General features: G+C 37.1%; 2 protein-coding genes across 2 annotated transcripts; one reads left to right on the forward strand and one right to left on the reverse strand.

Moving 5' to 3' along the window:
* The first annotated feature begins 2,825 nt into the window (after positions 1-2,825).
* On the forward strand, positions 2,826-23,496 carry znf511 (zinc finger protein 511). The gene is made up of 6 exons (XM_028795598.2): positions 2,826-3,118; positions 5,264-5,337; positions 7,358-7,559; positions 12,685-12,809; positions 18,060-18,251; positions 22,981-23,496. Exons 1-6 carry the CDS (start codon positions 2,921-2,923, stop codon positions 23,045-23,047), a joined length of 858 nt encoding a protein of 285 aa, XP_028651431.1. The 5' UTR covers positions 2,826-2,920; the 3' UTR covers positions 23,048-23,496.
* A 4,245-nt stretch (positions 23,497-27,741) lies between these two features.
* On the reverse strand, positions 27,742-30,928 carry msx3 (muscle segment homeobox 3). Its single transcript, XM_028795599.2, has 2 exons — positions 30,416-30,928; positions 27,742-28,311 (listed from the first exon to the last, which is right to left on the reverse strand). Exons 1-2 carry the CDS (start codon positions 30,813-30,815, stop codon positions 27,896-27,898), a joined length of 816 nt encoding a protein of 271 aa, XP_028651432.1. The 5' UTR covers positions 30,816-30,928; the 3' UTR covers positions 27,742-27,895.
* Positions 30,929-72,089: the final 41,161 nt, after the last annotated feature.

A 72,089-nucleotide genomic window follows, 5' to 3' on the forward strand; every position in this document is an offset into this window, starting at 1 on the left:
AAACAATGTCATCATTAGGCTCGCGATAGTCAACGCCATTCAATTCCGTTTTTTTTTGTACTGCGCTGCTCATTAAGTGCAAGGGTAGAATATTCTCAAGTTCTCAATTTAAACGCAAATGTAAATACAAGTTCATAATGCAAGTACACATTTTACAAATTACTAAATATAGAATTAGCACACATAAAAACATTAAATGTGTTAAAAGACACAGCAAATATAGAAAAAAATAACATACAAGTAATTGTTGAACTATGGTCAGCTAACAATAGAGGAGAGGAAAACAAAAAAACTTCAGTCAGAATCATCCCTGGAGAAAATAAACCTCTAAAGGATGTGTGGTCAATTACAGTAAAACAGAAAGATAAAAAGTCAGACACAGTCCGAGTCCTGAAAACCTCGGCCAACTAGCTGCCCACTCCTACCTGGGCATTCTACACTGGAGTCTGTGCCGTGCTGTCCAACCTGATGACAGACCCTTTTGATCTGAAAATTCCAATGGTCCCTATATATGAAAAGACTTTTCAATCGGCAAGAGAACAGCTTGGCTGCAAACCAGTGGCAACACAAGCTACCAAGAAGTGAAACAGGATAGAGTAGGGTTAGTAACGATTTATAAATAAATATTGTGTTATATCAATACAAATGATTAACGAACAGAAATGCAGTTTGCACAGCTAATCAGCAGCTCTAGTCATGGTATGATAGACTAAAGTGGTGAGTCTTCAACCTTGATTTAAAAGTTAAGACTTAATGGGACATCCCTTATGCTGGCAGAAAATTCCACAGTTTCGGGACCCTGTAAGTAAAAGCTCATTCTCCCAGGGCTGTCTTAACAGAATCATAGGCCCCACCGCAAAGTAGGTGTCCCAGTTTTGATAGCGAAAAAGAAGCATACATAGGCATGAGAAACATTGTGGCCCCCTATGCCCCTGGGGCCCCTGACAAGTGCCCATTGTGCCCATACTTTAAGATGACCCTGTGTTAATCCTTGGAGTCTCAAGTAGGCATCTTGAGATCTTAATATGCACTCTGGTTTGAAAGTAATGATAAATTGACAGGGCATTGACAATTTAAGGCTTTATATGTTAAAAAAGAGAATTTTTAAATCAACTGTAAGTGTACTGGCGGCACAGTGGCGCAGTGGGTAGCGTTGCTGCCTTGCAGTTGGGAGACCTGGGGACCTGGGTTCGCTTCCCGGGTCCTCCCTACGTGGAGTTTGCATGTTCTCCCCGTGTCTGCGTGGGTTTCCTCCGGGTGCTCCGGTTTCCTCCCACAGTCAAAAGACATGCAGGTTAGGTGGATTGGCGATTCTAAATTGGCCTTAGTGTGTGCTTGGTGTGTGGGTGTGTTTGTGTGTGTCCTGTGGTGGGTTGGCACCCTGCCCGGGATTGGTTCCTGCCCTGTGTTGGCTGGGATTGGCTCCAGCAGACCCCCGTGACCCTGTGTTCGGATTCAGCGGGTTGGAAAATAGATGGATGGATGTAAGTGTACTGGAAGCTAGTGTATGGACCCAAGAACTATAGCTATGCGATTATACTTTCTTGTTCTTCTAAAGATTCCTGCAGCAGCACTTTGAAAGATGCATAAAGAATAATTTGAACAGACAGTGAATAACACATTTCAGTAGTCAATTCTACTAGAAAGAAATGCATGAATTAATTTCTTGATATCCTGCATATTTAGAAAGCAGAATAGTTTTGTATTGTGTGTTTTCAATGACATGCTAGTGTTGATTGAATAAAACAAGTGGAGCAATTCCAGATGCATTAAGAAGTGATAGACTATTGTTGTGGTCTGCATTCCTCCTACAATTAATAACATTTTGTTTTTTTTCTGTATTCTGAGACAAGTAGCTCTGATCTATCCACTTCTTTAACTCAGTGACACAATTAATCATGGAATGGAGAAATGTCATTTGGTCTAAAAAATCCATCCAATTTACTTGAGCATTGAACTATTTTAATTGATAAATTTCTCCATACACATGCTTGTTCCATTTTAGGCTTTGGGAGGCTTTGCCAGTATCTGGTGCAAGGCAGGAATCCATCCGCAATAACACATTGATCAATCGAAAGGCACAATTGAATGAACACATTTCAGTTTAAACTTGCACATCTTTATGGTGGAAGACACATTAAATCAAAAATAGATTATATATTTATAATATAAATGTTGTTACTGGAAATAATGTTTATAAGGATATATATTCACAATATTTTTAAACACTGCATCACCATGTAAACCCTTCCATATGTTTTCTATGAGAATGACTCAAGGAGAAGGTAACCTGTCTTGACCAAATTGGGCGCAAGTTATGAATTAAATCTGGAGAGGGCTGCAGGCAATCAGACACAACCATACACATCTGTGGGATATTGTAGGAACACTTAGAAAAAGAAAAAGAAATGATGTGCTAGATAATGTTAGTCATTGTCAGGGTCACAGAGGGTACTGGAGCCTATTCAGCCAGCAAAGTGTGCAAGGCAGGAACAAACCCTGCGCCAGTCCATTGCAGGGTGAACACACATACACACACACTTCATCCACACACTAGGACCAATTAAGTATCACCATATCGCCTAATCTGCATGTGTTTAGACAGTGAAAGGAAACCGGAGCACAAGGAGGAAACCCAAGCAGACACGGAGAGAACATGCAAACAACACGCGAGGCGGCAGTGTTACCCCTGCGCCATCGTTACGCCTGGTTATAATGTATACCGTGAAAAGAAAAATACGGGTGCAGAACAGACAGTCAGGAAATAGGACGGGCACTAAGACCCAGCACTTGAAGTCAACGCGACCAGACCTATTCTGAAAGCGGCTGTCGTCAGCGAAGGCCGGATGTGATAGGAAATATTTTAATACAGCTTGACAGTATGCATTTTTGAAAACACAACCGCGGAAGAGTGCTCATAATGTTACAGCCGCAGTTAATTAGTTTTTTGATTGAGCCGGATCACTCGGATAAGGCAGTGTCATTGTTTCCTGTGTTACCAGTTGGGAAGCACGAGGGAATTTGCTTTGGTGAGGAGGGAGCAGAAGACTCAGATGCATCCCCGTTTCCTTTCGTTCCTCAGACATTTAGATTGAGCAAAGAAGACGAACTGTTTGAAGTATGTGTCGCTAAGGCATGATTGTTTATAACAGTAACATTTTGGAATATATTGAGCCGGCTTTTTGGCATACGTTTTTCCAGGTTGTAACAAGTGGCTACGATATCTGTTTCCACTTGTTCTCTCAGAAACGAAAATATCAGTGCATAAATTGGCTAACTACCCCGCAATCTTACACACAGTGGTTCCATATGGGCAAACTGGTGGGCAGTATGGGCTTGGAAAAAAACCCAACTGCCCCAAACGTGTGGACTGCGACAAGAAGACCCCTAAGAAAATTCTCCTAATGGCCCAAGCAGGGTTAATCGCTTGCAGGACAAGTCCAGTAAATCCCTGCTTTGTCTAATGATGGTGTTGGGCAAATGTCATGAGGACCGCAGTAGTTTCCTGCTTTTTAATGTAGTTGCAGAGTAAGTAACGCTGCAGATTAGTACTGTCGGTGAGTTTTAGATTTTGATTGTAGAAATATAAATAAGTTTGATTGACGTCAAAAGGTATTGTTTTTATATTGGCTAAAAGTGCACATTTTGTTTTATTGGTAACGTTTACTTGTTCAGGAAAAAAGCGCTGGACAAGTACGCTTACAAAACGGCTTTCCATTTATTAGTAAACAGTTTAAATCCACATTAGCACTGTGTTTTTTTAATTTATTCTGTTAATAACTAATACATTGTAAATCTTCATGATTAGCACTAAAAAAAAGTTTCAAGTTAAGGACCGGAAAGCGGAATGGCACGGTGGCACAGTGGTAGCACTGCTGACTTGCAACAAGGAGACGGGGTTCACGTCCCTGGTCCTCTCATCATTGAGCTTGCATTTTCTCCCCGTGTGTGTGGGTGACTTTCCTTCCACAATCCACGAAGCCAGAGAACAGTCTTACTCAAACATCACTGGAGACAAGGATGGAACTAGCCATGAACAGCATCGCAGGGCATCCTTTCTGTCAGTTGACAAATAACCTAATATGTACACGTTGGGGATCTGGGAGAACCACACAGGGAGGATGTGCAAACTTCATACAGTGTCCTGGCCAGGGTTTAAACCCAGGACTCCAAGACAGGAAGAAGTGCTCATTTATAGCATTTAAAACATTTGCATGTCTTTATGACTTTGAAATGCTTGAATGAATCATCCACAGAGCAGTTAGATCTGTGGTCGCAGCTCAGTTGTGCACATTTGCACAACGATCCCCAAACAGAAACAATGTAAAAAAAAATTCTTTCTTCGAACTTTCCTCGTACTGTTTTTTTTTTTTGCTGTTTTTGTTTTCTGTGGTTTTCACTGATACCTTTTGCTTATTGCTTGTCAACATTTGAAAAACATCCATTGGAATTTAACTCATTGTCACCCTCCTATAGAAACGGCAGACACGAAAAAAAGATAGCAGTGTTAATGTTTGTGATGTGCAATCTGTTGGAATGGCAAATGCAAAGCATATGTCTTTGTTATATGCAAAAAAAGATGAAAAATCTCGGGTTGCAAACGTATGCGAAATGCTTAATAACTTAATTAATAATAGAAATGTTATGTAAATTGTGTATAAAACTTCCACCGACCGGTCCGTGGAAAAATTTGCATCTAATAAAGTGGTCCTTGCTGTCAAAAAGGTTGGGGACCACTGGTTTAAGGCACAGAATACATTTCTAAGAAAAGACTTTAAGTTAAATTTATTTTTGTGTTATCAATTGTGAAAACATTGTAACCCTCTTAATTTGCCAATGCATTGTTTTCAGCAACAACAATAACATTTATTTGTATAGCACATTTTCATACAAATGCTGTAGTTCAAAGTGCTTTACAAGATGAAGAAAGGAAAAAGAAAAATTATATATAAAAATTAGGCAATACTAATTAACAAAGAATAAAGTAAGGTCTGATGGCCAGGGAGGACAGAAAAAAACAAAACAAAACAAAAAAAACTCCAGAGGGCCGGAAAAAAAAAAAACAAAAACAAAATATGCAGGGGTTCCAAGGCAATGAGATGAGCAATGAGAAGAATAAAATTGAAAATATTTAACACTGTGTTTAAACACTACAGTGTTTACAACAAAAGCAATATATGATTCAGTATACTGTATAGCATAGACAATTTATATTTGAGTTTAGGCATGCTTGTTTCTGATCATTTGTTGTAATTATTTTAAGGATGGTGACATTCAGCGCCATTTGTATTTGCAAGATGCTGAGGCGGACTATGCCAGTGATGTTGATAGACCCAAGTAAGTACTCTTTTTGCCTCTCCTTTCCTTGGTACATGTCTACACTCTAATCAGATCAAGGCAACTATGTATCCCCATGCAGTTTTAACATGGTGAACAGTTAAATCTAACAAGTATTTCAAGTACTGTAATAATAAGAGATTTTTTTAAGCCATGGAAGAAAGTTTCCATATTTGAGGTTTTTCATTTTTGGGTTAATTTTTATATTATTACAAACATGGTCTTGTTTAAGTATAATTTTGAATAACTTGTGTACAACTAGATAATGAAACAACTTCATAAAATTATTTTGTTTTGTGTAAAACATTATATAAAAGGCTAATAAATCAAAATGAAGGTTTTCCAGTTTAGAAATCAATAAAGCAAAAATAGTAATCATAATAAATCTAGATTATGTCCAACTAAACTGAGCCACCCTTTAAGAAAAAAAAGTAAACAGGAATATCTGTGTGTGAGGTAAAAAAAAAAGGAAATATTGCATTGACCAATTGTCAACTTCCCTTTAATTTAATTTCAACAGCTTTATTTCCTTTGCCAGTCTGTGAAGGATGTTATCTTCAATTATATATATGTATATATTTTGGATAAATTGCTTGGCCAATAAGCATTGATGCTAACAGTTACAACATACAAATTCAGATAAATCGGCTCCATTGATACTTTATTGGAGGTTATGCAGTTATTTGGTAAATCTCCCTTTTTTAGCTTTGTTTGTATGTCTTTAAAAGTTGCACATGCAAAATAAAAAATAATAATTTAGAAATTCTGAAGACTGGCAGTAGACAGACAAGTGTGCAACTTTATCCATAGACCAATATGTGGCAACACATTTTAATAACCTTTGTTTGTTTTTTTTTGTTTACTTGGGTTTTCTAAAGGTTCTTTGTTTTTTTAGGTGCTAACAGTTGCTCACTCTCAAATGATTCAATCTGTCTGAATATGGGTGTGTGCAATGGACTGAAGGATTATTCAAGGCTTATTTTTGTCTTGCCCCAGTGCTGATATGGTGGGCTTCAACTGTCTGAATTAAGCGAGAATTGCATTTAATATGGATATATTTTACTAGTTTGAACCCGGCAAGAGTTTCACACTGTAACAATCTTTTCATTATCACTATACTTGAGGTTGAGTTTTACCCAACAACATCAAAAATAGAGCCAGCCAAGTCAACTCGGAATGCAACTCCGGACAGTATTTGCTGTTTTTTGTGCAATTTAATAACATGTTCGTTTGAGGGAATAAGATTACAAATGAGGCTGTAACAAACATTAAAAATGCAAATGAAAAGCAAAAAGTACCAGTGTGTGAACTATACAACCTGTCTCTGGTTTGTTATAGTGTGGTCCTGTGGTGGTGTATTTGGCAGGGTGTTCTTCTGATTTTTGTAATCTTTTGCTAATGCATTCTGGGGCATAGTTGTGAATTGAAATATTGTTGGCTTTATTTGTATTTTAATCATTCATCACCAGCATGAAAATAGTGTTGCCCAGCCAAATTTGTCCTGGCACAGGCCTTGCTTCATAGTCAAGTATTTTTATTTCCCAGCAACTAGATGATGGAGCACAGATGTCAAAAGAGTCTTATATTAAATTATTAATATTTATGTAATTGAAATTTTGATACTTTTCTGGTTACAGATAAGGTTTCCAAAAAACATAGTATCTTGATCTGTGATTGAGTGTAAGCAAGAAAACTCGGCATTGAAATAACACCTCTCAAAGTTTTAGTATATAGATGTTTACAGATATTTACAGTAATTTCTGTTTAAAAAATTGTCTTGTGTAATTTTGGTATGTGTTATAGAATAGAAAAATCTGGTACTTTAATAAATTTAAAGATCTGTGTTAGTAAAGTCAATATATATTTATACAGTAATAAATTGTTTTCTGAGTTCAGGTTCCACACTGGCAAGTTGTCGAACACAAAGGCAGCTTTTGTTGAGAAAGGTTGATTAATATATATTTGTTTGTTTTAATCAGTATGCATGGATACTGCGTCAATTAATTTTCCTCTCTTTTAGGATTTCTGAATTCAAATGTCACATAGCTGGCTGCTGCCAGCTCTTTGACTCTCTTGAAGAATATGAGCATCACTACAATTCATTACATCGGAATGTCTGCTCTCACTGCAAGAGATCATTCCCTTCGGCTCACCTATTGGACATTCATTTATCGGAGTGGCATGATTCATTGTTTCAGATTTTGTCAGAGAAACAACTTATGGTCAGTTTGAATCTTAACTCAATATTCTTACTTAGGTACTGTATTTACCTTGTATAGTTTGATCCCTAAACGTACAAGTTTTTCCCCTCAAATATACATTTTTATTGAAAGGTAATATCTGTTTTCTGTGACACACTTTTAAGGATTTTCCTCTTTGAAATTTTAAATTTTTTCTAAACAGAAATTTCACTAATTTATTTATTAATGTACGATAATAGCTAATCAAAAATAATTTCTGAAAAAAGGCATACAAAGATCATACTATTAAAAGCAGATATTTCTTAAAATATGTGTTTTGTTAGTTTGGTTAGTTCTATTATTTGAATAATAGTACTTTTGGAAATATTACAACATATCTCGCAAACCTAATATGTGTATTGACAATAACACTACTTATATTGTATTTGGAAACCCACCAAAAAACTTTTTTGAGTGTCTGCAAGCTAAGTTCTATGCTATTGTTATATGCTGGTTTTGTTTGGTGATATTTAGAGGCACAGAGAAACAGAAATGGTCATATAGTCATCTTGGCAGTTTATTATTGTAGCTCCACATTCATCCTACAGCCCACTCACTCACACCCACAAAAATTAAATTAATGCCAATTACAATACAGAAAGCTCCATTGTTACAGTAAATCTACTTGCAATTTTATAACAAATTTTGAAAAACATACAAATAATAAACTTACACATTTGTAATTACTGTATAAATTATGTTAAAATAGTTAATCTGATGGGCGGCATGGTGGCACAGTGGATAGCGCTGCTGCCTCGCAGGTTCCCGGGTCCTCCCTGTGTGGAGTTTGCATGTTCTCCCCGTGTCTGCCTGTGACCCTGTAAGTAGGATATAGTGGGTTGGATAATGGATGGATGGATGGATAGTTTATCTCATAATATGTAATCCTACACTGTAATGCAATGGCTGTCAGGACACACAGTGGTATCTGGCTTACTCATTTTTTTTTTTAATGTCCTCCTCTTTTATGATGAGAGTTTTTCATCTGTCAACATGATGAGAACCTTCTACATTCAAACGTTTGACCAAAAAATAATTTCACTTCTTTTCACCCATTCTGATGGGTTTGCTTTTGTGTTTTGGATCATTGTCTTGCTGCATCATATACTGTTGTGGAATGCTGTGTTTTCTTTGCACTGGTGATGATGGGACCCATGCCATCCAAAACATTGTACGTTTATTTCATCTGTCTATAGAACATTCTCCCAAAAGGCATGAAGATCACCCTGGCCCTTCCTGGCTAATGAAAAACCAGCATTTATGTTGTTTTTGGCTATCTGTGGTCTCCTCTGTTATTTCTTCATAAAATACACAAGGAGTGTTTCTAATTTAAGTAATAATGAGCTATTTATTCTTGTGTTGGCTTTGTAATGGGCCAGTGAAATATTTAAAAATACAGTAAATGCCATGAAAACAGTTGTTGATCTTCAATTTAAAAGTGATTTTATATTTCCGTATTTTTTCAATAAGGTAATTAATACTTGTTTGCTTAAAACCCTTATTTCATAACTTGCTTTATTGTATATTTATTTTAAAGCCTAGAAATAACTTTAAATGAAATATAATGCAAGATTGAGATTTAGATTGACTAGGCTATAAAATCACACATGTCACACAATACATTGAAAAGAATGTATCCCAACTTGGTGCTTGCATTAATATTAGATTACAAGTCAGAATTTCACATTAGCACACTAAAGCCGAGATTTGCTTCAGAAAATAGTGAAGCATACCTTATTTTGAACAAACCTCCATTCTGAATCTGTATCTATCACATGGTTAAACTATTTGGGCAAGTATGCACAGACTTTATAGGTATGTGATATTTATACAAAACATCAACTTAAATGATCTTATGAGCCAGTTCACAATTTGGTCACTGGTGATTAGAGCTTCAATTGTACACACGGTATCTAAGATTCACATTGTTAGATTTGTAAACTATCACACAATATTAGTAATAATAAAGCAGTGTGAAAATAAGTATAAGAATGGCCCCCAGTTAGAGTATGAAAAGAAAGAAATATAATCTTTCCCTTTTCAGAAACCATATTAATTACACTGCTTTGAATGTTAGATTTTTTTTTTTCATGCCGAGGTAATTCTAGTTACATTTTGATACCAGAAACAAAATACTGAAATTTGTTGGAAACAATCTAAATCCTGTATTAACACGTTAATTCAACAATACAACATAAATGCATTGTTCCGTGGTTTAGGGACCAAAGTATAATTTGTTTTTGACTTAAATAAGTAGTAGAAGCTGTCCTTCTGGCAAGAATCCAAAGCACAATGTTAAAGATTTGTTCTACTCAATTGCTGATTTGAACTCCAAATATTTAAAAAAAATCATATAAATATTTGTACTTTGTGCCTGATACAATCATTTTGAGTTAAAAGGCAACAAAATAAATATGTCTAAATGTGACCATTTATAGTAGTAGGCCCAGTGCATGATAAATCATGGACTACTGGTTTAGTACTAAAATCTAGTCATAGAAGGATTGTCTAATTGAAGTTATGTCAGTGGAGTGAAACTGTGGTCTGTAATACCTACGATGTCACTTGCAATATGCTCACTCAGGGGCATCATCCTCGACATGCCAATTCCACAGCATTTGTCCTATCCTCTGTGTGTGTGTGTGTGTGTGTGTGTGTGTGTGTGTGTGTGTGTGTGTGTGTGTGTGTATGTATATATAGATAAAGAAAGCAGGAGACAGAGCTGGAGGTAGCAGAGTTAAATATGCTAAGATTTGCATTGGGTGTGACAAGGATGGATAGGATTAGAAATGAGTACATTAGAGGGTGAGCTCAAGTTGGACAGTTGGAAGAGTCAGAGAGGCGAGATTGCGTTGGTTTGGATATGTACAGTGGAGAGATGCTGAGTATATTGGGAGAAGGATGCTAAGGATATAGAGCTGCCAGGCAATGGAAAAAGAAGGCCTAAGAGAAGGTTTATGGATGTGGTGAGAGAGGACATGCAGGTTATGGGTGTAACGGAACAGGATATGGAAGGCAGAGGGATGTGGAGGGAGATGATCCGCTGTGGTGACCCCTAACGGGAGCAGCCGAAAGAAGATATATATAGATATCTATATACTGTACATACATTCACAACCCTTAACATTATACATACATTATATATCTTGTATCTTATATTTAAATAAATTTCATTATATAAGATATATAATGTATGTATAATGTTAAGGGTTGTGAATGTACAGTATGTCAGGCAATTACTTGGGAATCACTGAGACTACAAACTTGATCCTGATCTTAGTTGAAAGCTTATAACGTGATACATGCTGATGAAGCACAACTTGTGACTGGCAGCAAACCTTGCTAAGTTATCATGGTTTATTTCTTTCTTATGGAAAACTGATCAAGAAGGTGACATGGCAAACGGAAAAAGAAGAACAGTGACATTTGCTGAGTATAAGGGAAACTGCATGGCTGGTTATGTGATAGGAAGAAGAATGACGGCCCCATACACCACTTTGTGCATCCTGCTGGTACTCGCAAAATGTGACTAACTGCAACATTTATGGAATTATCGGGCTTTGCGTCTTTCTTATGGCAAACAGGATACAGAATAAAAAGTGTGACCAAGATAAATGCATAAATGAATGACATCCCCACCTTCCACTGAGCATAGCCTGCTGGTATGTGCAAACTACCTGGGCTTGAACCTTGATTTTTGGGAGGAGCAGAAGCCTGCATGTTTTCTAGTGTATTAATAAAATGCATTGCATTTCTCAGTACAAAATATGGCATACACTAAAAGTGCTATAACACGATAAAGGAAATTTTAAGTAGAAAAAATATATAAGAAATAGAAATCAACAGAAGAAATACTAATCCCTTTCAGGCTTATTTACTGTTACATAGAGAAAGAAACTGATGGTATGACTGCGCATGTCTAAAACTTGGGTCCTTTATACTTGATTTGTTATTTACACAGTTTCTCTCTGCTTTCATTTTACACTATTAATAACCAGAATGTTTAATACACTTGAATGGGATTCATACTTTCATTCTTTTTTAATTACATTTTTTCTATTTTAATTTTCTTTTATTAAGTTATAATGTCAGTTTGTCTATTGTCTCAGTCATATTGCATTTGATATAGGATACTCAAAAGCAGTGCCAATATTTGTGATGCACCATCTGTTGGAATGAAAAATGCAATGCATTTTATTTCTACTGTACATGCATTACAAAGTACATTCCAATAGATGGCATATCACAAATGTTAATGCTAAATATGCCAAACAGAGGGTACCTGCTAGACAACAGACAGAAATATAGATCACGCTAGAGCAGTTGTTCTCAAATTTAACCACTATTTTACTCAAGCAAACTGCTACCTACCAGTTTCTATGTTACAAAAGATTTAAGTGACGTGAATAGTTTTCATATATTTTTTTAATTTTGCATTTTTGTATTTTCATCTTTATCATTTATTCCATTTTTTCATGTATTCTTTTTGTTTAAGACATTATTTACTAATGAGCATGCTAGCCAGTATGACACAAAAGTATCTGCAGCCTTTTGGCATTTAGCATTGTTTGCACTTATGTCTACAAATGGAGTAGTTAACTCTCATTATTAGGACACATTTAAGGAAACAAACACTACAGAAAAATGTTAATTGCAAAAATAAAAATCTTTATATATTTCCTAAAAATGTAGATCTCACACTGTGTTGTGCCTTTTTGGATGTAGAGTAAGATAAAAGATCAGTTAATTAATCAGTGAGATTAGTTAGAGGTAAAATGACTCACTGATTGTGAAACCCTTAGAAACAAAAGCCTGCAACAAAGTTGTGCCACCAGGATTGAACTTGAAAACCACTGCACTAAAAGGGCCTTTAAATCAAGGACATTTTAAGTAGAAAAAATATATAAGAAATAAAAATCAACAGAAGAAACACTAGATGGCATTATGTTATAATGCCATCTAGTGGCACAAAATGTATATTGACTTATTGAAATTTAGATAATTGGAACCAGTAATTGTTTGCATTGAATTTACAGGCGTGCCAAATTGTTCTGTTTTTGGTGATTTTTTTTCTTTCTGTTTGAATGTAAATTGTATTCTTTCACAGTATCAGTGCCTGGTTGAAGGATGTGCTGTAAAATTTAAAACCTACAATGACAGAAAAGATCATTTAATTAAAGTACACAGTTACCCTGCTGATTTCCGATTTGGGAAGCCTAATAAATCCAAAAGGTAATTCTTTTTTAGTAATTTAATATTTTTGTTGCTTTTTTTTATAGTTTTCTGGCCCTTAGCCATATCTATAGATGTTTTAATAAATCATATTTTTCTGTTTATAATATTCAGTAAATACCATATCTCAAATTATCAGTTGATTTTAGTTTGTTAAAGCTTAAGTTACAAAACAAGTAATGCCCTAAAATTGATCACACATTTGTATTTTTAAAATATGCTTTTCTGTACTATTTTAAAACTATATTCATAAACTTATTGATTGTATTTATGTCAAGTTAATTTTGAAGCAGTATTAGTGTATAAAGAGGTCCATATGCCATTATGGTTTTGTTTAAGGCTGGCTCATTTTTATTCAATAACAGAACTAGCTGCTATTAATAACCTTTTAAGATTTATAAATGAACCAGTGGCGCACTGCACGTTATACATTTGACTTGATCATTCATAGTTTTCATACTCTTTCTCTGTACGTTTAGCATTCGTTTGCTCAGAGGTTGATGCGCTTGCTGCTTCCTGAGCAGCTCTTCTTTTCTCCACCCTAGCGACCCGCTTCTTCTCTTCTTTCGTCGGCATCTTTTCACGTTAAAACTGATTAAGTCAGCATTTGTGTTGAAATTACTTAGTACGTTTTCCTTAATTTTTCACTTAAGCTGGCACTTAAGTCTTCAATCTGCCTCAAGAATGATTTAAGATATGAAGAGGTAGGGGAAGTGACGGCGAAGGTGGTAGGGAATGAGAACGGCCACCCTGCTGGCCGCTGCCGAGAGTTGATTCTACATTAAAATAAAAATAAACAGAGGAATAACCTTGGCGGTCAATCATCACCCCGAAAGCGGATAGTAGACATCACATAGCTTATGTGTACCAAATTTCAGGCCAATAGATCAAACGGTTTGTGAGCTACAGGTGATTTAAAATCCTGGACAGACAAACAGCCATGGTAGTTTATTATATAAGAAGATAATCTAACTTAGCTAACTGGTAGAATTTGTGAGTTATTTTTTAGCAAAACATGTTTTGTCATTTTGTTTTTTTGAGTAATGGAAATTCCTTTCATACAGTTCAGTTTATATTCATTCAGGTGAAGTTGGTTGACAATACTTAACTGGTCCAATGTACAGTAAGTAAGTCTTATAATGCTATTTTAGATTCTGGCCCTTGTGGCCCTTAATTCAACTAAATGGGACTGGAAAGTTAATTAAAAACAAATCAATGTTAAGTTAAATTAATGATTAACACTATTGCACCTTGCAATTTTATACTATACTAAATACAGTAGAGATTGGCTAGCTGACAAGATATACATTTATTGTTAAAAAAACAGATCTGTTTCAATACCAACAGTGTTTGTTTAATATTTTGTATCAGAAGAGAACTAAACAAAACTTATTCAAAGTGCACCACAAATCTAGCAGTGATTTAAAAAAAAAAAAAAAGGCTGCCAAGGAACATTAGAGCAGTATCTATGTTTGTCTCAAAAAAAAAAGCCAAACGATCTCCACTCCAAACTCAGGTTCAGTACAAACTCTTCTGTATGTAGACACAAGTGGTGAAGTTTTGGCCTAACTACATCTGACTTAAAGAAGAGCACTGTATTAAGTTGTCTAATAAACATTATTTTAATGGTTTTTTCAATATAAGAAAATGTGTACACAAAGATATGTTTTTGAGTTATTCTCTATTATACTGAAAAGCATTGTGGAGTGACAAACCTTTAACATGCAGTCTGTTAAATGTGCAGAGAATGTGCACCACAAGTGGTAGAAAGCCATCTTTACAGGAGAGCTTAGGTTCCTTTGAAGCCTCATGCTCTGACAATGTTTAGTAATTGTTTGATTAAACTTTAAATATGAAATTGGGATATCTAAGTAAAACCTTCAAAATTCATATTTTTTTAATCAATACTATTAGACACATTATCGATCCATTCAGTTTTACGGTTACAAGATTTTAATTGGTAAGTTTTTGACCTTCACATTTTCATTGTTACTAACTCTATTTAGAATCTTGGTTTGCTACATTAAGTGCTAATATTACACTAATGGTATTTCATTGGAATTGTGTGTGCAAAAAATGCTGAACGTGCTTTTTCCTTACATACAGAGGTTTTATTACATCCCATTTTTGTTTTTGTTTTCAGAATTTGACTTGGTGTACAATAAGCTTTTTTTTCTTACTGTATTCTATGTCTTAACTGTAGTATACTGTTGATATCTACAGTTCTCTCTATGTGTTTTAGGCTTTGAGCCTATAGCTGATTAGGGATGTTGAATCAAGGTTTGATAGATGGAAATTTACTCTTTGTATTGTCACGTGTAGTATCACAGAAACGTATTACATTACATTTTTCATGTGCAATAAATATATAATAGACTTACATCTAATTATCTTATAAATAAATGTCTACGCATGTAAGTCTGTGTGTCTGTCCGGCCTGGATGTGAGAGGTGGAGTCGGGGTAAGAGCTCCACCTCCAAGGAAACAGAAACTCACTTAGCCACTAATACACAAGTGAGGTGATCATGTCGGCAAAACGAAACCTCTGAAGAAAGAGTCACTCGCTTAACCGCTGATGCACAAGTGATGTGAGCACGTCTGCAAAATGAAACCTCCTAGGAGAGAGATGGCCAGAGTAGTTCCTTTCAATTATCTGACATCTCTACATTTCATTTTTTTTTTCTGATGATTTCAATAGTTTCTAGGACCCCAGGCATTTAACAGCACAGGCTTACACACTGTATAATTGTCTTTGCAATTCCAGTAGTTTAAATTAAGTAAGCCCTATTGAATATATATACAATTCCGTGTTCTCTAACTCACATTAAAAGATAACTACAGTAGTCAGAATACAGCGACAGACTGCTGTCACTTTCCTGCTCCACTGACAGACTGAGGAGATCGTTCCTCCCCCCACACTATGCAACTCTTCAGTTGCACCCAAAACGTTAACATTATTCAAAGTTATTGTCTGTCTGTATACCTGCATTGTTATCACTGTTTAATATTGTTTTTATCAGTATGCTGCTGCTGGAGTATGTGAATTTCCCCTTGGGATTAATAAAGTACCTACCTACCTACCTACCTACCTACCTACCTACCTACCTACCTACCTACCTACCTACCTACCTACCTACCTACCTACCTACCTACCTACCTACCTACCTACCTACCTTCCTACCTTCCTTCCTTCCTTCCTTCCTTCCTTCCTTGTTAGACTGAAAAGTCTAAAAAGTACTATTTATCCTTTTGGGGAAAAGAAGACACAATTGATATAAGTATGTGTTAAATAAATTTACAGCACAAAGTGATAGGAAAAGGATTGTAATTTATCAGACTGGATTTTTTAAAGTGTTGCAACTTAGGCCACATAGAACTTGTTTAAATAGTAGTCTTTAATTCATCTACAGTTTAAAATATGTGATTTCCATGAGGAATGATCTGGAATGAGGATGTGTATGCATAAAATATATATAGTTTTTAATTTAATTCTCAGCATGAAAACTCTTCTGTGGTTTTGTTTGTGATGTTCATAGCTCAAAGAAGCAAGCCATTTATTGTCTCAGCAATTTTTCTTGTACTCCAGCAATGAAAAATAAGCTGGGCCCCATCTCCTGCAGAGCACACAGTACTCTTCCAGTTTTACAAATACTCTGCCGTTTATTCCCAGTATTCCCAGATATACAGTAGAGTGACTACTTTATGCGCTCCGATATATTCACAACTGAAGTTCTTAAATTGTCCAAGAAATGGACACCAGTGTATGTGCAGATCTTTTGCTGTGGTGAACTGATTTGGAGGAAGATGTCAGCCACAAATGCATAGTCCATTTGTCTTTGTTCATAGTCCAGTCTGGGGAAAGCAGTATATTACAGAGAAACAAATCAACTTGTAATAAATGCACATAATTTGGAATAAAAAGTGAAGGTTAATACACACTGTTTAGTAGAACAGTAAATCACATTGACAAGAACAAAGTGTCAACGTGAAGTGTTGCGCCGTTAGCTAACACAGTATCTTTTTTTTTTTTTTAAATGTTACCGATAACCCATATTTGAATGTTAGGTCTGAAGGGGCTTTATGAATGGATTTGGAGAAGATAGGGCTGAAGAGGACATGCTGTAGACTTACTGTTTTTTTTTTTCCATTTTAATGAAGAATAGAAAGCTGCATGTATTTTGAAGTGTTGTTGCAATGGAAGCAGCAATCAAAAAGTTGGAGATAAGGGACTGAAGTTTTCTGGCATTCATGTTTACTTAATTTGCAAAATGCTTTCCAGGGTTTGCACTCATATAACTGAATATAGTGTCTGGTATAGTGAGCAATTTGTAAAGTACTGACAATAATGTTACATAGACACAAAAATTAAAACAATATGTCGCTGAATATTAATGAATAAAAATGAGATTTTCATCAATGCATTTTCTGCTTATCCAGTTCTGGGCCACAGTGTCTATTATGGCAACTTCGGTTGCAAGGAAAGAACCAGCCCTGCATTGTGTACCAGTGCTTGTAATGCACGAATCAGTACCAGTATATGTGAAACAAAGAAAATGCATAATTAAGGTTGACTCTGTGATAAATCAGTTTTTAGACAAGGATACAAAACAGTTACATGTTTAAGTTTTTTTTAAATTGATTATTTTATTTTTGGGGAGAATTCAGCATAGTGAGTGCCAAAAAGTTAAATGAGTCTTTACAAGGGAAGACATTCAAAGTGTTGTTTTTACCTACTTGGAAGGCCAGCCTCAATGATCTGGTTTATTTGATGAAATTAAATATTCAGAGGTGTTCTCTAAGCTTTGTTTGCCATATAATAAATCAAGAGTCATTTTAGTGTTTTAATTATCATTATTTCAGAAATAAACAGCTCTGCAGATTATTTACTGTTTAAATGAAAATGTGCAAAAGCTCAATAAATTAAATTTTCAAAGGATAATTGGATAAAATTAAGAGAATTGGAAAGAATTACTGTTGTCCTCTGGTCAAGTTAAGTGCAGATTGTTTGATGTTGCAGTTGTTGTACTTTATAGGCTTACTATGTTCATCTAGGATTGCTCAGGCTACAGGCTTGCCTATAACAGTGGATTTTTTTCTAAATCGTCTAATTGGTTGTAATGTTAGCAAAAAGTGTTCAGAACACACATTTTTTAAACTGACCTGCAGCAATAAATGTCTGTCAGTATTAAAAAAAGAGAGAGAGAGAAAAAAATCATAAAAATTTGACTTTTTTTTCCTTCTGTTTCATAGCAAGAACCGCGGCAAGACTCCTGTCCAAAGAGAGGCACCTATGGAATTGTCTGAACCTGATCAAGCCCAGACCAGTGAATTAATGATTTTGGAGCCCATGGAAACCAGTACACATGAGACAAACATTATAACTTCCACTACTGAAAAAAGGACTCTTCAGATGGAGCAGAATAAACCCCATTATTCATACAAGTTAGTGTTCATTTTTATTCAGTTCAAGAATCAGTTTTATAACTGTGCTCTGGCAGGGATAGTTTCTAAGTAAACTTAACTTATCAGTAAAACAGTCTGTTATTAACATGTTAACATTCCATATTTTTTCACTTGATTTACGCATACAGATATGAAGTTTTATTTATATAAACCAATAAAATAGAAAGCAATGTGTTTTGCAGTTTGCAGTACAATGACACATATACTCTATATGTTTTCTCCTTAAAAGATCAAAATCGATGTTGTAAAAAACAGAGCAAAACTAATCTTAGTTTGTGTTCATTCATTAATTTACACAAGGATAGGCATTCAAAATCTGAAATGTTTAAGTAATTTAATCACCTTGTAAATGCACAAAACACCTATGCAATAGTGAGATGGAATGAGAGCTGCTGTTTTAATGCTCTGTGAAATCTGATGCACTGACATGGGTTCTTTTTACAATCCCTTGCAGGTCAGAGGTCAGGGTGTACAGCATCAGGAAACATCCAGGGCTCGTCTCTGTTTTTTCTCCTATTAGATTTCAGTTGTCAGAATGTCCAAAAGTTGAAACCAATAAGTGTTTATTTATATAGTCTGGCCTACTATCTTGCACAAACATTGAGTGAAAGATTTGGTTACATAATACAGGGTGTATTGAAAAAATAATGCACATTTTAAAAATGTAATTTTCAATTGCATTTGTAGCCGAGCATACATAGACTGAACCGCTAAAATAAAAAGCCACTTTTACTGACAAAATCCTAATTAGTCACTTGAGTCAACAGAGTGGTAGTTTGATTTGAGTGGCGAAAACCGTTGCTTTTTGTGATCTATAAAGTAGATGGCAGGAGTGCCACGTGTGCACATAGAACTTGCTAGTGCTTGCCTTTAACATACACTGAGTTGCCAGTTAATTAGGTAAATCTTCAAGCCTCACACAGATTCTACACTCCAGCACATCATGTGTCACATCAAGCAGACCAGTGTTTCTAGCATCAATTAATGTTCAATTAATTAAATAATGGAATGGGCAAAATGAGTGACCCTAGTGACTTAGAACATTGTAGCTGGTGCTAGTAATGTCAGTTCTACCATCTCCCAAACAGCTGCCTTTACTAGCATTTCACGGACCACTGTTTCAAGAGTTTACAGGGAATGGTAAGAGAACTCTGTTATATTTAATTCTGTGGAAAACAAGAAACCGCTTGTGGATCAGACTGGTCAAGAATTATACAAGCCACAGCCAGGCAAATTATGTTTGAATTGAACACTGCAGAATGTCATCTCAGAATGCATTACTTTTTGAAATTTCTATTGAATGGACTACAACAGCTGATGCTGTCAGTGGGCACAGAGGCATCGAAACCATTGAGGAGTAGAAAAAAACCTGCTGGATCTGATGAATTCTGTTTCCTTTTGCATCATGCTTTTTGGCACAAGCAACGTGTGTCCATGAAGTCATCTTATTTGGCACCAAAAGGATGGTCCATTGGTAGCAGTAGGATAGGATAGTGTAGGGAATGTTTTCCTGGCACACATTAGGGCTCCTGATACCCATACAAGATTGTCTGAACAGCATGGCATAGTTAAACATTGTCACTGACCAAGTTTTTCCCTTCATGGCTATAGTAGACTCACACTCAAATTAACACTTTTAGTATAATACATCATGTCACAAAGTCCATATAATCACCTAATAGTTCTGGGAGTATGGTACTATGTTTTCACTGCCTCAGTGATCTGCATAGTACCCGGATCTTAATCCTATCGAGAATCTTTGGAATGAGGTGGAAAGGGATGTTCACAGAAGGGCTGTGTCACCAACCAGTTTGTTGCAGTTATGGCACACAGTCCTTTCTGCATGATGCAACTTTCCTGAACAACGTATTCAGACGAATTCATGCTGTGTAGAAGGCCAAAGGAGGTGTAAAACACACAACTAAACAGGATTACCTAATAAACTGACACCCCGGTGTATGTTACCATGTTGCTTCTGCCCATAACGCAGTAGCTTTGCACTTTGAAGCAACATGTTATGCAAAGCTGATTTTTGTAATTGAGTAATTATTGTATTATTTTAAAAAAATGTGTGTTTTCTCTTATGAAATGGTACCTTTTTTTCACGTTCTTTGAACATAAATCTATGTTTGTTTAACATGCAGGTGTTTTTCCTATTATAAGAAAGGTCTGTTGAGAGAACAAGCACACTGTGCTCTACACCAGGGGTCGCCAACACTGGTCCTGGAGGACCACCATGGCTGCATGTTTCCATTCTAACCCTTTTCTTAGTGACCTGGTTTTGCTGCTAATTAACTTCAAGAGCAAGTCAAATAAAATGAATTCAAAACAAGTCTTAGACCCCTTTAATTGTTTCTTTTTCCTTAATTAGCCGCTAAACAAAAATGAGATACAAAATTAACCAAAACATGACCAGCAAACTATGTCCATCATACAATATCTGAGAATAAGGAAAGATGAAGGTCTCAGGAATGTTGATCTGCTCAGGTCCACAAAACATTTGAATAGTTCTCTTAGAAAAGAGAAAATCAAAAATTTCAGAAATATCTGCTGTTGCACCATGAGAGCAGCAACAAGCCATAGAATTAATGAATTGCTTTAATTAACGAGAATCAGCACCTAATTAAGCAACTAGTTGGAGTGAAATTGGTTGGAGTTTTTCAGGCCCTGTCTTGAACTTCTGTTGGCTCACTCACTTCACATTTCATTTCTGTTTGGGTGCCATTTAAGGAAAGAAATGAAGCAATTCAGAGGAATGAGGAAGAAATTCAAGGGGGACAAATCTTTAAAAAAAGTCAACTAGAATTAATTCAAAAGAAGTTAAGTAGCAGCAAAAACAGGTCACTAATTAAGAAAAGGGTCAGAATGTGGTCCTCCAGGACCAGAGTTGGCAACCCCTGCTCTACACAATATGTAATTTTCACTTTGGACTGTATTCCAGGGACAACCCATCAGTACACTTCACAACAAGGTGTCTCCTGTAATCATGAGGCAGCTTCATTCCTTCTTCGCTTTAAATATTAATAACATTAGAATTTTTTTCCATGGAAAGATCACCAGAGTGCCACCATCAATTACTGGGGTGTTAAAGTAAAAACTGCCATATCTTTCTTTGGCTTAGCGTAATAAGGATGAAGATGATAGGAAAGCACAAAGACATTTTATTTCTGTGTACTTCTGCATGTAAATGTTTTAATGCAGTACAGCCCTCTTCCAGGCAAGTGTAAGATTGGTTGTTTTAGCTGCCAGGTATTTGTTATTGGATAATAAATTGATTTGAACACATAGCATTAGATTTGGCTTTTGCACTGTCATTTGTTGTTAGACTTCACTGGCTTATACCAACATGCAGACTAGAGAACTATCCATGAAAGAAACAGCAAGAAATTTGAATGTTGGAAAAATTGAAACATTCAGTCAGTACCATCTCAGAGAAACTGAGCACACAAAATCGCAGCCTTAGAATAATCTTTAGATATGAGAGAGCATTGACCAGGTTGGTCAAAAATAATCAATAGAATGGTGAAGAAAAACAAAAAAAAACTACAACCTACACCATTTATTAGGGAATATATCACAGTCGACAGACTTAAACAGAATTTAAAGGGCTTCAAGAAAAAGGCAAACGTTTATCTGCAGCAGAGCCATTAGAGTTCTGAAACCACGCGTAATAGACAAATGAGAAAATTGAGAAAGATGATAAATGGAAGCAATGGCAGACTGTCCAAAACAGACTATGTGGTCTGTGTAGCATGGTGGAGGTAGGTGGTGTTTTGTCATGATCGTGCATGGCTGTCTCGGAGACTGGCTACCTCATCTTTAGTGAAATTGAAACTAATGACATTAACAGTGGCACGACTCCAGATGTGTACAGAAACATCTTGTCTGCCTGCACAGAAAAAAAAAAAAAACTTCCCCAGACTCCTTGGCCAGTGCTTCATCATACACCATTCCAATGACTCAGAATGCACTGATAACCCAAACAGAGGGTTCACTGGGGCAAAAAGTGAAATGTTTGAAGAGGCCAGTTCAGTGTCTTAATTTAAATCAAATTGAACATACATTTAATGTGCTAAAAAGGAGTCTGGAGTGAAATCATTGCCAAAAAATGCAGCCTCTGAAGATGTCTACAGAAAAGCTGGACAATGCATTTCATACAAGCCAAGAATGCGGTGACGTTAGTGGGTTGCATGTTTATTGTAGTTTTTGCACACAAGAAAATGATCACAAAAAGCCAAGTTTCATACTTCTATAATTTACTTTATGTTGTTCCTGTACTTAGTCCCTAAAGAGGAATGGAACACAAAAAATGTTATTATTCTGAAACATCAAAGCAATCTATGCAGAAATAGTCAGAAATAAAAGTTATTCTGTACATTTGCATTTTATATACAGTATAATATATATAATTTTTTTAAACCTTAAATAGCTTCAGTATTGACTGAAAAAAAGAGTTTGCACTTGAATGGTTCTTCAGTTCTTTGAGGGGCTCTTCACCTAGAAGTTATTTATATGATTTGGTTGGTAGTTTTTTGATGGAGCTCTTCTGTGTGGGATATTCTATGGTTGACACCTTCATAGTATTGTTTGGGTTTGCTTCTTTTTTGTGCAGTAGACTTGCATGGTCTGTCTTAAATGCAAATTGCATCAGAAGTTTGAAAAGATCCTCATTGCTTAAAAAATAACTACAGTATTTCTATATTTTCAGGGTACCTACAACCATCTGTTTTGGTAAAGGCTCTGTACGAGGATTCCATGGCAGGAAAAAGAAATGAGATCTCCTGAAGCAGTACTAGTCAAAGAGTCTGCATTCTTCTTGTATGGAACCATGGTTTCAAACTGAAGTGCACTGAATAATTTAATGTACTTCATACCTTGAACCAATTGTGCAGTCCTTTAGAACAGTTTAATAGTCTCTTTTCACACAGCAGTTTTGTATACACAGGTCTTTATTGTACCATTTGAAGAGTTTATAAAGTCCCTCTGTGATTACCAAGCTTTTATCAGGCTGCAAAGTGCCATCTGCTTCCCATCAGCAAACATGCAATAAACAATATGAACGTCAATGTCTCGAAAAAATATCCCCTTGAATTGGGCATGAGACAAATATACTAAATGTATTTATTTAGCCAGCGTTTTATGTTGTGGGTTTAACAAATGTGTTTATCACAAATTTAACATCTCTGTTGAGTTTGTCTAAAATAAAGAACACAATCAAAATCTTTTATCAGCTGTTGTCTTAAATTGTCTTTTGACTTTCAAAATCGGATACAGTAAAAAGATTTATAAACAGTTGGAAACAACTATAAACCAGAGGAAAAACAATTGATATCATGTTTCCCATCCACTTTTACATGCTGTACTCCACATGTGGGTTTTAAATGCAGAATGATCATTTTGCATCTCCATTTTCAAACTTTCAAAGTTCACGGTTGCCGGAGCCTGAACCCTGGTCGCAAATGGACAAAAAGACAGGAACCGGTCCTGGACCAGGCATCAGTCCAGGATATTACTGCAAAAGATAAGGAGAATATTCGAAGGGAACTAAAATGAAGAAAATCCACATTTACTCTTTAGGATTTGCAGGCAGTAGCAGTAGTTAATGTGCAGTGAATACTCAAGTGATTGTTAAAGTCAAAATTGAAGTTTACAAGTATTGATATCTACATTGCAAATACGTTTTTAATACGAACATGTATGACAGAACCTCAACGATCAATTTAGTAACAATTTTTGTTTAAGTTTACCCAAGTTACTGGTTGTCCCTGATGTCTTTCCTTCATTTTCCCATTCTGTTTGTTATATTTAAAGGCAAAATGCATTCCTCTTTTGCAGGGGTTCTTAACCTGAGGAACGTGGAACCCTAGGGGCTCCATGGATGGGTATCAGGGGGTCTGTGAGGGTCAGATAAAAATTAACATTTATATTCACGATACTGTGCAGCCTGTTAGTGTTGAGTTAGAATAGATGTAGGAGTAGTAGTAGTAGATCTGTTTTAATTTGCACAAGAGGATAGTATTTCATAATTATAATGAGTGGCCATTACTTTTTGCATAAGTTTTTTTTTTAAATTGTTTACTTTAAAGTTTATTAATACTTCGTGTATGTCATATATGTATGAGACATGCAGTCAAACCTCTATAAATAAAGTGCATTATATTCATTGCATGCAAAGTTGCGTTTATGTGAATATTTCTGGGGAATGGGGTCCATAGCTTTCATCAGATTCTTAAAGGGGTCCGTGACTCAAAAAAGGTTCAGAATCACTGGTACTACCTCCTTCCACTTTGTCTTTCTTTGGCTTTTGCTGCATGTTCTCACCCAGCCTGCCCTTGTTTTCTCAAGCCACTGAAATGATCCTCCTGCCAAACATTTTTTCAGCCATCATCATCTTTGTCAATGAAATATCTAAAAGCAGTCTGAGCTCATCCCAGTTCTTTCCTTATTTGCGCCATTTTTCATAAAATATGTTTGTAAAAACTTTAGTCCAGACATGCTTATCTGCGGCACTTTTATGACTGAATTACGCATTTTAGGTTGATTTTTAATTTCTGTTGAACTCTCACACTCACTCTCGTACTATATAATAGGTCTCTTTTGGGGCTTGCTGCAGTACGTACAGAGGAAAATCATTGGCTTCCTCGTTTTAAACTGCTCATAGATAATATATAACGGTGCCCATATGTTTCGAGTTTTAGTAATACATAAAAAGAAGTAGTAATCTGGGGGGAAAAAAGTTCATATACTTTTGAATATGGAGGCTGCAATAATGTATGGACATAAAGAGTACTACCGTTATGTACCTTCACGGCGTTTTGGGATGGCGCTCACTATAGAAAAGCTTTTTATAATGTTTGTTATTTTCCCTTGAGTCATTTTAAATGTGAAGAAATGCATCTCTTGTAAAGCAAAAAGGAATAACCGTTCAGGCCGTGCAAGTACACATCAGGAATGAAAACCCGCTAGAGAAGCAACATTGTGATGTTTAGGATGAAAAGGATAATACTAAAGGTACAGAAACAATGGATGGCCTGACGAGTATGAAATTCTGTTTTAATCGAACTGGAAAGAATTCGACATCGGCAGTCAACTGAAGTCCATGGGATGTCCACACGATGGCGCTGCAGTATTTACAATGATTCCTGTCGACAGGGCGCCTCCACTGTAGCTCTTCAAATTAGGATGCTAAGACCGTCCTATTTTCGGGAGGATCTAAGAATTATTGTTTATTCAATTTTGTGGAAAAGCGTATGTTAGCCTTAACCTTTTTTTCTCAGTTTCAGGTTGCTTACATTTACAAAAACTGTATGTGCAAATGCAAACGGTAACAGTGAAAAAAATCCATTCGGGGATGTTAGGTTAACTAGCAACAGTACTTTAGCACCGTTTGAGTAAGGGTGTCAAGAGCGTGAGTGCCCCCTGCAACAGGATGTTGGCCGGTCCAGCACTGGTACCTGTCTTGCGCCCATGCCTGCTAGAATACGTACCCGCTCACCGCGACAAACTCGGACAAATTACATTTTTTAATATCAAGTATTAAAAGGCGCATTCTGAAATCTGAGTAAACCGAGCAAAGGTTAATCTGTTGGGTACACTCATATATGAATATAGATTTTTAAGTAAATTTGTATCTGTATGTTATAGACAAGACATTTATACGGTATATGTAATACCAATAAGCATATGGTATTGCAGAACGCACCTTAGTACTGGCAAGGCAAATGTGTAGCTCTTAATCTGCTAAAATATTAAAATGAAATTATTGCTCGTATTTTTAGCAGAATACAACAACGCATTTCATGTCACAGTTAGTACATCCATCCCGCGACTAGCAAACAACACTCGGTCCGACAGTAACTTAGCATCTACACCCGAAATAATTACCGCACGTTAGAATTCACTTTAATGTAACTTAGTATTAGCAAGGAGTCTCTATACAGAACAATCGAACATTCAGAATAAAGTGATCGATGTTCAAAATATGCATTGAATAAGTACACCCTATATGTGGCAATTTTTAATTTAAATTCAAATTTTAATTGTATCTGACTACAGCTTTACGATCTGATATAAGATACATGTAATAAATAAGTCTGAAAGGTGTACCGTATTATATGTAAAATAATAAAAATATGTACAATGTAAATTCTACTCTTATGTGTATTTTTATGTATGCACATAAAACTGAATCAACATTAAATACTTATCTGAAAGCGAATTATTACATCATGGGTTTCATTAATTTATTAGCGAAACGTCCTTTTTTTAAAACCAACTATTCCCCTTTTAAAATTTCCTTAAAAACGAATGAAGGTATATCAGTGAATGAAAGATATTGATTTGCCTCCAAAATAGGTATGGGCCGTTAGAAAAACAAAACAAAATGAAAAAAAACACAGTCTTCAACAATTTTAAAGTAAATTAAAAGTTTTTATTGAATATTTTGTACAAAATAAGGCAATTCAATTTTATTCTAACTTAATATGTACAAATAAAATATGTACATTTATTGCAGAAATGTAAACACATTTAACACACATTTATATATTTATATATATATAACATTTAAATATCGGTAATTCAGATTTATATGTAACAGTGGTCGCAGAAAACTTTGATAGTCTAAATTTCAAATAACAACTCAATTTGCCAATCCTTTTTAATGAACATACACACTTTGTTAATGTACCTTCGTTCTCCAGCTGAAGAGGAGTCGACAATTTCACTTTTGACTAGTGCTTTACATTATTTCTAAGAGCTCTGTTCATGAAAGTCAGATCCCTTTAAAATCTACCCAGACATCAGTTACAACAAATGTTTTGGATCAGAACCACGTAACTTATAAAGTTTACTGATTTAAGTACCTTTGCGCTGTTACATTCACTTTAAAATGCAACAGGACACGGTGTTCGGCATACGTACCGATACTTTTGTTCACTTGTCAGATTTAAGTGGGAATTCAATTAAATGGTATATCTTACATTTTAGGTGAATTATATGCACATAAATATTGATCCAAACGGATAGAACGTTAAAAGGCTATTTAACTGAATTCCCAATCTGCCGCTGAAATACATCAATGTACTTTTCCGACTCAAGGCTCTCGTAAATTCATTTGTCAGAGTCTTAATTGATCGTTAATCCGTTAATTAGGTCCAAACGAATTTTTCCAGCACCACCTTGATGCACGGGATTTTAGCAGGCCTGGCAATCATGTTGAAGTGCCACAGTGTTGTGCTTCGTGCTTACTTTCGGATTGTCATATATGTCGTATGCCAACCTGGTGACTTTTTTTTTCTCAACGGCGAATTCCTTGCCAGCCATGTACAGTATCAATAGCAACTCCCTACAACATGCCGAAGACCTGTATCTAAAACGTAACATTTTTACTCGTCCAATAATAGTGCTGCTGTTCAGTCACACTTCAAGAATGTCTGCTCTATGTAGGTAAATACTTTATACAAGTCAGTTATTTTGTTTTATTTTATTTTATTTATTTTTTATTTTTTTTGCAGAGTAGTGAAGTGAAGTTTTCCTTTCGTTGCCAATCTGGCTAAACTTTCGAGCACCTTTGCATGACGATGTACTGTCTGTATACAGCCTCGGTGTCCCACATAAATGGTTTATGATAAGTAGTACATCCCATATGTGACCGGAGCGCTGAAGAGCCCCGGCATAGGCAGAGCCGGCCTGGGTAAAGAGCCGGAAGGTCCGTAAAGCGAAGGGGAACCCAATTGTGCACCGAGCGGGAAAGGAAACGCAAAAGACGGCAGCAGCGGTTTAGTTGCCAGCTTCAGTTTTTCAAGTTCAGCTTCTTGGAGTCTCTTGGCTTTCGCTCTCCTGTTCTGAAACCAGATTTTAACTTGTGTTTCGGTAAGATTCAGAGAGTTGGAGAACTCGGCTCTTTCTGCAATGGAGAGGTACTGTTTCTGCCGAAATTTTCTCTCCAGTGCCAGCAGCTGTGAGGTGGTGAACGGGGTCCGTGGCTTCCTGTTGTTCTTGTGCTTCCTTAGCGTGCATGGAGGAGGGCTGGAGTGTCCTGCGTTACAAGGATCAAGAGAGAGAGAGATGATCTGGATGAATGTCTAAACTCTGTTTTACTCCAACAATAACTGCACAACATCACTAACGCACCATATAAACAACAAGTGTATCACTATGTGCCGTTCTGTTAAACGTTATTTCTGAGCCAGTTCGGAGTACATGAACATAGCCTGCAAGACGCTATTTTCACATTTTTGTTTAGGTACTGTAAAAATGCATTTATTACTCATTTACTGTCACGTACCAAGACCTTAACAAATGTTTCTTTTCGAGTTCGTAACACTTACAAGGTGGCACCAGTGAAGTGGCTTTTCATACTTCTGCGGTGTGACAGTTGATAAGCTGGTAAAATGACTTACGAATACAAAGCAGCCACAAGTGTTATACTGAAGTGTGCAATATCAAGAGAGAGAGGTCTTATTTAAGGCCCACTGACCGTTCCAAAGTGAAGTTATTTTACTAGGCCGCATCGCACAGATGAACAGTCACTTTACTAAGGCTTTGTGAGGGTTATAATCGCCAAAAGAAGCCTTTTTGAGGTCTTCTTCCATAAGAGTAAATGAGTCACGGATGCATTTTTGCAGTACCTAAACTAAAGTGTTACTTTTTTTTTCTTTTGAGAAATACATATACTGTACATCAGTTCACAAACACATTTTATCTTATTATTTTAAACAAATCCTGCAGCTCAAGAAAATAAACTGCAGGAACCATAAAGCAAATTAAAAAGTAAAATCGTGTTCACTTTACATGCATATTTCTTTAGGAGAAACCAACATCTATGGAGACTTGAAAAGAAGAGATGCGTGAACTCAAATGACATTAATAAATATCCTTACTGAAGGATTCTAATGTTGCACACATTGCGTTGTTTTGTTGTGCCCCATTTTTGTAAAATCATCTACATTTAAGAGCGAATTGAAAATGTCTCTGTAATCATTTTCACAAACTCATTTATTATTTAAACTTATATATGAAGATATGCATGTTTTTTCTACTTTTGTCCGTTTTAAATGAACTGCGTAGTGAGGATATTTATGCAGGCTTAACAGTCCAGCAAAAAAAAAAAAAAAAACATAAATACCATTTTATATATACAGTATATATATATATCTGTGTGTGCGTGTGTGTTTATATTTTCAGTAAGCACATGAAACCACAGTAACTACCAACACATTCTGACAGCGTTTTCTTCTTTTATATACTTCCTCCATGCTGTCATCTGAGTTTTATATACTATGTTATTTTAACTGTATTGCTATTGTTCTTTTGTTTTGTGAAATGTTTTACTCAGGAAAATTATTGTAATTATATTTAAACATTTGAAATATAATGTCATTAAGTTGCAGGTGGTACCCTGAGTTTTATTGAACGGCACATTGTACCGTTATTTTGATCCATGAAACTTATAAACAGTGACATAACAGCGAAGCACATCCATGTAAAACGCATGCACCCAGTTCTCCAGCCTTAGTAAGATTGTTTCTATTTTGTGTTAACGTGTACTTTGTAAAAGTACCCATTTATTGTTAAAATAAAATAATGTAACAGTTTCGTGTAAATTCGGCAAAAAAGTATTTCTCCAGGTGTCTTTATAAACAATAAGGCATAGGTCTGAGCCCGTATATGCCAATATCTAAGACGCTTTACATTAATAAGTACGCCCAATATGTTATAATTAGGATATAGTGAGTGTTTATCTGTTACACTGTATTATTTCTTATTAAAAATGTTGTAATGCCTTATTATTCAATAAAGGATTAATTCATGTGCTAATTACAGGAAAAGATGTCAAATGACATTTTTAATTGTATTAGTATAATAAAGGTTTACGTATATAATAAGTATCATTAAAACATCGATAGGTTTTCACAAAAAAAACTGGTCATAATTCACTTGCCTTAACTGCACAACTTGTGTTTTATATATGCAGAATGCAAATGTTTTTGGCAATGTAACACCGATTAAAGATATTTTGCTAGAACAATAGCAAGGCCTCATAATAAACTGCGGTCGCGATGACACGATACGCTCTGATAAGCAGCTGCAACAGTTAACTGAAAGCACATATTTTATTATCAAAGATAAACCGTACTTACTGGGCGGAGTTGAGTAAGTAGAATTCTGAAACCAATTATTCTGATCCTTGTCATTATCATCTTCTGGTTCATTTTTGGAAGAGTCAATTAAATGTGGAAAGCTCTCCGGTGAAATACATTTTTCTGCATAAAGTGTCCTCGGAGACTGCTCCTTCGGGTGGTCAGCAGGAGGCTTAGATGAAATCACACGTCTCTCTGAGGATATACAGTGAGTCCTGCAAGGCGTTCTGTCCGAAATAAGAGCTTCCACGCTGAACGGGTGACTGGAAAGCTTACTTTTACATCCTTTTCCGTCTTTTAAGTGGACGTCTTCCTTGTCCGACTCTTCCTTTTTGTGTTGTGTTACCTCGTGGGACAGTGGCCCTTGTACAGGATTCATGGTACAGGAGTAAGGTGCCATACACTTTAAATAATCACTTGTGTTTTGTTCCCTGCATGCACCCACTTCCGCAGTGTAACAGTTGTCCGCGTTGTTAAAATGCTCTCTTAACTTTGAGACTTATCTGTCCTGCTTGCGGCTATAAAAGTTCTCTAACTTTCCCTTCATCTCGCCGCCATCCAATCAAAACAGAACTTTGGCACCGTGACGTGACAAGCCTCGACTCTTATTGGTCACGCAGCATCTCAAAGGCAACTAAAAAGATTTTGAAAGAAATAAGTAGTTAATCATAGATGTCTTGCTGTGGAAGTTTATTGATAGCTCTAGGGCTGTAATCTCTTAGGAGCACAGAGCCACTAGAGCAATTTTAGCGCAATTAACCAGTAGGACAGACGTTTTAGAAAGAGTCCCTTTACTCATTAGCAGAACTTTTATTGAAACCATACAGTGAGGCAGATACGTTTTTGATTTTTGAAACAAATGGTAAAAGGGACATCCGAGTAAATAAAGACATAAACACATTTGACGTTATTTGATTATATTGCCTGATTATAATGTATGTTTATATAGCCGTCAAAGTGATTTCGCTATCTATCTATCTATCTATCTATCTATCTATCTATCTATCTATCTATCTATCTATCTATCTATCTATCTATCTATCTATCTATCTATCTATCTATCTTTTATTAAGGAATAGACGTATAAGCTCATTTTTGTTTTCATACTTGCATTGGCCCTTTAAGGTTGCTAGAGCTTCAGCTGGAAAGCGGCAGTCAATCCTTCGGCGTAAGTCGAAGCATTTAATAAGGCAGACAAGTTATGTTTTGGAAGGCGCCAGGCTCGGCAGGATCAAAAAGGAAGCTACCTCAGGGAGAATAGGCAACAGTTAACTCTACTTAACCAATTGTCCTGAAAAAGTTTAATGTCTAGTGCATGGCTGCAAGGGGAACATTTCTCACAGTCTGCTTACATCAGACTTCGTTAACTCTTTAATTTCTGAATGTACCCTTACTGATTACAAACACGACAAAGATCGTAATTGCTAAGAATCACCATGTGGTTGGTTTCTGAAACGGTTTGTATCAATGTCATTCGTTAAGCACTTCAGCTTAAAGACGATTTAAATATTTATGTGAGGGAACACAAGTTATCCACAGACGCCAAAATCGTGTTATTTCTGCATTTTGGTGATACAGCTTAATTTGGTGTTGGCGCTGTTTTTATTTGGTTTTGAGGACAAACATATGTTTTCATTTTATCGAGGAAACATTGGTTACTGACAGCTCATAGAGAAAATGATGAGAATGGCATGTAAAGCGATCACTGTGATTAAGAATAACCAAGAACTATATGCTACAGATTTCTTAATTTGCTTGTCATAAATCAAGTCAAATGCACAATAAACACTAAGGTAATTTTATGAAAATCAAAGACAAAGTACAAAAGGCAGGTTAAACGCAAAAAAATAATACAGCTTAATAAAGTTAATCTCTATAAAGATTCTTGGAATTTGAAACACACCTTTGCAATATTCTGCATTTTATCAATTACCAAATTATTTTAGAGTTTCACCTCACACAATAAATGTTCTGTATAACATTTATTGCAGCCAAGGTGCGTGGTATACTTTACTGAGAGACTATAAGATAAAGCACATTGCAGGTAAAAAGTCACACACACACACACACTATCTATCTATCTATCTATCTATCTATCTATCTATCTATCTATCTATCTATCTATCTATCTATCTATCTATCTATCTATCTATCTAGATTGATAGCTTGCAAGATAGAATTTTATAAAACGCATGTAAGAATACAAGTTTTCATTTAGCACGATACTTTCGAACAATATACTGAGGAGAAAAAAATTAATATGGGCCTACCACAATTTAAATACGGAGAGCCATTTTCTTTATATGAATTCATCCATTAATCCAATTTGTGGACGGTACCGGTACAGGGAAGGGGCTAAAGGTTACCCGGCAAAAACAGTCGCGAAATCGGAGGCAATCCCGGAAGGAGCAACAGTCTTCTTTCAATGTTTTTATTTTTTTCACATCATAGGTAAGTGAGAATGATTACTCTGGATCTGTACATCTCTAACATGTTATACTTGTTATACAAATCTCTCTTGACTAAAGATGGCAAATCATCAACAAATTGTAAATAATACAAATAAGAAAATACTTTTTAAATTTTACATTTCCGTTTTCATATTAATTGTATCAAACGTCAGATTAATATTTTTATTTTATGGTCTATGGTAAGTTTTATAAATACGCTGTAGCTCTACAATAAAATGTTGACATTCTGACACCATTTAATACCAAGTAAGGAGGACACAGCTGGCTTTGGGTCGATGTTAGTGATACTTCAGTACTGTTATCAGAATGTCCGTTCTTTTTCTATTAGGTTTTTTTTGTTTGTTTTTAGTTTTGCCACAGTTAAATTCTTCTAGTACTTGTATTCAATATTCACACTAATATCTATCTATCTATCTATCTATCTATCTATCTATCTATCTATCTATCTATCTATCTATCTATCTATCTATCTTAAAATGTCGAATTTTAGAACTGAAATGATGAAATTAATAAAAGATATTTATTGAAAGTGACTTTTAGAATTCAGCTAGGAATCACTTGCATGTAAAGCGTTCAGATTTCCGACTCATGTAGAAACGCTAGGTTGTCATAATACAGGGACTTTTACTGTACCACATATTATAATGTGCCGCGCAGTAAATAAATAACTGAAAATTACAGAGATTCAGGCCAGCAAGAATAGAATGCAGCTTAGTCACCAACATTCAGTTTTGCGTTATCTAAAAGAGAAAGTCCTAATAATATGTTATTCTAAGGAAGACAATAAAATACTCACATGGAACACTGAATACTTTTTGCTTTTATTGCCAACACTTAAGAGTTAATTGCTTTTTTCTTCTAAAAATAAATAAAGCATACTGTTACGAAAAATAACAAATTGATAAGGCTGAAAACATTTTGCTCGGTCATAAAAAAAGATGCTGCAGCTGTTGCTACAGCTTATCATAAGAATTCAAAAGTGCTATATATGATCATTTATTTTGACAGTAATAGCAATACACAAACATTTTTAAATAATATTACTTATTCCAAAATGAACGTTTAAGACCTGAGTATGAAATATGGCGGTGACCTGGCCAAAACATAGTCTGTCTATAAAATCTTGACATGAGTACTTAATAATTAAATTAATGAATCTGTGTATATATTTTTGCCGTATAAAGTATAACTTTAAGTTTATTTAATAGCACCATGCCGTTACTAATTATGTCTTATTAGCAATAGTGTACTCCTATATTGCAACACTATTAGGAGGAAAATACAGCAATTCTAAATTCTAAAGTTATTCCATCTACCCCAGTGAACAAATATTGTTACTGTTTATTATTATTATTATTATCATTATTATTATTATTATTACTGATTCTAATATTTTAGCTTTTACTGATTATTTTTAAAAACTCTAAAATATTATTGATTGCATAAATATAGTCAGCTTTCATTGTAAATCGGGTAAAATAAAATACAAAGAAAATAAAGATCTATCTATCTATCTATCTATCTATCTATCTATCTATCTATCTATCTATCTATCTATCTATCTATCTATCTATCTATCTATCTATCTATCTATATGTATATTTGTTGTGTTTTTATGATTAAAGTATTTTGAGGAAAAAAGACCTAGTACAGCAAGTACGTTTTGACATCTTTATGCCCACTTTTTCTGATATATTCAGCTACCACTTGGTTGATTAATAGACAAACTGTTTATTTATATTTAATTACTTCCATTTTGCGACAAAAAAAGGTTTTAGCACACGTGCTAAAATTGCACACATTAGCACCCACTAAATATAATCTGCAAGATTCAATGGGAATCAGAAAGGATACTTCGCAAAGATCAAAAAAACGTATGTATATTAGCAAAGTTTATGAAAATTGTCCATTTCCTTTTCAACAAAAACTATTCTAATAATTTTCAGTTGAGCACCTTACCGTATTCGTTTTCATGCAGTTCCCCTTTCTGCAGTAACACAATAAAAACGGTTTACAGTGTATATGATTGACAGCATTACCACATAATCGGGGACGTGTATTTAAAGTTTTATCTAGAATGGGGTCCCTTAGGAAGTAATGCTTCAAACTGTTGTTCTATCAAAAAATGCAGGTTTCGTACAGTAAAGTGAAAACTCACTCCCCCCGACTGAGAGGAGTAAACGGCTCCACTTCACGGCAGCGTCGCACTTCTGCTCACTGCCGACTTCCACGATTTTTTTTTTATTGCGCTTAAGTCAGTGAAATTAAATAATTAAATATCAGACCGTTTTATCCAGTGATTATAGCTTAAAGCACAGTCGAATTTTATCGTATGGAATATTTTGAGGAATACGTTACTTTCTTACTGACTACTAATCGCTGGGCAGAATCATTTTTAAGTGCCGGTGTAGTGAAAAAGTGTTTTTTTGGGAACTGTTTATAAGAATACCGGCAAAAAATAATTTCGAAAGGTGATCGTATGCAAAATCTGTTCAATATATCACACTGAATGCAGGTAGTCAGCTTTCGCTGATTCTTCTTAACTTCTTAACTCTCATAAAGTAACATAATGATACCCCATATAGCAACTGGTAAAGCTTACAAGGGCGACAGGGGTCTATTAACGCAGATTAATGCGATGATTTCATATACAGCTTCACGAGTAAATGTAACCTTTACATGTTAACATTCAGGTGCTAGAGTTCTACAGCTATTGCCTAAATTAGTTTGGTTTGCTTTAATTTTATTTTCTGTTCGGTTTCAGTAGCAGAGAATTTAAATGGTAGTGTCCAGGGCAGCTTCACGTTTTTATGTGCAAGTTTCCTCCTTATCTATTCCTTCCTCCTCCTTCCTCCTTAACCATTACTTTTCCCCCATTAATTTATTCTTCCTCCTTTATTCTCATTGAACACAGCGTTTGTCTCATTTTATCTCATGTAGCATTTATATGTATTATTTTTTAGATAACATTATGTGTCTATTGGATTATGATTAAACAGTACACTTGTAAATGCAGAGTTCAGTTCTGGTCACTATATGATGAGAAGAATATAATAGAATAAGCTCAAAGAAGCAAAACTGCAATTGAAGGAGTTTAAACTCCTGAAACAAAGGATGGTTTGATATAACTTAAATAATGAAAGGTATCTGTAAGGTCAATCCCAGACTTAACATTATGTCCTTCATTAGGAAGTTATGAGCTGTAATGAGTTAAAAAGCCTGATTATCGTCAAAAACATCTCTGTAGTGATTTTCATTTGTTATGCATATTTATTTCTGAATACCACGGATACATTCTCCTACATTTTTACATACTGTTTATGTGTTATTATATAAAACAAAGATTAGATGTGTAATTAAAGATAACTGCAGTGTTCCAAATGATAGTTACATTCTAAAATAAGACACTGTAGAGAAATGCAGGAGCAAATGATTACTAACACAGCAGAATTACCAGTATTTGTATGCACAAGGTACCACAGTGGTTTACTCTGCTTCCTCATTATTCGAGTGCCTTTGGTTCAAATGCCCTCTTGGTCATTTTCTGCATGGAACCTGCATGTCTTGTGCAGCTTTTTCTTCTGCTACTCATCTCACATCCAATGCATTTTTCGGATGACTGGTGATTTTAATAAACTGATGGCCTATCCATGATTGTTTCCTGCCTTTTCCCCAATGTTGTGAGGACAAACTCAGTCTACCTGTGACTATTAATTTGAGTGACGGAGAATATTATATTAGCGAAGGTAGCAGTACTATCACATGTACACAATACAATGAAATTCTTAACCATCATGTAACATGTTGCCACAATTAGGCACTATGATAATCAAGAATATGCATGAATTGCTATATGGATGCTGTCAAAGTCAAATAATAGAAGACAATTCAATAGTTTTTAATGTGTTGCATTCTGGAGCCTTGTTTTATTTCAGTTATCTTTAGGACATACACAAATCAATCATATCTTTGTTATCAATCTTTAATTACTCGTACATATTGTGCATGGAAATCACATCACGCTTTAGAGAACTAAATGTTCACTTTTTTTATACAGATGTCAATTATGTTTAATCATCAGTGAGAAAGAAAGATAGAAAAATGTTACTATTGCACATTAAATCATCTAATTAAAGCATGTAATATACAAACATTGTATTTTTCTATAGTGAAAAACAATCTTTGACAATCTCTTTTGATATCTTTATGTGTTGTGGACTAGTGTTCAACCAGTTTACTATGTCTTAGATCTGTCGAGCTTCTGCATTTCATATTAGTATGTTTTATATTTTCATTAAATTTCCATGTATTCACTTAGCAGACTGTTGTATTCAAAGTGACTTAGAAATCTGTGTTACAAGAGAAATGCTTTTATCAGTTGAACCCATGTCAATGTTTTTCACATTGGTATGATTCATCTTATGTAGTTTTCTTGTACTGTCTAATAAGTTTGATTCTGATATCTGCCTCAGTATTTCATCCTGGTGGTGCTTCAACTATAGAAACAAATCTGATACATCCAGCATGTGACTTTACTTGTGATTCTAGAGTTAAATGCTGAAAGCAAATATGTTGTGCGAAATATACAAAATTATTATTTTAGTCATCTGCTGAAGAAATTTCATCCAAAATCAATAAGTTAACACAGAGCTAGTCGCTGTGCAGAGTTTCATTCAGACTGTCAAGAGAGGTATATTTCAGGGAGTTCTAGTTTTATCTTCACTTGTTACTGCTGAACAACATTTTGATTAAACATAAACTATGCAATAAATACAAAAAAAGTATTAATTACCTCCTAGTGACAATGAAAAGCTTGAGCAGTCAGTTAAAATCGTTAAAGAGTTCTGTGACCATATCCAAATAGAATTTCAGGTGGATAAGTGGTTAAAGGTCACTATCAATAAAAGAAAATTAGAGGAAAGCTCAAACATCCATCCTGAACCAGAAGACATCACCCACAATTTAAATCAAGAGTTGTACAAATTCTGAGGGATGGGGATTGATTGGATTGAGCATGATAAAATTGAGGAAACAAATCCTGAAAGAATATTACAGAGCTTTAATTCCAAAAACAAAATATATTTGCTTTAGTGTATATTCAGCATCATTTCAGAATAATTGACTGGAAGAGATGATAAATAGAGAAGACAAACATAACACTAAAAAACTCCTTGTGATGAAAACCCCCAGACATTGAAAAAAAATACATTCCAAGAGGACAATGGGAAAAGGATCTCTCACTCAACATATCAGAAAAGGAGTGGAAGGTATCAATGCAGAGAATTCACTTGAGCTCCATATGCGCAAAGCAGACAATTATTCAACTCAAAATTATATATCGAACACATCTGTCTCGCTTAAAACTGTCCAAATTGTTTCCAGGGCAAGATCCAACCTGCGATCGATGCAATTAAGTTCCAGCCTCACTGGGTCACATATTTTGGGCCTGCACCAAATTAACATCATTCTGCACAAAAATTTTTAAGTGCCTTTCAGACAGCCTTGGTGTCACAATCCCTCCTAACCCATTAACAGCTGTGTTTGGTGTTCTTCCAGATGGGCTTAAAGTGGAAAAGGACAAACTGTGATTGCCTTTACTACACTATTGGCATGCAGACTTATTTTGCTAAACTGGAAGAATACCTCTGACTGGACATTCAATGTTATGACAACATCAACAACCAAATGTCAGAAAAATGGTATAAACATAAGCCACAGAAGACCATCACAAAAGATCAAGTTACAATTATGTTTGATATGCCAATCATAAACTGTGAAATAAATGCATAACTGACCAGACATTATTTATTATGATAAAGAAAAAAAGTAATGTATATTGATGATGAACATATAGCAAAGACAGAGTTGAAAAAATATAAACACCTGCGGTCTCATTTATAAAAATTTGTGTGGATTTGAGCATGTAAATATGCTTACGTCAAAAAACTGGAAAATGTGCTTGTGTGTGTCCTGCGGTGGGTTGGCACCCTGCCCGGGATTGGTTCCTGCCTTGTGCCCTGTGTTGGCTGGGATTGGCTCCAGCAGACCCCCGTGACCCTGTGTTCGGATTCAGCGGATTGGGAAATGGATGGATGGATGGAAAATGTGTATACCAAAAAAAATCTGTTTTATAAAACCTGGTGTATACACTTTTCTTCGCAATTTACCCTTATAAATCACGATCATCTTGTATATATATTTGAACGATGCCTAGTTGCTGCCCTGAAACACCCTTATATGAAGCATGCTAATCAGCCTTATACATATGCAATCACAACGTTGCAGACCTTCATTGACTGATGCAGTCAATCAAAGGTATTTGGCTGCAATCTGAAACTGAGCACACAAGATAATGCACAGCATTATAGCACATCTTCTCTGTTTTCTTGGTGTCAGGGAAAGGCTTAAGTTACCAGCATCTGAGGAGGTAGCTGTTCTTACCGAGTACATTAAAGATATGATTGCTGTTAAAATGAATAGTACATGTCATATGAAAAATTGTGACCTAAGCCAGTAACCTTACCAACAAGCCAGTCACCACGACAGTATCATCATGTCTGCCAAAGCTACTTTGCCTCAAAATAAATTAAGCATCGATTGACTCAGGTGAGGCATTTGTCAGTCTCATCTTGGCATCACAGATGACTTGTGTGTTAGTAGAATGTCACTGCTTATGGTTAACAAAAGCAGCTTCAGTCTCACTATAGGTGCCCTTATTACAATATGAGCGCAATAAAACGCTTTGATTACGTCAAGAGAAATGGACACTGATGCAAAATTGCCTTTTTATGTTGGCAAAAATATGCTATATTTTATGTATTGTGGTAAAAAATTAGGCATTGGACAGAAAAAGGTTTGGGGATGGCCACCCTGTGTACTGAAAAATCAGCAAAAAGGTAAGAACATGTCTGTATATAAACAGAGTTTACAAATGAACTGACTCCCAGGTTGAGACTGCTCTATAAATATGGTGGATAGGAGGAAGAGGTGGAGTCAGGGCAGCTGGAACAGGAACTGATGGGGCATGAAGGGTGATTCTGGGTACCGGAAGTGATGTCATCAGTGTTTGCTGGAAGTGATGTCAACAGTGGGTGGACTGATGGTGATGTCATTGAGAGGCAGGGCCTTTGGCTGAACTGCAAAGGAACAAGAGGAGAGAGGTTCAGGTAAGTGTGCCAAACCCGATCTGGCTGATGAATAACACTGTTTGAGCCTGTAAACTGTCCCTCATGGGCACCCATATGTTATGAAAAGTGTATATAGCACCTCTTTGGTTGGTTAATGGCTTTTAGAATAGCGAGAATGATGGAATGAAGGTTGGCTGAGTTATTCCAGACCTGTCGGCCAGCTTCCTGATAAGTGATAACAGGTAGCTGATATTAACTAAAAAAAACAAACAAGGGTCTTCAGGGCAAATACGCAGAATTGACCCTCTTGAAAGGGAACTAAAATACAGTCTGTACATTATATTCATCACTTTTGAGGATTAATATGTTTGTAACCTCTGCAATTACAGTTTGGTGATATATATTATTATGCATACAAGTCGTTATTTAGCTGGTTTGGTTGCATTTTTTTACTTGAACAAGGCTGACATCATTTCTCAGTTCCTCTGAAATGTTGGGTACAGATGGGTCAGAGCTGCCATAAATGCATGCATGTCCTCCCGTCAAGATCTTTTTATAAATCCTGATATTTGTGTGGAAAGCTACAAATACACATTTCAAATCTCTTTTTGTGCATATGCAAGTTTTATAAATCTGACCCCTGAAGATTAAAGCCAGAAGAATGTGCAATTTGTGGACCAGAGTAATAGTAGTAGTAGATGAAATGTTGGAAATCATCAATATTGGTTTTGAAAAGTATCTGGAAATCATCAAAGACAAAATAAACAGAGCACAGCTACAAATGGCAACATCACTGTTCACTGCACACATGCTGGGAAAAGTTCTGGTTGACTCCCAGTTTGACTATAACAAGTGTAAAGTGATGGTGAAAATACGGTAATAAGAATGTCAAAAAACTGACAAAAATGTAAAAATGCGATTGATGATTTGCCTTTCCTTATGCCTATGAGTTCAAGCATTTAGTTTAATATGGTACAGGATCTGTAAATATTGTAGGAAAAATGCATATTTGATAGTAGGTACTTCACATTAAAAGTGAAAACCGGTAACTGAGAATCTCATTTTGCCATTTCACATAGCTCAGATTTCATGACTTACATACTCTTTATTACTGCTTGTTCATACTTTTCATGGTTATAATTTTTGGCCTGACCACTATTTACTTATCATGTGTCTTTTTGCAAATTAAACTGAGAAAATTCATTATTTGGTATATTATCTTCAGATAGCTGTAACATATTATACAGCATGATATTTATCCTAAGACACTAATGGAGTCTATTCTATGAGTGTTTGTTTGAAATGGTTTACTAAGAATAATTTAAGATGGTTTAGAGAAAATTTCTCAAACAAAAATGATTCTAATACAATTTTAAAGTCACTTAAACAGTTTTGAATGGCTGAATATTTCCTCACAGACAATTAGTGGCAAAACCTTTTATCTTCATGTTCAATCAGCAAGTCGTGCCCTTTTAATTACCCCCTTTCTCCAATTGTAGTCTCATGATGTCATCTGACTGTCATGCAATTTAAAGAAAATATATTTTTGAAAAAAACATTAAATTATGGGTTTATTTTATCTTATTTTTTGCATGAATTGATTAGATGTTAGCAATGAAACAACCATATTTTAAGTACAGCATTATTATATTGAACATTGCATTTCTATAGTGAATACTATTACATGGTGCTGCACAAAAACAGAAATACTGGGCAATTATTCACCTTTTCAACCGCTAGGGCACGGGCAGGTGGAGTAACTTATTCAGGACCATTTTTCCAGCAACTTTCTCTTTCACAGTTGAGTGGCGGAACTGCTAAACTGCATTGCCATATAATGTTTAATGACTCACACATTTTGAGCAATATTTTCCATTCATGACATTCATCTTCTGGCATTCTGGAAATGTTCTTGCTATACAAAATCTAATTTTGGATGCAAATTCAAAGTAATATATTTAATGCCCTGCAAATGGAAAGTGGGTTATTACTGTGTCATAAGGAAGAGGGGCTAGAAGACTTTAAGATGCTCCAACAGTATAATCTGCATTCCACAACATGACACGTTATAGGCTAGAGGCAAACATATAACATGTTCATAATAAATCATGGATCATAAAAAAGTCTTCTCTCATTAGAGCTTTGAAAGTAAAAACCTATTAAATATATTTTTAGGGTTTAATGATAGTCTGGACAAAGAGAGCTCTTATGAAATAATTGTGGACAATAACATTGAGCACATGCTTTAAAGCTTTTTAGTTTTGGGAGACTTCTTTCCTTCATCAGCATGAATTATGAACTGTTTTGCACTATTTTCTTTGAGGACTACAGTAGATGTTTTAATTACAGGATTGGAACTCTTTGATCTTGTAACTTGGAGCAGTTACTGAAAAATAACAGAAAGAGAAGTTTTACATGAACAAATTACTCTGACACATATAAAGTATGTTATATTTATGAATAACAGGATGCTGCTTCTGTCATAATCTGACATCTGTTTTAATTTTTTACAGTCATTTCTTGGCCTCAAAAACTGGTAAAATATCATTTTGGAGATTTTTTTAGCACAAGGAATATAGTGGTTAAATTAATTTTTTTATTTTTTAATAATATTTAATAATTCAGAATAGAATATAGTCTCCTAAGGTGCCATTTTGTTTTTTTTATAGGTGCCACCATTTTGTGCTTTTGTTTTCCATGGTTACTTTGAATTTGCTAGGCAGGATGACAAGGAATGTGAAATGCATGATGCCATTAATTTGATGGTATAATGGTCAGTGTTGCACAAATCCTTAGTATCCGAGTTTGAAGATTTACCTTTAAAAACTTAGTGTGAAGCTTGTAATAATCATTCTTGATCTCCTGGTTTTGACCCTTTAATCTTTGACTTTGCCTTTGTTATTTTGCATCTAGTGAATTTGAATATATTCTGGCTTTGAAGCCTCTCTCTCTACAGCCTTTACTACTGTGATGTTTATATCATGTCTTAGGCTCTGTCAAAAATAAACATTTTAATTTATTGGCAACACTCTTGGTTTAAATAAAACTCTCCTTTCTGTGCAATCATCACAACTTTTGAGCTTCTGTTTCTTGTATTATAATAGTCGGAAGAAAGAAAAGATTGTTCTGATTGCACCGAGTATATAAGGCATCATTAAAAAAGACACAGTCAGGAGGTACACAAAGATTGTAACTGGGCAATCAGAAAAAATAAGAATGTCCGAAAGTAAATGAGAATGAAAAAAATGAGTAAAATTGTGAGATCAAAATGAGAAAGTACATTTAAGAAATACAAAAAGACTTGGTATATCAGCAATCTTGGATAATGAAAGGCTATCATAGGCGACTCTTTATCCTGTTACCCTAATGACATCACGCACCACAATGTTTCCAGGTAGTTACTGAGACAAAAGGCAGCACCCACAAAAACAATGAAACAAAACAATTTATCTTTAAGTCATCTTCAGTAAGTGGCACAATGGAAAAAAACAACATAATCTCCATATCAAAAACCTCAAATGGCTGCAAGAACTTAAAAAAAATATATATCCATTCGCAAGTGGCACAGCAGTAGCAGTGCTGTCTCATAGTAAGGAGACCATGGTTTGCATCCCGGGTCGTCCCTGCATGGAATTTGCATGTACTGTCTAAGTGGGTTTCCTCTGGGTGCTCCGGTTTCCTCTAATGGTCCAAAGGCATGTATGTTAGGTGGATTGGTTTTACAAAATTGGCCTAGTGTGTGGGAGTCAACAGTAATGAATAATAGAGCAAAAGGAAGGAAAAACTCAGCTGTGTCATAGGATTTGAATAAACATAGGTGGAGGTGGCTCATCTCTGGGTGCCAAGAAAGCACTCCACTTCATTTCCTGCTTTACCTCCTTTTAGAAGGGTCACATTCAGTAAATCATTGATGGATATGCAAAATGTCGAAGAAACAAGAGGTATTTCTTCGTGTAGCAGCCTTGGCAGCATGATGGTCAACTCTTTGACTAATAGTTTATGAATATGTATTTCTTTGCCCCTGTGTATTTTCATAAACACACACATAATATTTAAATGGTTGGGGAGCATGCACTGGTGCTTCACCCACCACACGATGAAACAGCTCGGGATCCTGGTTGGCAACCTCGCAGGCAGATACTCGGTCCAGTCCTATCCTCCGGAAATGACCATCTATCTGCAGCAGTCAGGTGTTATTTGGGTGTCCCCTTGACCTGGTCCACCTGCTCAGGTCCTCAACAATGAGGATCATAAGAACCGGATCACCTTAAGGGAATCGCGACACATGGCCGTAGTGCTGTAACTTATGCTCCCTTACAATGCAGGTAATGTGCCTCATTCAGGACTCCATGAGCAACAGCTCATTCGACACAAAGTCAAACCAGCGGTACCCAAGGATTCTCTGAAGAGATACAGTACCAAAGGAGTCCAGTCTTCGTCTCAGGTCACTGGATAGCGTCCATTTCTTGCAATCATATAGCAAAACAGGAAGCACCAGGACTCTAAAGACTTGGACCTTCATCCTTTTGCAAAGATATCAGGAGCGTCACATACCTCTTTCCAGCAACCTCATGACCCCCCCATGCTCTCCCAATCCGTCTACTGACTTCATAGGTAGAGTCACCAGAGACATGAATGTAAGTAAACCTCTTGACAAGGTTGACACTCTCCTCGCAGACAAACACACTACTGATGGCTGTGTCCAAGAGGTCATTAAAGGCCTGCATGTTGCTTTTTATCAGGGACACTCGCAAGCCCAAACACTAAGACTCCTCTTTCAGTCTCTCAAGAGCCCTGGTCAAAGCCCCCATTAACTCAGCGAAGATCACAGCATCGTCAGCAAAGTCAAGATCAGTGAATCTTTCTTCATCAACAGATGTCCCATGGCCCTAGCCCAATAACCAGTCCATGCAAGCATTGAACAGAGTAGGAGCAAGAATACACCCCTGATGAACCCCAGAATCAACTGGGAAAACGCAGAAGTTCTGCCTCCACTCTGCACAGCACTCACAGTACCAGTGTACAGGCCAGCCATGATATCCAGGAACTTTGAGGGGCTTCTGTGAAATCTCAGGTTGTCTCATATAAATTTAAACATACTGTATTATGTTCATTTATATAACAAAACAATCTCATTATAAATCCACTTGAAAACACAAAAGGTAGAATGGTGGCTCTGAGGCTAAAGATCTATGCTGTTATCTACAAGGTTGCCAGTTCAGATTTTGTTACTGCCAAAAGGGATCCTATTCTGCTGGGCCCTTCAGCAAGGCCCTTAACCTGAAAATTGCTCCAGGGACACTGTACAAAGGCTGACCCAGTGCTCTTACAACTAAAAGTCACGAGAAAAGACAATTTCCTCTCAGGAATTAAGAAGTGCATAGCAAAATCTTATGTATAGGTTCCTCATTTTTCACATTTTATGCTCAGTGACAGACTCGTCTTGTGTCAAGAATCTATTCCTGCATTGCAATTGATGCTGCATGAATGGATTCCCATTCCAAATTAACTACTTATTTCTATAAAACATACATGCAGCATATACTGTATTTTGTCAGGTCCAGAGGTTCTCTGGCAGCTAACCTTCCACACAATCCAATAATATCTGAAAAGGAGAATCACACAAACACAAGTCTTAGGCACAAGAAAATGTCTGTCACAAAATATGAGGGTGCGTCTTCAAAATGTTAGTTTCTATGAGACACTGCAGGTCTAAAGATTTAGGACACTCTGCACTCTTGTTTCCAGTTATAATTTTAACTGGGTTAATGTCTTCTAGTTACTTTTTTCCAGTGTAAAGATGAAAACTGTATGGCTAAGTTGACAGAAAAAGCTTTAGCAGAAATTACATCAGCTAAATCACAGAGTGGCCTAATGAGGGAGTTTTTACTACACTGCTTAGCCTCTTTGGGTGGACTAACCAGAATGATGACAGTTAGTTTTACACTTACTATAGAATTAATAAATTCAGAATTTAATTATATTTACCAAGAAATGCTATTCAGATGTTGCTTTATTACATTTCATTTTGTACTTTTCCTCTTTTTCTTCAATTTGAGCAGATTTACTTTTGAAAATGGATGGATGGACTTATTAGTTATTAAAAGGGTTGACCTGGATGAGGGCCAAACATTTCTTTGGTGACGTCTGTTTCCCTAAATTGACGACACTGCCTCATGACTTTTCAGCACAGTTTTCAATTTCCAAACAATCACAAGTTCACCACATTTTGCCTGTCTTTTTCCTTTTTCCATTCTGTTATGGCATGAGAAACATGGGCCTCTCTTCTGTTTATGTGGTCCAAAATACACAATTTCATAGCCGGTGCATTGTATACATTTCAAATCTGCCTGAGTGCTAACTTTGTAAGCTTAGAAGCCCAACCCTACAACTTAAGACAAAATCAAACCTGTTTGAAAGTTTTAGACTGCTATGACAGAGTTGCTGGAGATGTCACACTACACAACTTGTGGCCATGGGTATATGGTGTGAATTGTAGTGACTTGCTAAGACAATGGAAATGAAGGCTACAGCTGGAAATCAGTGTGTTGATGACTTAGAGCAAATTAGTAAATTCTATAAACTTTGGTTATAGAAATATTGTTATTAGCATATTTATTAAATTAGTATATTTATTAAAAGAATATTGAAAGATGTATAATTATTTTAAAAAATGTAGTTTAATTCTATAGGGAAATCCTTTTGCAAGACCTTACAAGTACAGAACATCAGTATACACCAGTAGTTTAAATAATGTATACTTTTTACAGTTCGAGCCCCAGCAGATTAAGAGACTTGGTAGACTTGCAGCCTACAGTCCAGTACATCAGGCTACGCTGCCCACCAGTATGAGTTTATGGCAAATAATATGTTGACTTGTCCTGCTAAGTCGTACAACTTTTTATTAAGCAATTCCTCCTTGTTTTATCATGGTGGAGGGGTTTGCGTGTCCCAATGATCCTAGGAGCTCTGTTGTCTGGGGCTTTATGCCCCTGGTAGGGCCACCCAAGGCAAACTGGTCCTAGGTGAGGGATGAGACAAAGAGCGGTTAAACAAACCTCCTATGATGAAAAACAATTTTGGACGGCGTTTTCCCTTGCCCGGACGCGGGTCACCGGGGCCCCACTCTGGAGCCAGGCCTGGAGGTGGGGCTCGATGGCAAGCGCCTGGTGGCCGGGCTTGCACCCATGGGGCTCAGCCGGGCACAGCCCGAAGAGGCAACGTGGGTCCCCCTTCCCATGGGCTCACCACCTATGGGAAGGGCCAAGGAGGTGGGGTGCAGTGTGAGTTGGGTGGTGGCCGAAGGCGGGGACCTTGGCGGTCCGATCCTCGGCTACAGAAGCTGGCTCTTGGGACGTGGAATGTCACCTCTCTGAAGGGGAAGGAGCCTGAGCTAGTGTGCGAAGTTGAGAGGTTCCGGCGTACCCACCCTTTTTGGAGTCCCTGGATGGTGTGCTAGAGGGCATACCATCTGGGGACTCCCTCGTACTGCTGGGAGACTTCAATGCTCACGTGGGCAATGACAGTGAGACCTGGAAGGGCGTGATTGGGAGGAATGGCCCCCCCGATCTGAACCCGAGTGGTGTTTTGTTATTGGACTTCTGTGCTCGTCATGGATTGTCCATAACGAACACCATGTTCAAGCATAGGGGTGTTCATATGTGCACTTGGCACCAGGACACCCTAGGCCTCAGTTCGATGATCGACTTTGTGGTCGTGTCGTCGGACTTGCGGACACATGTCTTGGACACTCGGGTGAAGAGAGGGGCGGAGCTGTCAACTGATCACCACCTGGTGGTGAGTTGGCTTCGATGGTGGGGGAGGATGCCGGTCAGGCATGGTAGGCCCAAACGTGTTGTGAGGGTCTGCTGGGAACGTCTGGCAGAGCCCCCTGTCAGAAGTAGCTTCAACTCCCACCTCCGGCAGAACTTCGACCACATCCCGAGGGAGGTGGGGGACATTGAGTCCGAATGGGCCATGTTCTGTGCCTCTATTGTTGAGGCAGCTGACCGGAGCTGTGGCCGTAAGGTGGTCGGTGCCTGTCGTGGCGGCAATCCCCGAACCCGTTGGTGGACACCGGCGGTGAAGGATGCCGTCAAGCTGAAGAAGGAGTCCTATGGGACCCTTTTGTCCTGTGGGACCCTGGAGGCAGCTGATAGGTACCGGCAGGCCAAGCGGAATGCGGCTTTGGTGTTTGCTGAGGCAAAAACTCGGGCATGGGAGGAGTTTGGGGAGGCCATGGAGAACGACTTTCGGACGGCTTCGAGGAGATTCTGGTCCACCATCCGGCGTCTCAGGAAGGGGAAGCAGTGCAGTGTCAACACTGTATATGGTGGGGATGGTGCGCTGCTGACCTCGACTCGGGACGTTGTGGGTCGGTGGGGGGAGTACTTCGAAGACCTCCTCAATCCCATTAACATGCCTTCCAATGAGGAAGCAGAGCCTGGGGACTCAGAGGTGGGCTCCCCCATCTCTGGGACTGAGGTCACCGAGGTGGTCAAAAAACTCCTTGGTGGCAGGGCCCCGGGGGTGGATGAGATACGCCCGGAGTTCCTCAAGGCTCTGGATGTTGTAGGACTGTCTTGGTTGACACGCCTCTGCAACATCGCATGGACATCAGGGACAGTGCCTCTGGATTGGCAGACCGGGGTGGTGGTCCCCCTCTTTAAGAAGGGGGATCGGAGGGTGTGTTCCAACTACAGAGGGATCACACTCCTCAGCCTCCCTGGAAAAGTCTATTCAGGGGTCCTGGAGAGGAGGGTCCATCGGATAGTCGAGCCTCGGATTCAGGAGGAACAGTGTGGTTTTTGTCCTGGTCGCGGAACAGTGGACCAGCTCTATACCCTTAGCAGGGTCCTGGAGGGTGCATGGGAGTTTGCCCAACCAGTCTACATGTGTTTTGTGGACTTGGAAAAGGCATTCTACCGTGTCCCTCGGGGAATCCTGTGGGGGGTACTCCGAGAATATGGGGTACCGGCCCCCCTGATAAGGGCTGTTCGGTCCCTGTACGATCGGTGCCAGAGCTTGGTCCGCATTGCCGGCAGTAAGTCGAACCCGTTTCCAGTGAGAGTTGGACTCCGCCAGGGCTGCCCTTTGTCACCGATTCTGTTCATAACTTTTATGGACAGAATTTCTAGGCGCAGCCAGGGCGTTGAGGGGGTCCGGTTTGGTGGGCTCAGGATTGGGTCACTGCTTTTTGCAGATGATGTTGTCCTGTTTGCTTCATCAGGCCGTGATCTTCAGCTCTCTCTGGATCGGTTCGCAGCTGAGTGTGAAGCAGCTGGGATGAGAATCAGCACCTCCAAATCCGAGACCATGGTCCTCAGCCGGAAAAGGGTGGAGTGCCCTCCCAGGGTTGGTAGCGAGATCCTGCCCAAAGTGGAGGAGTTCAAGTATCTCGGGGTCTTGTTCACGAGTGAGGGAAGAATGGAGCGTGAGATCAGCACGCGGATTGGTGCGGCATCCGCATTGATGCGGGCTCTGCATCGGTCTGTCGTGGTGAAAAAGGAGCTGAGCCGCAAGGCGAAGCTCTCAATTTACCAGTCGATCTATGTTCCTACCCTCACCTATGGTCATGAGCTATGGGTAGTGACCGAAAGAACGAGATCGCGAATACAAGCGGCTGAAATGAGTTTCCTCCGCAGGGTGTCTGGGCTTTCCCTTAAAGATAGGGTGAGAAGCTCAGTCATCTGGGAGGGTCTCAGAGTAGAGCCGCTGCTCCTCCGCATCGAGAGGAGTCAGATGAGGTGGCTCGGGCATCTGATCAGGATGCCTCCTGGACGCCTCCCTGGTGAGGTGTTCTGGGCACGTCTAACCGGGAGGAGGCCCCGGGGAAGACCCAGGACACGCTGGAGGGACTATGTCTCTCGGCTGGCCTGGGAACGCCTTGGGATTCCCCCGGAAGAGCTAGAAGAAGTGGCCGGGGAGAGGGAAGTCTGGGCATCTCTGCTCAAGCTGCTGCCCCCGCGACCCAACCTCGGATAAGCGGGAGACAATGGATGGATGGACAATGGATGGATGGATACATTTAACTGTACTTAATTTGTGGTAGATAAATCTGATTTTTCTAAAGTGTTGTTCACCAACTATGAAATGTTACCCTAAGTTCTTGTCTATAAGCCGGACTCATGTATTAGCCGGAGACCAAAAATCATACGAATTTTTAAAATAAAATCGTATCATAGATAAGCCGGACTCATGGATAAGCCGAACGTACTATAACCTATAACTAATAGAAGGGAGGGAGGTCAGTGGTCTCACTCGCGCCCATTTAATTTCTTTAAGGGGGGAGAGAGTGTGAGATATTGGCGTCTCTCTCACTCCCCGCATGGCGCGGTTGGAGCGGCCGGAGCGCGTCCTTTCTGCTCTAGGCGTCGCCGAGTCAACATGAGCGCGTAGCGGTCATTTAAATTGTGATTTTATATGTAAGCATATTTAAATATATATCGCGGATTTCTGCGGACAATGGGTCTTTTAATTTCTGGTACATGCTTCCTCAGTTGGTTTGCCCAGTTGATTTCATACAAGGGACGCTATTGGCAGATGGCTGAGAAGCTACCCGGCTTACTTTTCTGTCTCTCTTGCGCTGACTATCTGTGATCCTGACGTATGGGGCTGTTTGCACACCTAGACGATACGGACGCTCGTCTAAAAATGCTGAAAGATTATCTTCACGTTGCTATCTTTTGTAAAGCTGATTCCTGAAAAGACATGCTGCACAGTGCTTCGCATACTTAAAAGCTCGAAGGGCACGTATTGATTTTTGACTGAAAAACAAACTCTCCCTCTCTCTCTCTTTGTCTGCTCCTGACGGATGGGGTGTGAGCTGCCGCCTTCAACAGCTTTGTGCCGCGGTGCTTCGCATACTTAAAAGCCAAACAGACATATTGATTTGTTTGCTTCACTCCTTTGAAGAGGAAGATATGTTTGCATTCTTTTAATTGTGAGACGGAACTGTCATCTCTGTCTTGTCATGGAGCACAGTTTAAACTTTTGAAAAAGAGACAAATGTTTGTTTGCAGTGTTTGAATAATGTTCCTGTCTCTCTACAACCTCCTGTGTTTCTGCGCAAATCTGTGACCCAAGCATGACAATATAAAAATAACCATATAAACATATGGTTTCTACTTCGCGGATATTCTTATTTCGCGGGTGGCTCTGGAACGCAACCCCCGCGATGGACGTATAAGCCGGACTTATGTATAAGCCGATATTCTATTTTTTCATTTTCACAACTTTTTTCCTTAGATAAGCCGCGGCTTATAGACAAGAACTTAGGGTATAATGAGAAAGGAAGACATTGGAGCTTAATTATCTGAAGCATCAAAGAATCAAATGAAGCCTACTGAAAAACTAAAATGCTTGTATGTTTTATGACAATAACATTCAAAGTTTGCTGTTGATTGTTTGTATAAGTATTAACTATTATATACATTCTGTTGAAGAATAAAACCCTTATGGGGTAACAATTTATTGCAAAAAATATTGGACAGAGAAGTTGGTATCTTATACCTCCCTTTGTAAACCAGCAATGCACAGACTAAGCCATGCTGTAAATTTCTAAACTCACTGCCCTGCATTTTTGATTAAAACAGATGTAAACAATATGGAAGGTTCTTCCATGTATTTTTTGAGTTAGTAATAAAGGGGGAGCATTTTTTTAAATGTGAAACATTTTCTGGAGCGTTCAGTTGTAAAATTTTTTTACAGGGTTATGGGCAGGCAGGGCTTACATTAGAAATAATGGATACAAGACTTGAGTTAATGCTGGGCAAGATATCAGTCCATTTAAACATGCACTCAATCACACCCACACTAGGCCAGCTTATAGTGAACAGCTGCCATAACATACTGTACATGTCTTTGAGATCTGAGTGCAAGCCAGAGTATCTGGAGAAAACCCATGTGGAGGATAAATGGAGAAAATACAAACTCCACAAAGCACTGACAAAACAAGGAAAAAAATAATAATAACAGGTCTATTTAAATAAAGGGTAGCAGCACTATACACTGTAATATAAAAATTACATTAAAATAATAAAATTTAAAAAGAATGAAATACAATAATATTCCCTCCATTTCAGAACTGTAGTCAAGATCAGTTTTTCCAGATTTAGATAAAATCTAAGATAACTCTGATTGCATTAAGGCAAGATTAATATGGAGACCATTAGCCAAGATCAAAACTACTAAAAACACATTAGTATTTTTAGGTTAATTAACATTAGTTAGTCAAGAAAGACACTTTACAATCTGCATGCAGCAGTATTTCTTCTAGATCTCCAGTAAGTTACAGTAACTTAATTAAATTCTGTTACATTTAGGACTGGCAGTAACAGCAACTTTGTACAAATTCTTAAAATATATCATTTAATAGCAATAACCTCAATGGGCAACTAACTGGATATGGTTGTTTTTGATTGCTTTTCATTTATTTTACAATGCAGAATGTTGTGACTTTTTCTTGTCTTGGAACAGTCAACCATATAATGAAAACGCTGTCTTGTAAGACATCACAGCCCAAGACCAAGGCCCAGATATAGACCAAAACTATCAAATTAATGTGCTATATGGAGGCCTCAAGGCTTCCTCTGTCATTACCTCTTTCACTTTCCCAATCAATCAATCAATCAATCAATCAATCAATCAATCAATCAACATTATATTTCAATTAAACCAACCATTGCACAGATGTTTCAAGAATGTCATCATACAGAGCCATCATATTAGCTAAACAGATACAAGTGAGGGTAATACAAAACACATTGTCACATTTCAAAAGGAACAAAGAAGAATTGGGACACCGTTTTTGATTTAAATACTAGAATATACAGTTGTCTCAAAAACAAATTAAAGCAGACTGTTGCAGGGAATGTATATCACTAGGCAGCATGGGGTTGGCACATCAAAGCTATGCATTGTCACAGCTTCAGCTCAATGCATATCCCTTACCAAATAGTTTTAATACATAGAGAGATGCACTCTGGAGTATTTGTTTACAGGATTTTCAAATAATTGTAAAACATCCAGGGAGTCATATAGACAGAACAGAAAGTAACATAAAGTAACATGAAGTAATATAATACCATTTTGCAATAAAGGTAAGACAAAAAAATCCAGTGTACAGGGATTTATACCAGTAGGATGGTGTTTATGGCTATGATGACTGGGCTGTATCTGCAGACTCCATTTGAAAGCTCTTAGGAATTCATACTGGTAGACATTAGAGGAGCAAGCTGAAGTATTCCAGTCAACAGATCATGATGCCATGACAAAGTATTTTGGTGTCTGTGATGAAGAGATAAGGATGGTCTCTGAAGATGTTCTACAGATAAGCTTTAAACAGTTGCAGAAATGTGAATGTGGATACTGAAGTTGCTGCCAAGAGCTACTGTACCTCTAGGCTAGGCTCAGATGAAGGGGAAAGTAATCATGTGAATGCAGGGTTCAAGACTTGCTGTCTGCACTGACAGATCCATAAAGAGGTGCATCTGTTATGCTGGATTTACTTTTTGTAAATGTGACGATAGTGATACTTTAAAAAGCTAATTATGTTTAGGAAAGATGTATTTAAAAAAAAATAAAGAATGTTTTAAGAAGGAAGGATATTTATCATGAGCTGCTTAAACCTGTAGGACCCTGGAGTGTTTACTTTGTCCTACATTTAAATCCAGTGCTCAGTACAATCTTGGCAAAAGGCCTTTGAACATGGGTTCTCTATGCATTATACACCAAAACGTATCCATGGCCAATTCTTCAACCAAAGGGAGTCCAAGGATACATCTAATGTCAATGGATTATTAAAAATTGGAACACAAAAGAGGTAATCAAAGAGACATTCAAATGATCAAAAGAACAAATAGAAAATGAAAGTTTTTACTGTCACACTGGGCCTTTATAAACAGATTGTGTTCTTGTTCATCAGGGGAGGCAGCTTCTTTACCACAACAAACCACTCTCTACATTGCTGTGTTTCCCTTTCTTTCTTGCTTAGAAACTTTTCCTACTTTTACTGCTTTTTCAACTTATCCTGCTTAGCAGAATTCTGAAAATTTTGATCTGACATGCAAGAAAGATTTCACTGTGCTCTGTACATGTGACAATACTACTACTGCTGCTACTACTACTACAAGAAGAGAGTATTCTTCTACAGTAAACTTTGTCAAATCACTTGACTTATATGGAAGGTTCTAGAAAAAGGACAATCTACATTTATTTAATGTACTCACATAACTAAACAGAAACACTCTCCACACTGATTTGACTTTCCAGTTATCCACCGACAAGTCCAATCACCACTGAACAAAAGGGGGGATCTGAAATCATTAGCCTTTGGTTTTGTACCAAACCAAAACTTTAAGCTACTCTTATACATTAAGTGCCTCTAACATATAGTAAGGCGTTTCAACCTATGAATTAATTCTTTAAATAAATATCATGATTGTCCAGATTTTAGAGTACATAATAAGTAAAAAGTCACCTTTCATACTACTATGAAAAGACTGTTCCTTAATGATTACATATTACTCTAGGTAGGCAATAAATGGATTTACTTTTTATTTCAGTGCATTCAAATACAAGCCTTGATGGTGTTCTGGTGCTTAGGTATGCAAGCTGAGCTGTTTATTAGGCTAATTACATATGGGTTTCCATGCATATCATTAATCACTTGGGCACAATAAGATTTCAAAAAAAGATTAAGCAGGCTTCAGAAATGGAGGTCACCCAACAAAAATGCCCATCCTTCATTGGTAAAAGCTAATCTGTGCCTGTGGTGCAACTGTTTTTGGTTTTAAATTTATACCTGTGATGGTGTCAGTGGGCCCCATGCTACTAGATCCTTCCTGGGAACCACTTGAACCGCCAATAACATAACTGAGGATGAGCCAGCAGATGAGGACACTCACATAAAATATGGGGTAGATGCGGTGTAAAAGTGCTTTTATTAAAAAAATCAAAAACAAAGTGTCAAAAAGTACAGGGCATCAAAATGTTCAATAAATAAATAAATAATCCAATAGAAAGTAAAAGTCTGTGAAGTTAAAATCCAGAACAAAATGAGAATAAAACCAACCACACAGTCATCAGGGTACTGCTCCATCTGACGAGTTCAGCACAACTCCCACTTCGTCTCCCTGGCTCTCTCATTGCTCACTCAGCCGGTGGAGACACAACCAGACGTGGTCCTCTCCAACCCAACCCCCATCTTGGCCTCCCCGAGCAGCATTGGCTGGACCGCTCAGGGTTGGTTGCTCTCCCATCTTACTTCTTGCTCCCCTGGCATGCCTCGGATCCCTGGGGAGGACTTCACCATGCACGCACCCATTCCTCTACAAATATTCAGTGAGGGAAGCCGCCCCTAGATCATTGACCCTTCACTCCTACGTGGGACCAATGATCGCACTGCTTTTCCACAGTAGATGGCTGGCTTGTATTGCCGCTCCACATGATGCTGGTCTCACAGCTTTCTTTTTTGTTCTTTTTTCTCCTTTCTCATTCTTTTTTTCTTACCTGTTTCTGTCTGGTGCTCCCCTTTTATACACTGGGAGGGTTGCAGTTGTGATTGTCTGATTGCTGCCCTGGGATGATAACGACACAATCAGACAGGCTGCACGCACCAATAAGGCAACGCACAGTCGGCTGACTGCCTTGCACCAAACTGGAGATGCGTCATCTTTTCTGCAGATCGCCTGCACCTGTTCCACTCCACAGTGCGAGCGCGTCAGTTATTTATTTATTTACTTAGAGGATGCCAGCAAGCCACACACCTCTTGTACCACAATACCACCCATTATTCATTGTATTTTTATAAAAAAGACTTCTCAATGGATACACTCAGAGTGCTGAACAAATTGCCAAATTTAGTAAATACAATTCTAAACATTCTTAATTTTTTATTACTAGTTCACCACTTAATAGTAGTGATATGATATACAGTTAAAGTAATATAATGCCATTTTGCATTGAAGGAGACAAAAAGAAAATATCTAGTTCATACAATTGCAGAGAAAATTATGCCATTGGGATGCACAATGTTTAGAAATACAATATCAAAGACTACCTAAAGGCCATATCACATTACACGATTTTTCCAGCATTTTTCAGTCATAGCCTTCATTTACACAGTCTTGGCAAACAGGAGACATTCAGCCGTCACATAATGTGACATGCCTAGTTATTCTTTCCAACTAGTCTGTGACTTGCTCACAGGTCTGATTTTGCCTTCAGTCTTAGGGTCAGAGCTGACAACCAATAAAAGGTCATCTGGATGTACAATGCATATAATTCAGTGATGAAGAATAAGGAATGCAGGTGTTTTGGATCTCACAAACAAAAGAGAAAATTGTCTGTTTGATGTCTTATGTTTTGCGATACACGACAGAATGGAGTAAAGAAAAAGAAGACAGAGATTGTAGCTCAGCTTGTCGTAGCTGTTAACCCTTTGTACACCACTGGTTCTGTCAAGCAGCTTGCTACTAGGTGTCACAAAAAGGACAAACATGACGGTCTAAATTAGACATGCCCAAAAATGTTCAGTTGTTTAAATTGACACAGTCTGGAACAAGATCAGCAAGTCTAACATGCACCACGACTAAAAGTCATGTAATGAGAAATTGACTTAAACAGGGAGAAAAGGCAGCTCAGCAGCTTCCTATATATTCTGTAAGCTATTGCATTGTAAATTAGCAAAAATATAATGTAATTATTGCTAAGATCTATCACAAGTGAAGCTGTTTTCTCCCATCCATTCTGAAGACCCATTTCAAGTAAAGCCTGTTGCACATTACATTATTTCTAGTAAGAGGGGGTGTCAAACTTAATAACTCTAGTTGCTGATCCCGTCACCTGAGGCTGTCAGATTACAGGACTAGAAATTGCAGGGGATGAGAAATTGCATCACTCCATGATGATTTTTCAGCACGGTTTCGAATTTGTAAAGTATGGCAAGCTCTCCCATTGTCTTGCAACCAGTAATGTTCTACTTCATAGGTATAGTGAATTCAGCTTCAGTCTCAGCCCTTTTTTCCATTCTTCTGAGGGACATAAAACATGAGACACCAAACAAACAAGCTTCTATTTTTTTGTGAGGTTCAATCTACCAACATTACTTATTCCTCATAACTGCATTATATGATTGTACATTTGTGCTTCCAGCTGACCACTCATTAGTTCTCAGCTCTTGTACACACAGAGCCTAATCAAACAGGACAAACAGGACTTAAGACAAAATCAAACCCGTTCTGAGTCACTGGGTATATCAGGCTACATGACTGATGGTCACAGGAGTGCACTGCGACTGCTTCCGGCATGCTTAGATTATGTCCATGAAGTCTGTGGCTGAAAATCACTGGAAAAATCATATAATGTGACAGGGCTTGTAACTTTATCAATGTGGAAGTGGAAGTAAGTAACAAAGCAGAGTGCCAAGAAGAGAAAGAGAATAAAAAAGGTTTTGTAACAGTTAGTCATGATGATTGACATAATTACAATCCTGACAATACCGCTATATGACATACTGCCCCAGCAGATCAGACAAAGATATATTATGATACATTAATGAGTAATTTTTAGTGTTTAAAATGCATAGAATAACAAGGGTGTCCCTTAATTTGACAGCTAAATATTTGTGGAGTGTGTTGCTAAGAGCTATACCTCCTTCTGCAGTTTTATTTGTCCTGTAAAGGCTTCAATCATTAGTGGCTAGAGAAAATGTTTTTGTCAATTCTGTAAGGCAAAGCTATTCAAAGCCATTTAAGGTTTTATATCAGTATCAAAACCAGTATCAGCTATTAGCACTGACAAATATATTTTATGAATTGGTATTGTACCTTTTATATTATTTTCATCAAAACACATGCTTATGCTTTTGTCATATCTGTCTAGTTCTGTACATGCAATATTTCTAAAGAAAACCAATTAATATCAATCGTTATTTTGTATGATGCTGGGTAGAGGATTTGTTTTGCATGTTCTTATTTTTTTAACCAATATGTTAAATCAGAATAATTGTAAATTCAGCTTCCTGACTGGAAAAAACAATCAAATCAGTGCTTAAGATAAAAACTTGGCTGATATCTAAAAAGGACCATCTCTTCATAGTTACTGATCTTTGATTTTATCTACCATGAAAGTCACAACATCAAGGAAGATTACAAAGCCTGTGACTGTGGCCCTTAAATCCTTGTTACAGTACACTTTCATCTTAGTGAAAACAAAATTATATCAAATATTAAATAAAAGCAGAAAGAAGCACCAATTAAGCGTTACTCTGACTAGCTGGTGCATGCTCTTTTCTAGTGCATGTTTGCCTGCTAGCTTTTAAGGGATTGAATTTAGTTAAACTATGCAAACTATCATGGTGAACCACAGACTGCAGCATTATGAGAAAATAATGATTTTTCCCATTAAATATATACTTTACTGGCAAATAAATTCTAGTGCCAATAAAGAGTATATTTAAAGAGAAAAATCTGATTATTGCAAGCAACCACAGCAATTTACAAATGACCTCCATCTTTCCATTTTGGGTGGTCCAAATGCATTCAGAGTGTATAAACACTCCTTTACTTCAGGTTCTCAGACTGTTTCTTCAACAACTACAACATGGTGTGAGTCACACATTAGGTCTTTGGGAAATTCAAGAAAGTGTATTCTAATTTACAGTGACTGAGTAGGGCTTTAGGCTTATCTAAAGCACTAAGCCTACCAGCTCACGTCTTCTTATTGCTCATTTTGAGCAGCAGCTGGTGGACTGCTGGCTGAGCAGATGCAGGTAATGTTATGGCTCATAGACTTATTTCTAATTTGTTATTGTCAGAGAAGGGCACCCACTGCCCCCTTCTTTCATATCTTGCTTTTTTGTTAACTATCTGTTTTTATTCTTTGCCTATAATTGTTTATTTAGGTAGGTAAGGTGTGTGTGTTTATGCAAGGCCCAGGTGTGTTTCTATGAAAGCTTTGCTAGATTTTTGACCCCTGTTTATAGTTTTTGGATTTTGCTTTTCCCTTTTGTTAGTGCCTTTCAGTGTTCAGAGCTATATCATTTTTGACACTATTCTACCTTACCAATAAATGAATTCTAATTTATGTTTTATTGATATTCTTTATCCATGGCTGGCCAGTGGCAAAGGCTATCATGTTGATTGACTAGTCTTCTTTGGCAACAGTTTGTGAACTTGGCTGAAGCAGCATTGATGTGCTGTATGTGGCTGCTGAGTGAGTATGTGTTTGGCAAAGACATACATGTGTCAGACTATGCAATCTAGAAAACACATCCACTTTAGCGGTGAAATCTTGCAGGGGGACTTCATCTTCCTTTGGCGTAAGTGTTAAAAGAGATGCTGCATTGAAAGAGTGATAGGAGAACTGGAGCCATGTCCCTGCTTCTATCAATTGCATTGATTCTGCTGCTGTCTTCATCTTACATGTATTTGTCCTAGCATGTGAGACATCCTATGTTGCTACTACACTCGAGGTCTGGGCACTTGCTATTTAGTTGGCAGAAAAGGTGCTGAAAGAAGTTGTAAAGAGCAGCCGGTCCCCACTTTAAACTTGACAGCCTTTAAGTGGTACACAACATCTGTGGCTGTGATGTACTATTTGTACTGCTAATGACGTCACACTGGTACACTGTTATAAAAGGCATGTGGCGCAGTGCAGGTATTAAATACATAATTATAATAATAAAAATAATTCATTACATTTATATAGCACTTTTCTCAGTAGCGCGCAGGCTCAGAATGGGTACCGATGTGCACATGATGGCGCCACTCAAGGGTTGATTGCGAATGCAAATGCAAATGTGAGTGGATAAGTCAGGTGCCTCACTCAAACCTCAAATTGGAGAGGGGGGTCACATTGTACCCGATCAGGCTGTATAAAGGAGCCTGCACAGCAGAGCGAAAAAGAGAAAGAGAAAAAGAATAGAACAAAAGGGAAGAAATAGAGGTTGGAAAGAAAGAAAGAAAGAAAGAAAGAAAGAAAGAAAGAAAGAAAGAAAGAAAGAAAGAAAGAAAGAAAGAAAGAAAGCTTTGGGAGATCCCATGCTAGAGAGAAATGGAGGCAAGTGATCGGAATTGAGCCTCAGGGAGGGGAGCCTAAGGCGGAAGAACAGGCGCTTCAATTGGGAGTTACTGGAAGTAGGAGTGGCCCGTTATGCAGAGTCTCTCACGGACACTAAAGGACTGGCAGCGGGAAACGGTATTTAGGGTTGACTGCACCTGTCAGAAGGACGTTTCCTCTGGCTGCAGGATCTCGTATGGGGTAAGCGGAGGAGATGTGTTGAAGAAGGAAGCATTTGGGTTTATGTGCTTTTAAGGGACAACCTCCTGCCTATGATTTTAACCTCAATTTTATTAATTTATGGATTATTTATTGGCATTTTAACTTTTACTTTATCTCTTGATTTACAGATTATTTATTTATTGGATTGAATCACTGTACTATTTTCACTTTCTTCTAGATTACTTTTAATAAAAACACTGGCACTTTCTGCACCAACCCCTTGCTGCATGTATGTGTCCTCATTTGCCCGGCTCTTCTTGGTCTATAACTATCGACAGTTTTGGGTTGATGAGACTCCAGGAAGAGACAAAGGAGGGGGCAGCTAATCCGGACTGTCACATAACTCTGTTACTTCCAAATACACATACAGCCACTAAAACATGTAATACATATATGTGCTTGGTGTGTGGCACCATTAGGCTATACGCTATTTGGATAAAATTAATGTTACTGATTTCTAAGATTGTTATTTATGTATATATTTTTATTACCGGTACTAATATTTTAAGATTGTCCTTTATGTATCTTTTTATTCCTCTTATATAAAATGCTAGTGGAAGTCAGATTTGTTTTTGTACAGTTTTGAAAATATTTTATCTACATATCAAAAGATAACTGAGTGCAGTGAAAAAATGAATTTTATTGTGAATTTGTTTCATATGAATTAAATTTTTAGAGAATTAAGAAATAAATTAGTTTTGAGTTTGAGCTGATTACCTTATACATTCAATAGGCAGATTTATTTTCTGTGAACTTATATAAACTACTTTTAACTTAGTTTTTTTTATCATAACATAAAATTCTCAAATAAGCTTAATTAATTCAGGATCATGGAAGGCTGAAGGAGTTGGCGCAAATCGGGACGGACTTCAGACTTTACACTTCTGTATTGAGACTATGGCGTAGATATCTGCACAGGCTACACCTTCGAAAGCAGTTCATACTTCTGTATCGTGTCGGACCGCAGGTACAGTACATGCCTCAGCATTGGTTGTTGGTGTTTGTAGCACACAAGAAATCAGAATGATCCAATAAAATGCAGGTAGGTCATGTCCTCCAGGATCACTGCATTTCTTTTTCTATGGGGAAAAACCAAGCAAAATGACACCTTTTATTGGCTAACTAGAAAGATTACAATATGCAAGCTTTCAAGGCAACTCAGGCCCCTTCTTCAGGCAAGATGTAATACAGAAACTGAAGTTTCCTATGTTTATATACACACTCTAGGACAAGAAACAACTGTTGTTTCTTGTCCTAGAGTGTGTATATAAACATAGGAAACTTCAGTTTCTGTATTACATCTTGCCTGAAGAAGGGGCCTGAGTTGCCTCGAAAGCTTGCATATTGTAATCTTTCTAGTTAGCCAATAAAAGGTGTCATTTTGCTTGGCTTTTCTCTACATTCATAATGGCTAACACGGTACAACACCCTAGTTCTATGGGGAAATGCATTTGTCCCTCTCATTTTACCATTTTTTCATATATTCTTCAACTTCCAAACCAGCAGATGAACAGAAACACTTTTCAAGTATGTAGTTACAAAACTGGCCAATTTGAGTCTGCATAGGGTTTACGTCCATGTGACACATGGTCACAATTTCAAGGAGGTGCGTGTCAGGCAGTACTGCCAAGTCTAGGGTCTTCTCGCCCAATTTGGCTATTTTCCACAATGAATTTTTGCCATGTTTTTCAACCATCTGGCACCCTCCCCCCCCCCTCGTGTGATTGTATATACCCATTCTGTCACTATGAAATATCTCAGGCCCCCCAGACCACGTATTCTCTTTGACACAGTTCCCTGCTTTCAAGTGTGTCATTTTGTCCACCTCAGGTATTGGTCCATTTTGTTTGGGCAAATTTGCTATTTTTAAGTTGTCATTGGGCTATATTTTTTAGGAATCTGGCAACACTGCTGTCAGTCTATGCCATGGATATGCCATAGGTCAGTGGCTGCAGGTTTTTGTTCCAACCAGTTTCTGTTTTTAATTGAACTCCTGGGCTAATTAAGTAAACTGATATTTCCCAAGTTCTGTGTTTAGGGAACAATATAGAAATTAGAAAACTAAGTTTGCTAAAAAAAAAAAAAATGTACCAAGCAGTTATATAGGAATAATGTATTTTTTTTCTTTTTAACAGTATTTTCATCTTGATTTTCATTCTACTTTTCTAGGTCTTCTAATTGTTTAATTAATCCATTATTTACTAATTAGTGGGTCTGACTCTAAAGTAGTTGCAGCCTTTGATTTTTCAGTGTTGTTTGCTTGGGTGTCTGATCTGCTCGTTTTAAATTGTCATTATTAAGATATAATGAAGGGGGAAAAACTACACAGAGAAAGGGCAAAGTATAATGAAATCAACAAAAGAGAGTTAAGCATTTAAATCCATAGCAAAAGTAGAAATATTTCTAAATGTCTTATAAATGTAAAAATCATGCTGCTATGCTTTTCTGAATGTTGAATAAAAGAAAAAAAAATACCAGCTAATTAAATGAGATCAGTGCTATCAGGTGTTGTCACTGATTAGGAATCCGGTTGGTACAAAAACCTTCAGCCACAGGGGGTCCCCAGGACCGCGTTTGGGAAACACTGCCATAGGTGATGCAATGTCAAAAGCAGACATGAAAATAGTATGCAATGTGAAAGCTTAAAATGATACTTGATAGTCATCAGATTACATTATGCCATGTCAAATATTAAGCAGAAAAAGAGTCTGATTCTTTAATAATTATTTGGAGACAGAGAGAGAGAGAGAGAGAGAGAGAGAGAAAGAGAGAGAGATGGATAGAAAATAAAAATATTATTCTGGCACATAGTTATTTTCACAGTTTTCAGTCATTATGGTAAAACTAAGAAAAAAATGAAAACAAAAATTAAAACAAAGTTCAAAAAATTAAATTATTTAAAATAAAAGCACATCAGAAGGCTTAGTTTTTTGGCCGCTTGTAGACGCTCTTGTCAAGCCACCATTGAACATTACCTTCTGTTCATTAGAGATGCATTCAACTCAGAGACTTCTAATAGCAAGAAAATATGTTGCAAAAATATAAACAAAAGATAGTGTGTAGTAATTCTTATTTTATCATTGTTTAACACTCCAATTTAGGAAGTATTTGGCTATGTAAAGTATATGCATATGTAATTTTGTGAGTTGCCAAAATGTTGCATTGCATGTGTGCCTTTTCCAGGGTTGGATATTGCAGTGAACTTGCTCAATCACTGTAGCTGCTTTTGCTGAGGCTATCTGAACTTCCCTACCTATTAATACATGTGCCTTTTTGTGAGCTTTATGTTTTCAGGTATTAACTGTTTACAGTTAATTCATTTGCAGTTTCCAAGTGTTCCCTGCTTGGCTAACCATTTGCATCACTTCCTCTAAAATGTAATCATTCTCAGGCAATAGATGTTCAGGAATTCAGTTATAGCAAGCTCTGTCGACCAACTGATCTTTCCACATTTTATCCTCTATATCTCCAAAAGTGCATAACATAATGTCACCAACTTCACAAACTGCCATTTCCTTGCCATTTTTATGGTTCCTCTGTGAAAATGTTTGTGTCTTGCCAATGACATTAACTTTTGGGCAAAGTGTGTTCTCAGAGCCCTAAAACAGGGCATATATTTTCTAACAGTATGGGGAAGAGTGCAAAATATTATCGATTCTTTAGCTCCAAGGCATATGGAAAAGGATTACACACTTGCAGGAATTGGGATATTTGTCCCTCTCTGAATGGATTACAAGAGGAAACGTCTTAGATATTTTTGTACATATTGCTGTCTAGCAGTAGTGTAAAAATAATAAGACTGGCATAACATTGAATTAGTTCTTTACTGAGCCCACAGAAATGAGCCCTTCTCCAACTCCCTTCTTCCTTCATTTCTTCTTCTTCTTATCTATCATCTCCACAGCCAAACCTAAATGAAAGATAAATTGGCCAATAGAAACATAAAACTTTAACAACAGCTTTGATATTCTAAGGCTATATTCACATTACAGACTCATATCCAATTTTTGCCTTAATGTTACACAAATCTAATGTTTTCAGAACTGTGGACACAGAAATCCGATCTTTCAAATCAGATTTGAGTTACTATCATATGTGGTCCTAGATCGGATATGTATCCAATTTGTGGCCGTGAGACAGGCAGAATTCATGCTTATACACAGGGCCTAAGCACTGCCAATTTCAGCCAGCACCGTCAGTGTGGCAAAATAACAATGGAGGAGAACTACAGCCGTGACAGCAGTCACTGTCCCACAAGTGCTGGCTCCTTTCTTTCACCCGCACATCTGTGGGTGCAGAAGTGCCAGCAATAGCTGCGAAAACAGCAAACGCTAGTCTTCTGCCTTTTTTTTTCACCTTCTCAGCCTAATCATGTACAGCTGACAAATTGTTTGCCATCCTCCAGAGCTAAATGCAATGCATTCACTGGCTACTAGTGCATCGTTGGTGACGCAGATGACTTGTACACAAATGCATCAATGTGAGCATGTGTGAGGTTATGGGGGAAAGATGCGTTCATATTACAGTTTCATACAGATCACTTGTACATATGAATGTGTACAGTCAAGATAGGCAAATCTGATCTGAGAGAAAAATCAGAATTGAGGCAATAAAGCTTATAATGTGAATGTAGCCTTTAGGAATCTGTTGATGCTCCAAGATAATGGACCTTGGCTTTTGTGAATTTGCACACAAGATCAGCTGACAGATCAATCAAAGATGGCACTAGTAGGAAGGTGTGAAGGGCTAACCTCTCAAGCATTGCCTTTTCTTGAAAATTATAAACAATCTTTGAGCACACTACCATTAGTCTATAAATGTTGGAGCAGCCACCTGAACAGACAGCACCAGACAAACAGACCAATCACAAATGCAGAGGTAAGTATTGAGGGAAGACTCAGCTAGCATATGAAAGGACCACAAAGTTACGGATGGAAATAATAAAGGCAGACCAAAGACACCATTGGTCCCTGATGCCTGTTTTATACTGCATGCCATGTACACACTTAGATTTTTAAGGATTTGAAGGGTTTTTATTTATTCACGTACTTATTTTATTGAATTTATTTAGGTTAAAAATGCTTTATGGATTGCTGCTTGACTTGCATTCCACAAAGAGTTGATGTTGCAGTATATAAACAGTTAAAAAACACTGCCTTAAACAATTGGGATCTACAGAATCCATGCACAAGCACAAACAGCATCATAAAATCCACACACATCAAATGGAGGTGAGTTGCATAGATCTTCATATGAGGAATGCACAACACCAAACAATCCTAAATCATGTGTAATGTTTAGAGGCTATAACTGTTCTAGTCAGCAGCATATAAAGTAAAAGGAGATGGGGAAAGATCCATACTTTATTACATTTTGGAGGACACAACAAAAAATATATCATAAGTTTATTATTATAAACAAGATGATCTTTTATAATTGACAAAGCATTTCTGTACTCATTTTGTGGTAATTTTCTGAAGATTATTAATCAGGTACTGTATTTATGAGCTAGTAATTACTGTTTTCACCCTCCAATTTCCCTGTGAGAATCTTTAAATTACTGTCTTTGGAGGAAGTTTTGTTCTCTTGAACGTTATAGTCAGGATTTTCAAAGAGTATGATTTCATTTGGGTAGTTTATTTAGGATTCAACTCTGTTTGATGTGGAATTTCCATAAACACATATTTGATTTTTTTAGATGTTGGAAAACACAAAGGAGTAAAACAGGGAAACTAATAATATAGCAGTAGAAGAAGCACTAGTAATGTGAGGTCATTTTTTTAAGATTAAAATTGAGTCACACATTGTGGGGTGAGTAGCTATTTCCAAGGCACAAACCTGGCCTCTTATTCAACACACTGTAACCATGTCCTGTGCTTCCTAAAATGGAACTTATAATATGCAAATATATTTGCATAATATAATGCAAAGTTCTGAGTTTCAGAAAAACAGATTTCCATATTATTGAAATGATATTGTTAATGTACTATATAGAATTTATAGTATTAGGATTAAATTAATTGTTAGCCATACAGTTAATGTTTTCATATTACTTCCTCTACCATCCATCAATCCATTAATTATCTAACTTACTTAATTCAGTTCTGCATCATATAAAAAGTCAACAAATAAAGACTAGATGGCAACACTTCTCCTGGTGTGGCAGCCCAATGGTACAAGTTGATGCTTCATAGCTCTAGAGTCAAGGTTCAGGACAACTTGGCGGCTATCTGTAGGTGGGTTAACATGTTCTCCTTTTTGTATTTTATTTTTTCTAACTACTTGGGTTTTCCTACAATAGACAATTGGTGACTATGACATGACCCTATATGCTTAAGTGTAGGTACAGTCAATCCTCAACATTCGCACATTTAGCAGTTGTGACTTCAAACATGTGCATGATTTCATTAGTAGCCTCATTTTTACTTTTGCATGGGCAACCACGCACATTTGTGGGTTTTACAGCTATGCTCAGTAGAGAAAAAAGAGAGGTGTGATGCACGCATGTTTAGAGAGCAGCTAGTATCTTACTGTTTGTTCAGCCTGCCGCTGTAGAGTAAAGAGTTCCCTGTGCATTGGTTGCACGTTTTCATTGTTTTACTTAAAAAAATCACGTTTTATTTTACAACTATACCCCATAAGTGTTGTGCAAGTCCTCCTGGCTCTAAGTCCAAGTGTGCAAAGTCAGTGATGTGAGAAAAATAACTTCATGCCGGAATGTCGGTAGCTGCTGTCAGCCACATGTTTGGTATTCATGAATTGACAGTTTGTTATATCCACAAAAAGGAGGAAAGTATTCACTAAAGTGTACATGAATCTGCTCCAGAAACAGATAAAGTAATCTCTCTGAATGCACTATGACTGAATTGAAAAAATAGAAAAATGGCTAAGTTTGTGGTTAAATGAAATGGTGGAAGAACATAAAAGTGTGGTTGATGCAGCAGCCATTTGCTTGAAGGCCCAGCAAATTTGTAAGCATGTAATGGATGTCCAATAAAATGTGAAGCCTTTTGTAGCTACCTAAGATTGGCTTTATCATTTTAAGTTACAGTATAGTTTAAAAATTGTAAATCTGTGGGTGAAAATGGTTTGGCTGATGCCACAGCTACAGCTGAGTGCAAGAATAAAGTGAACATGGTGATTGAGGAAAAAGTTACCTACCAGAGCAGATATAAGTGCCGATTAGACTGGTCTATTTATGAAACAGGTAGGTAGGCATATGTACATAACAAAAGTCATTGACAGAACCCCTGAATTCAAGGCTTTTAAGGATCTTCAATCCCAGTGTTGTGTGCCAACACCAGTGCAAGCCTCTCATGATTTACTGAGCCCAAAATCCCCGGTCTTCTGAGAGAAAAACACAAGGCCAGAATGTGGGTGGAATAGAATATTTTGGATGACCGCAGTATTTTCTGGGACTGATTTGACAACTACTTTATTCCGGAGGTAGAACGATATTTTCAGGACAGCAACCTTGCATTCAACATTTTTTTAACACTCAACAAAATGCCAGTTCATATTTGTGGGCAGTTGTTTTTTTTTACCATCCAACACTACATCTTTTATCCAGTGTATATAGATCAGGTAATCATAAAAGTCTTCAAATCCCCGGAAACCCAGGGAAATCATCCATCATGCCTGCAAGTACTTTGAAGCTAACCCAGAAACTCCCACGATGGATTACTGAAAATCTGTCATCATCTACATTAATGTAGTCTTGGGAAATGTATCACAGGTTACCTTGAACAAATGCTGGAAAAAAGAGTGGCCTACTTGTATACAGATTTTTGAAGGCTTTTAAGGTGTTGATGAAGCAGTGAGACAGAATGATGAAGAAATCATGCATCTAGCACACACCATCAGAGGCATATGGGAGAGGATGATGTCTCCTGCAGGAGCAACCCCAGGAGCTAACGAATGATAAGTTAGACGTGATGGTTCAAGAAGGTTTTCAGGACAGTGAAAATTGTGCCACTCTAGCTTGAAGGATTGCTTGGCATACTCAACCAGCTGGCTAGAGATTTTGAGGCTGCTGATCCCATCATTGATGTCACCTTGCCTCTGCTAATCCTCCCATACTCCAAGACCCATAAGGATCTCAAGTAGCGCACAAAGCAGTTGTTCTGACAGATTATGTTAAGTCAATGCACAATGCTCAATGCCATCTAAAGGACAGAGTGTTTGAGGTGATGTAGAGGCCTTGCCAGACTCAATGTCTTCCAACAGCAGCAAGTAAAGTTTTTTTTATTGAGATGTTATGACAAAATGTCACAGAATTCTAAGGAATGACTAGCAAGAAAAAAATGTTGTGCATGTTACCAATTTTATTTTGTATACTGCATTTTAATGGGGTATTTCATGGTTACTGTGTTATGAAACATGCTTACCATCAGAAATAATTTTTTCTTACTAAGAATTCAATGCAGAAAAGTGTATTTTGAGTAATCGAGAGTGAAAGATTCGTTTTTGGTGGTCATGGGACCATAACCCCCTATTTACAATAGGTTCAATGTACTGACGTTTGCGTCTTTGACTTTTGTGCTGTTTTCTAATCACATTACCCCCACGAAAGTTAAGGATTGACTACATGTGCATAAGTCTACCTTGCAACCACATCTAATAGATTCCTGTACTTAACTCAGTGCTGCTGAGACTAACTCTGGATTAAAGATGTTAAAAAATGTATGGATGGATTTTATCTTGGTGCTGTCCAGTAGAATGCACCTTGGGTCAACTGTAATGAATGGGTGTTAGCTATCCCTAAGACTAAAATAAAGGTTTCTTTTCTTGACCCTCACTGTACACATTTTATTTGTGGTATCATGTAAGAGGTTTCGGTAGTGTAAAAAAAACTGGTAAAGGATTATATGATCATAATAGAGAATTGTTTCTCCTCGCTATTTCTGGAATGCAATCATTTGTTCAAAATCTCTAGTGTTTTTAATGAACATACAGAATAAAATGTTCTTTTATAAGCCACAGAAGCCTTACAAATGCACAGCAAAAGGAACATTGAACTATCTCAGTGTCTGACTTTTTAGGTTAATGTAAAATTTATGGCAATTGCCAAGATCAAATTTAACTGTGAAGAGTTTATGATAACTTGCAAATCACATATTACCAAAACATTACAGCTTGTGCCTGTTTGGATCAAACAAAAACAAACTTGTGTTAAAGAAAGCTACGACAGTCATTAGAATGCCCCAGGAGACTAAATGAATACTGCAGCTGACTAATAATTAGCCAAAATAATTACTTGAACACACAAAAATAAAAATGTTTCGCTTGCTGTTTCAGTTCAATAGTTGTATGTCATTCATCAAATATTGGCAATTTACAGTTTCACAACCAGATTCACAATCGGTGAGAATAATCAATAACAACTGATCTCATTTAATCAGCCGGTCTTTTTTAATCCTCTCTTATTCTCCATTCAGAAAAACACAACAATATGGTTTTTACATTTATAAGACATTTAGAAATATTTCAGTTTTTTCTAAAGCTATAAATGCTCAACTCTCTTTTGTTTTCTTATTATTTTCCCCTTTTCCTGTGTAGTTTGCTCCCTTCATTTAACCCGAATAGTGACAATTAACAACCAGCAGAGCAGACACCCAGGATGATGAATGCAGCAAATACTTCAGTGTCAGACCCGCTAATTAGTAAATAATCAATAAAATAACCAGAACACCTGGAAAAGCATAATGAAAATTAGGTTAAAAATAAAAAAACTACATATTCCCCATATAACTGCTTATTACATTTTAGTAAAAATCTACCAAAATTAGTTTGTAATTTCTACATTGACTCCAAAGCACAGCTACTGGGAAGTAACGACTCACTTAATTAGGCTAAGAGTCCAATGAAAAACGAAAGATAGTTGGAACAAAAACCTGCAGCCACAGTGGGTCCCCAGGATCGAGTTTGGGAACCTCTGATATAATGTATTGTGTCATCACACCACACCAAGATGGATTAGATAGTGTTATTATCACAGCACTCAGAAAAAGGAAAGTTTATGGCCTCCATAATAGAGCCAAATACATACCAGAATCCCAAATAGCCAGTCCAGAAAAGGTTCATTCCTACGTACCCGGAGTGGCCACTCAACATACAGTACTAGCTTCGGCCTACACCATTCTAAATGGGCTTTGGTTTCAGAAAATGTTCAGATATAGGTAAATATCCCCAAAATATAAAGTGCCTCTCTTGAGAAAGGAAAAAAACATTGACTTTAGAAAAAAAACAGTCTTCCAAAGTATGTTAATAAATAAAAATATTTATTATCAAAGGAAGGAAGAAAATGCTAAAAAAGGAGCAAAAAGGAGTTACCTAAATGAAATCCAAGCAAACAAATTCTAAATTGTAATTCAGCAGGATAAACGAAAAAATTGAATTAAAGTGATAAAATAACCAGCAAAAAGACAGTGAAACAACATTACAAACTAAACTCACCTCACAAATGTATTCAAATAACAACAAGGAACTCACTTTCCAAGGCTGCATTTAGGATGACAGAAAACAAGAAAAGTAGCTTTGTTTTTGCCTGCATAACATGTTCCTGGGGTGGATTTATGATCTTAAAATTGTACTAAGTGAGTTTGGTAATTAGATGGCTATACTATAAAGCATGCAACTGCTTATGCAGGAGATTCTTCTGTTTAGATAACAGAGATATTGGAACAGAATCTTAGCACGTACCTTGACACAAAATGAAGTGTATAGGGTCTCATTCCGGGCTTTTGTTTATTTAATATTTTTGTTGTCTTTGCGTTATTATTTTTCATATTATGTTATTAACTTTGTTTTTGGTTATGTTTTTTCTGTATTTTATCTATTTAATGTTGTATTGTTTATTATTTCTGAAACTTTCCTTTATGTTTTCTGCCCTGTCCATTTACGTAGAGCCTAAAGGGGTGGGGTCATCTGAGGATGCAGTTCTTAGACCATCCCCAGCAGTATATATTGAGATGCTGCAGTTACACTGCTGCTTTGGTATTGTGATTGGTTTTGCTATTTAGTTTTTGCTCCCTTCCAGTTTTAGGTATTCCAGTTTCGACTCATGTTATTGTTAAAAAGTACTGTTTCTAGTTTGTGGTTATTTGGATTTGTTTGCTCTTGGATTTGCCTTTGAGCAAACCTACTATTCTTGAGTGGCAGGATCATAACACCTTGCCTTACTATTACGACTATAATTTCTTGTTTGGTTTGGTATTTTGACCCATGATCATTTAAAGATTCCTATTTAGTGAAGGCTGTCTTCTGGACAACTCCTGTCGCATCTGAACACCTCCTTCTTGTGAGGTACTGACAACAGACCCAGTATGAAAAACTGTATATCTTTGTGTGACTAACAGCAGACATGGGTTGGTTTTTACCTTGCATTTGATGCTCCTGGGGTGGCTTTGTAATCATAAAAATTGTATTAAGTGGGTTTGATAAACAGATATACTGTAAAGTATGCGAATGATCATGCAAGGAGGGGTTTTTGTCTAGATAATAAAGATATTGAGACATAATCCTAGAGTGTACTCTGACACAGAATGATGTATATACAAAAATAATATTTTATTATCAAAATACAGAAAGCAATTCTTACAGGAAATAACAAAAAAAATTAATACAGGTGTTCCCCAATTTTCCATCTAATCACAAACATTTTTATTTACCTTCCATAAGCCTTTTCAAAGCAACATATCAGTCTGTAGGACATTAACCCAGCTCATCTTACAAAAGTCTCAAGTTAAAAATTCTTACATTTTCGGAGACTGTTGACCTGAAACTGGATACATT

Source organism: Erpetoichthys calabaricus, chromosome 2 (assembly GCF_900747795.2).
Source record: "Erpetoichthys calabaricus chromosome 2, fErpCal1.3, whole genome shotgun sequence".
NCBI lineage: Eukaryota > Metazoa > Chordata > Cladistia > Polypteriformes > Polypteridae > Erpetoichthys > Erpetoichthys calabaricus.

What these genes read in the sequence shown, in the direction of transcription:
- znf511 (XM_028795598.2), top strand. Translation starts at nt 2,921, where the DNA reads ATGTTACAGCCGCAGTTAATTAGTTTTTTGATTGAGCCGGATCACTCG. An exon ending in AGTGATGTTGATAGACCCAA is followed by an intron (nt 5,338 to 7,357) that starts GTAAGTACTCTT and finishes CCTCTCTTTTAG; the next exon opens with GATTTCTGAATTCAAATGTC. An exon ending in AAGCCTAATAAATCCAAAAG is followed by an intron (nt 12,810 to 18,059) that starts GTAATTCTTTTT and finishes TCTGTTTCATAG; the next exon opens with CAAGAACCGCGGCAAGACTC.
- msx3 (XM_028795599.2), bottom strand. Translation starts at nt 30,815, where the DNA reads ATGGCACCTTACTCCTGTACCATGAATCCTGTACAAGGGCCACTGTCC. An exon ending in TACTTACTCAACTCCGCCCA is followed by an intron (nt 28,312 to 30,415) that starts GTAAGTACGGTT and finishes CTTGTAACGCAG; the next exon opens with GACACTCCAGCCCTCCTCCA.